At 40.6% G+C, this 72,089-nt stretch overlaps 1 protein-coding gene across 4 annotated transcripts; it reads right to left on the bottom strand.

Annotated features, from left to right (window-relative positions):
• Positions 1-34,368: 34,368 nt before the first annotated feature.
• On the bottom strand, positions 34,369-43,900 carry SLITRK4 (SLIT and NTRK like family member 4). Of its 4 annotated transcripts, none has more exons than XM_030576280.1 (2): positions 43,608-43,900; positions 34,369-41,062 (listed from the first exon to the last, which is right to left on the bottom strand). In XM_030576280.1, exon 2 carries the CDS (start codon positions 41,010-41,012, stop codon positions 38,499-38,501), a length of 2,514 nt encoding a protein of 837 aa, XP_030432140.1. In that variant the 5' UTR covers positions 41,013-41,062; positions 43,608-43,900; the 3' UTR covers positions 34,369-38,498. The 4 variants fall into 4 exon arrangements, with proteins under 4 accessions (XP_030432140.1, XP_030432138.1, XP_030432139.1 ...); XM_030576278.1 differs by lacking the exon at positions 43,608-43,900 and adding an exon at positions 42,962-43,588; XM_030576279.1 differs by lacking the exon at positions 43,608-43,900 and adding an exon at positions 42,880-42,915.
• Between the last annotated feature and the right edge of the window lie 28,189 nt (positions 43,901-72,089).

The raw sequence follows: 72,089 nt of genomic DNA, 5'->3' as shown, positions 1-72,089 counted from the left end.
AACTCGTGAGGCTGGTCCCCAAAGAACACTTCCCAGCTACAGGATTTCAGTCCCATTTCTTCAAAATAAGACTATGTAAAACAAGTTCAACATCTCAGTACTGGCCTTTCCCCCCAGCCCATGGTCTTCTACTTATATACGCCCTACAGATTTATGTTCCGCACGTCGTCTACCTGGAGATAAAATGAGCCTCTCTTCTCACCTCTCCTTCTGAGCTCAGGCTTCACAGCACAGGATTACACAAAGCATTTCAGGTCGGTTCAAAAACTAAAATATTCCAATTCAGGTTGAAACAATACATTTCATTTCCATTTTCCTGATGGAAATTTTCCAGCTAGGTGGCTTCTGAGTCATTGTCCCACCCTGCTTCTTCCTTTCGTGTACCGGGTAGTACTTTACTGCTGCCCTCCACCAGCAGCAAATCACAATTCCTCCCCACCACTCACTCTGCCCAGTAAGGGGGGAGCCAATGCTCTGTCCACTTCCTTCCCACCTCCTCCAGGGACAGAATAGCCAGGCAAGTAGGCTTACTCCTACACACATGGACCCACAGTAGCCTGTACTGGAGTGTAAGTGTAGGGGCTTCTTATTGTTACTCCCTTGCACTAGCTGATACTCACCGTATGTGAAAATTCACAGTAGAATTTGAGTTAATGGATTTGGGAATGTGTTAATATTAGAACTGCTCCTGCTAGACATAGAATCATAGAAAGGTAGGGCTGGAAGGCACCTTGAGAGGTTTTCAAATCCAGCCACCTATACTGAGGCAGGACCAAGCAAACCTAGACCATCCCTGGCACATGTTTTTAAAAACCTTCAGTGATAGGGATTCTATAACATCCCTTGGAAGCCTATTCCAGAACTTAGCTACCTTTATAGTCAGAATTTTTTTTTCCTAACCTAACTTTCCCTTGCTGCAAATTAAGCTCATGACTTTTTCTCCTACCTTCAGGGGACATGAAGCACACCTGATTACCATCTTCTTACAACAACCTTTAACATATTTGAGGACTGTTATCGGGTCCCTCCTCAGTCATTCGTTTTTCAAGATTAAAAATGCGCAGTGTTTTAAATCTTCCCTTATAGGTCAGGTTTCAATTAAGGCTGTCAAGCGGATTAAAAAAAAATCACAATTACAGTAACTCCTCACTTAAAGTCGTCCCGGTTAACGTTTTGGTGTTACATTGCTGATCAATTAGGGAACATGATCACTTAAAGTTGTGCAATGATCCTGTCTAACATTGTTTGGTAGCTGCCTGGTTTGTCCACTGCTTGCAGGAAGAGCAGCCCATTGCAGCTAGCTGGTGAGGGCTTGTAACCAGGGTGGACTGGCAGCCCCCTGCATCAGCTCCCTGCTCCCCTAAGTTCCCTGTGCTGCAGCTACCCAGCAGGCTATCAATTGCTGGCAGTTCAGCTGTCCCTCCCCCCACTGCCATGTGCTGCTCCTGCCCTTTGCCTTGGAGCTGCTCCTGGCAGCCTCCTGCTTGCTGTGCAGGCAGGGAAGGAGGGGGCTAATGTCAGGGTGTCCCCATCCCCCCTGCTCCTGGACCCCGCTTCTCCATATAGAGCAGGGAGGGGACACGAACGAAGAGAAACATAGAGAGCTTGGGACAGCAGCTGCTGTCTCAACTTCCTGATCCACCTAAAAAGACAATGCACTTAGGAGTGGGTCAGCTTACTTAAAGGGGCAGTGTGCATCTCTCTCTCTCACACACACAAGGTGTGTGTCTGTCTCTGTCTGCTATGCTGTCTCCCCTCCCTCGTGTTTGTGCTGCCTTGTGTGAGAGGCTACATTAACAACAATGGATTAACCCTTGAGGGCTCAGCTGAGCGCTAGTTCATCATTTAGCAGCAAGGCATTCCCTGGGAAATATCCCTCCCTCTTCTACCCTCTAACTTCACCACCTCAACCAAGCTTCACAATCATCATAGCTGTGAACAGTATTAAATTGCTTGTTTAAAATGTATACTGTGTGTATATCTATATAATATATAGTTTTTTGTCTGGTGAAAAAAATGTCTCTGGAACCTAACCCCCCCATTTACATTAATTCTTATGGGGAAATTGGATTCACTTAACATCGTTTCATTTAAAGTCACATTTTTCAGGAACGTAACTATAACGTTAAGCGAGGAGTTAGTGTAATCGTGGGATTAATTGCACTGTTAATAATAGAATACCATTTCTTTAAATATTTTTGCATGTTTTCCACACTTTCAAATATATTGATTCAAGTTATAACACAGAATACAAATTGTACAGTGCTCCTTTTATATTTATTTTTATTACAAATTTTGCATTGTAAAAAACAAAAGAAATAGTATTTTTCATTTCACCTAATATAAGTACTGTAGCGTAATCTCTTTATCATGAAAGTTGAACTTACAAATGTGAAATTATGTGCAAAAATAACTGCATTCAAAAATAAAACAATGTCAAAATTTAGAGCCTACGAGTCCATTCAGTCCTATTTCTTGTTCAGCCAATCGCTCAGACAAACAAGTTTGTTTACATTTGCAGCAGATAATGCTGCCCACTTCTTGTTCACAATGTTACCTGAGAGTGAGAACAGGTGTTCACATGGCACTGTTATAGCCAATGTCACAAGATATTTACATGCCAGATGCGCAAAAGATTCATATGTCCCTTCATGCTTCAACCACCATTCCAGAGGTCAAGCATCCATGTTGATGATGAGTTCTACTCAATAACAGTCCAAAGCAGTGTGGACCTACACATGTTCAATTTCATCATCTGCGTCAGATGCCACCAGCAGAAGGTTGATTTTCTTTTTTGATGGTTCGGATTCTGTAGTTTCCGCATTGGAGTGTTGCTCTTCTGAAAGCATGCTCCACACCTTGTCCCTCTCAGATTTTGGAAGGCACGTCAGATTCTTAAACATTGGGTCAAGTGCTGGAGCTATCTTTAGTAATATCATATTGGTACCTTCTTTGCGTTTTGTCAAATCTGCAGTGAAAGTATTCTTAAAATGAACAACATGTCCTGGGTCATCATCCGAGATCGCTATAACATGAAATATATGGCAGAATACAGGTAAAATAGAGCTGGAGACATACAATTCTCCCCCAAGGTGTTGAGTCACAAATTTAATTAACACTTTTTTTTTTTAACAAGCCTCATCAGCATGGAAACATGTCCTCTGGAATGGTGGCTGAAGCATGAAGGGCATACGAATGTTTAGCATATTTGGTACGTAGATACCTTGTAATTCCAGCTACAAAAGTGCCATGTGATTAATCATCGTTTTTATTGCACTGTTAAACAACAGAATATCAATTGAAATTTATTAAATATTTCTGGATATTTGTCTACATTTTCAAATATATTGATTTCAATTATAACACAGAATATGAAGTGTACACGGCTCACTTTATATAATTATTTTTATTGCAAATATTTGCACTTTAAAAATGATAAAAGAAACAGCATTTTTCAATTCATCTCATACAAGTATTGTAGTGCAATCTCTTTATTGTGAAAATGAAACTTACAATTGTAGATTTTTTTTCTTACATAACTGCACTCAAAAACAAAACAATGCAAAACTTTAGAGCCTACAAATCCACTCAGTTCTACTTCTCATTCAACCTATCACTAAGACAAACAAGTTTGGTAACATTTACAGGACATAATGCTGCTCACTTCTTATTCACAATGTCACCAGAAAGCGAGAACAGGCAGTCACATGGCACTAGGGCTGTCAATTAATGGCAATAAATTCATGCAATGAATTAAAAAAATAATTGCTATTTTTTTTAATTCATTGCATGAATTAATTGCCATTAATTGACAGCCCTACTTTCTACACCTTTAATCATTTTGTCTCTCTCCTTCGGGCTCTTGTCAATTGATCCATAACTTTCCTAAAGTGTGGTGCACTGAGTCGGGAATAGTTCTACAGCTGAGACCTCACCTGTGCTGAGCAGAGCAGGACAATTATCTCCCACATCTTAAATATGTAGCCTATATAGTGACTGAACTTTTTCTGACTGAAACTTTTGTGTCAATGGTGAATTCATTATGTCATTGGCTAACCATGCACTAAAAAATTCTCTAGAGCAAATACATCCCAGTGGTTTGCTAATGCTATGGATTAGCTGACATATTGAAAAGCAAAAGGAAGATAGGTCGTAGTCTTGGTGATGTGGAAGCAACTATAAGGAAGCTCTCCAAAGTGAACTAGAAAAAGCTGGTTCTTTTTTAGAGAAGAGGCAAGAAACCCACACTATTACAGTGCATGACATTTTAATGAGGATTAGCTGCTAAGCAGAAAAAAACCCCATCATTTATATTGCTTTCAATAAAACTACCTGATAGGATTTGCTAAATACTGTGTTTTCAAATATTAATCTGTTTTGTTTACAAATATTTGATGGCACCAAGGCAGGTAAATTTACTTCTTAAAATTAATTCTTAAAAAGGTTAGGAAATGGTACTAATGCAATGAACATCTGTGGAAACATAAAGTTTTTTACACATAAAAGGAATGTTTGGGGGATTCGTTGTCTACAAACACCTGCCTAGTGATAATGCCAAAAACAAAGCCCTTGATTACATTTGACAGATGACAAGGACAACATAATATCCTTGATTTTGACAGACAGCTCATTTTCTTTAACCATATAAAAATCTGTCTTGCTAATTAGAAAAATAAAGCTGAGACTGGCTTTTGAAGACAGAGACTTAAATTAGTCTATTTTTCAGTTTTCCATGCAAGAATGACCAAGGCTTTTGACTCATACAAAAGAAGAACCTGATCTTGTAACGACTTTAAGCACATGCATAATTTTATATAGTGAGGAGTATTAAGATCTATACGATTATGCATACAGTCTTTGTTGTATTGACACCTACATTTTTATCTGCTCTTAACTTTTACCTTCTCTCGTGAACCTGAAGTAGAACTTTAAAGAAGGAACTATGTTTGATTTTATTTCTTTTTCACATGAAAATATATCCAATAGAAAAAAGTTATATATATCCCTGCTACTTGTTAAAAAAAAATAAAAAAGTGTTATCCCGGGCACTAAAAAACTCATGGAAACATGAGTTATAAGCAATTGCTGATTAGGCTGTTTTTCAATTCAACAATACCTTTTGAAACGAACATTAGACAAGCAGTTATGATTTATTCAGAGTTGTGCCTTCAATTTAGTTGACACATTTCCATACTTTGCTTTATATTTATGATTAAGTATTGTTTTTAACCACTGGAAATGAAAAGCTAAAGCTTGTTCAATATTTACATTTCATTTCAGTAGATCTTATTGGTATTCAATTTAGTGATGTCGTTGACTCGTTTTATGATTTCTCACTTGCATGAATATTAATAGAAGTGAAAAATGCCTCAGTTGATTTAAAAGTTTTCAACAAGAAAGTATTTGAGCAAAAATACTTTAATCAATAGTGTATTTGTCTTGCAATATCAGTTTTTTGGTGGAAATTGACACTGCTGCTCCACAGGTGTCATTTGAAAACACCAATCCATAGCTACTTCTTCTTTACTGTTCTAACAGCTAACTTGAAAAAAGAAGAAAGGTCTCTTTAAATATTCTGGTTTCACCATCTTTACTTTTAGTTTATAAGCTCTCTGTTGTTATTCTCTAGCAAATTAGCATTGAAATTTGAGATTTATTGCCAGAGATTATAGACATGTTGGAAGCTTTGAGCGGAACAAGTCACAACCTCAGCTGGTGTAAATCAGCATAACTCCAATGAACTGTGCCAAGTTACACCAGCTAGGATCTGGCTCAAAGTTTGTAGAGAACACAGCTGGACACATACTCACATTTTCTTCACTATGCTGGATATTAAAGTTATCCTCCCATGAAACCCCAAGCAATACAAAGGCAGGTCCATATCCGCTTGTGAAGTTACAGGTACTCAGAGTCTTTCCATAATTCATGAACCTCACTGTCGCTGGTGTGGAGGTGGGCACTAGAATGCACTAGAACCAGGGGGCACTAGAATGAATTGTCAGTGGCACTGTACATAGAATCTCTTACCTCTAGTTTTTAATTTTGAAGCCAGCCTAGGTTAACTCAAAAGTTGTTGCTGCCATCTGATGGCTGGCTCATGTGAAATGACTTATGGAGCTAGTCACTAGTTTCATACCGGATAACTTCCTAGTGATCTCAGAAACCACCATCACAACTGGAACCTTTGTTCACAGTCTCAAGAGAAGAGATCAAGGACTGACTGAACCGAGAGTGACTCACCCTCCAACTTGCCCGAGTGATTCTTTTGCAGGGCCAGGATGCAGCAAAGCGCTTAAGCACGTGCTCAGCTTTAAGCACATGTGTAGTCCTTGACCTCAATGGGATTCATCATGTGTTTAAAGTTAAGCAGGCACTTAAGTGCATTGATGTATCAGGGCTAAATGGAGCTGGGGCAAATCAGTAGGTAGCATGGAGACTGCTTGCACTGCTGCTGCCAATGCTGAATATTTTCAGTGTATAAATTGAGGATTTCCATCTTGGGGAATGTTAATCCATGAACGCTGACTTCACTAATATAGAACTATCTCTCGCTCTCTCTATATATATATCAGTTCTGAAACTCTGACTTCAAATGAAATATTCTTTCTTTTTGCCTAGTTATTCATACTATCCTTTTCAAAACTTCCTGGGGTCTTAAGCATGAAAAAAATTCTGTGGTACATTATATCACAACGCTCATAAATTGTTCCTACCTGCCATACATGGGTTTCCTTAATGAAGCAATATTCACCAGTGGAGGCTGTAATTTTCAAAGGAGGCTATGGAGTAAGGTGTCCAGTTCTCACTGGATGCCAATGGGATTTAGGGGTCAAATTTTCTAAAGCTTCAATAGGATCTAAGTTTCTAAATCACCTGGGCCCTATTGGAAATTTTACCACTAGGCATCCATCTCCCTTTGGCTCCTTTGAAAATCCCAGCTCTTTTTTTTTTTAGAGAAGCAAAGTTTTGAGCTAATAATGGTTAGTGCTGAAATCGTTAAGCTTTGTATCCTTAAAATGCCACCTACACTAGAGAAATACACTGCCAGATTATTGCTGCTTGTTCTGGCTGCTTTGCACAAAGGAAGGTTTGGCTGAGGAAGAGCAAAGCTACTCGAAAGGACCAACTGAAGATTCCATCTTAGCCTGTGTGGCAGGGAAGGGGTAAGGGTAGGCGTGAGGTGGAGTCACGCTGCTCCTTGGGTAGCACAAGGTCCCTATGACACTGCTACAACTAGCATCAACTGGAGGACAGCTCAAGTCTGGGGGAGCAAAAAATTGGTTTAGATTCTCTTCCTCTAATCCCCTCTCCAGGATTGAGCCTATTCAGTCTCATTTGCATGTACAATCTCTTTGTTTCTCAGAACCGTATTATTATATTGCTTAACTTATACTGAGTTAGTAAATCAAGTTATAAAAGGATTTATGGAAATTGCCATTGCCGATGAAAATAAAATTAAGAAGTTCCTGCCTGGAGCTGGAAAGTTTCCCCTGAGTTTCCATTACCTTGTAACCAGCAGGATTGTATTTTGGCAAGATAATATTGATTTGCTGTTAATGGAAACAAATCCTTGATACCACATTTGCTGCAGCTCAGTTGCTATTTTTGAAATGCCAGACACTGTCTCTCTCACAACTTTAGAAATGTCTTTCAGACGCTGACAAATATCTCCCAGGAAACTTGATTCCAAGTGCACTTGCCTCCTATGGAATGAAACACAGACGGCTATTCACAAGCAGATTCCTTGAGTGGCAACCAAATATGCCAAACAAGTAAAAAAAAAAAACAATATGCAAACCTCAGACTCAGCATCCTTTTGGACTCCAGCAGAGCGTCACACATCACATGCAGTATTCTTACAACACGTAGTACTAATTCTCCTCTTTTTCCATGTAATGCAGTCTCTTCAGAAAATGTTGAAATGTTTTAACACAAATACATATTACTAAAAATTGGGGCTGTTGATTAATGGCAGTTAACTCATGCGATTAACTCAAAAACTAATCGTGATTAATCACAGTTTTAATCACACTGCTAAAAATTGAATATCAATAGAAATGTATTACATATTTTGGATGTTTTTCTACACTTTCATATAGATTGTATTCTGTGTTGTAATTGAAATCAAAGGTATATTCAACTATATTCACTGCAAAATGATAAACAAAAGAAATAGTATTTTTCAATTCACCTCATCCAAGTACTGTAGTGCAATTGCTTTGTGGTGAAAGTGCAACTTACAAATGTAAGTTTTTGTGTTATATAACTGCACTCAAAAACAAAACAATGTAAAACTTCAGAGCCTACAAGTCCACTCAGTCCTACTTCTTGTTCAGGCAATTGCTAGGACAAATACGTTTGTTTACATTTACAGGAGATAATGCTGCCTTCTTCTTATTTACAATGTCACCAGAAAGTGAGAACAGGCATTTACATGGTAGCCAGCAATGCAAGGTATTTATATACCAGATATACTAAACATTCATATGCCCCTTCCTGCTTTGACCACATTCCAGAGGACATGCTTCCGTGCTGATGATGCTCGTTAAAAATATAATGCATTAATTAAATTTTTGATTGAACTCCTTGGGGAAGAATTGTATGTCCCCTGCTCTGTTTTACCCACATTCTACCATATATTTCATATTATAGCAGTCTCAGATGATGACCGAGGATATGTTGTTCATTTTAAGAATATTTTCACTGCAAATTTGACAAAACGCAAAAAGGTACCAGTGTGAGATTTCTGAAGATAGCTACAGCACTCAACCCAAGATTTAAGAACCTGAAGTGCCTTCCAAATCTGAGAGGGCCGAGGTATGGAGCCTGCTTTCAGAAGTCTTAAAAGAAAAACATTCCAGTGCGGAAACTACAGAACCTGAATCACCAAAAAAGAAAACCAACCTTCTGCTGGTGGCATCTGATTCATATAATGAAAATGAACATGCATCGGTCCACAGTGCTTTGGATTGTAATCGAGCAGAACCCATCATCAGCGTGGATGCATGTCCCCTGGAATGGTGGTTGAAGCATGAACGGACATAGGAATCTTTAGCGCATCTGGCACTTAAATATCTTGAGACATTGGCTACAAAAGTGCCATGCAAATTCCTGTTCTCACTTCCAGGTGACATTGTAAACAAGAAGCGGGCAGAATTATCTGCTGCAAATGTAAAAAAAAACTTATTTGTTTGAGCAATTCGCTGAACAAAGAGATCAGAATCAGTCCTGTTATTTCTTGTAAATTGTGAAATTAAATTATTTTATGTGATACATAATGTCAAATAAAGAAATAAAGGTAAAAATTAGGACAAAGGACAAAAAAGTTTCTGATTGCTTAGCAGTAATGGACCTCAGAGCACACAAGAAATTGAGAGCATTTTTCCAACAATATTTTGAAGCGGTCACCTTTTTTTGAGCCTGTTAAGGGCCTGACATGGCTATACTGAAGTGAATGAGAGCTTTGCCACTGATTTTAATTGGATACAAGATCAGGCCCTTAGATAATTATTGGATACTTTTTTAGTAATGATCACACCAGCATTTTACATGCTGGGTTACCTTCAGATCACTCATGCAAGTGGTCCCACTGACTTCAGACATCACATGCAGTATCTCCCTGTTAGAGCGGGGTTCTGTTCTCAATGCTGCCTTGCCTTGGGCCTCTAGCTGTTGCATTTCTGGGTTGCTCCTTTTCCCCCTCTACAAAGTAGAGACAGTAATATTCGCACACTTGTGAATAGTGCCCTGAATTATCGCTGGACAGGATTCTTCCGATGACAAGTTTATTCAACACTTTTGGTCTGATAGTCATGAATTCAACACAAATCGTTTTGGACGTTTGCCAAGTGGCCAGAAGAGGTCATGCTGCTTTATTCCCCTTATAACCTTTAGCCTAGTGATCAGCGCACTTACCTGGGATGTGGACAACCCATATTTGTCTCCTCACACCGCAACTGACTGCAAACAAGTTTTTTCAATTCACCAAAAAGTCAGGAAAAAAACAGATTCTGTTTGATCCAAAGTTATTTTTTGGAGGGAGGGATAGGGGGGTTGGAACTGCAGCTGAACTAATGAATGAATTATTCATCTAGCTCCCAGCTCTACACTGAATTCCCCTGGTGAAAATACTATATAAGTTATTATTTTTATTATAAAAAATAATAAGGAGTATTTGTGGTATCTTAGAGACTAACAAATGTATTTGGGCACAAGCTTTCATGGGCTAAAACCCACTTCATCAGATGCATGCAGTGGAAAATACAGTGAGAAGATGTATATACAGAGAGAACATAAAAAAATGGGCCATTCAATAAGAATATATTAGTTTATTATTATTATTTATTATTATCAGCAGGAGAGGGAAAAAGCTTTTGTAGTGATAATCAGGATGGCCCATTTCCAACAGTTGACAAGAAGTTGTGAGTAACGGTAGGGGGAAAATTAGCACGAGGAAATAGTTTTTACTTTGTGTAATGATCCAGCCACTCCCAGTCTTTATTCAAGCCTAATTTAATCATATCCAGTCTGCAAATTAATTCCAATTCTGCAGTTTCCCAATGGAGTCAGTTTTTTTGTTGGAGAATTGCAACTCTTAGGTCTGTAATTGAGTTATTGTGTAACACAGAGCACTGCACCTTTTAGATATTTTAAAGCTGTTTTTATTGCCTTAAATTTGTTAGAAAACACTGAGGGGGTTTGGTTAGTGGCGAAAGTCCTGACTCCTCCATCCCAAAGCATCACAATCCATTGGGGAAGCCGAAGTCACTTTGTGCTTGACAGTAAAGCTACTGCAGTCACATTCTGCGTTGTGCATGCCTAGCAGTGAACCACTGCCTTGTGATGCCCCTTATTTCTGAAGGCAGGAAGAGTTTCTAAGTAATGTGACAAATCTGACTCTGGCTTTCGTGGCTGTTTTGGGTGAGATGTTTATTTCTTACCTCACCATTGAAACAAAAGGCTTATATACAAAGTTCATCATTTTGATGGTTTTTCTGATTCACCTCCCCATAGTTAATTTAATTCTCCTGATAATATTTTCAGAAGAGATGATGCCAAAGGAGCGGTGCAAAGATTTAAAACCAAGACCTGAAGAAGAAATAGCACAACAATGCTGTCATTTGCAATGATCAAAGTTACAACCATCACATCAGAGAGCAGGACCTGAATAATACAGAGAAAGGTTTATTCAGCAACCCCACTTACTTCCTACCTATGAAAGGAGCTTTTCTTTTTCAGTAACTGACAGAAACACTTGCCATCTACTATGCGAATCAGAGGGAGTAGGCCTTCACAGCAATCTAGCATGATGAGTGCAGGAAATGAGATGCCTCTTTTTCCTTCCTTTTCTGGGGATGGAGCAAGGGATTTGAATGATGAATCACCTTCTGGAAATCTCTAGGTAGCAATGGAAATTCTTGAAATCATCCTTATCTTTCTTCTGGAGTGTTGTAGAGAACATGTTGGGGTCCAATTCTGACAGCCTTAATTGAGTCAAACTCCTTTTAAGGAATAAGCCAAATAAAGATACATGATGAGAAGTGAAAAGGGTGGCAATGTCTCAAGGTGCTTAGCAGTCACGGGGCTCTGATCATACACATTAAACAGAGCAGCATGTGGGGGCAAAGTGTATGGTCCCTGTAGCAGATACAGCAGCCATAGTAATGCTGCACATAACAAGAGCCATACTGGGTCACACATTAGCTGAGTTTCCTGTCTTCTGACAGTGGCCAGTGCCAGATGCTTCAGAGGGAATGTACAGAACAGGGCAATTATCGAGTGATCCTTCCCATTGTCCAGTTCCAGCTTCTGGTAGTTGGCGATTCAGGAACACCTCGAGCATGGGGGTCACCTCTCTGACTATCTTGTCTAATAGCCACCAATGGACCTATCCTCCTGTAACTCTCCTTAGCAATATCAGAACCTCTAAGATGTGCAATGTCCGTGGGATATTGCTGGAGCCCAGCACTTCCTGATGCAGACACACCCCTATGTGAAAGGCATGGAGCTGGCTCTATCCCAGCCAGAGCTTCCCCTGTGCAGGTGAAAGGGTGGCTCCTTTTGTGTCACTCGAGTGGAGTAAATGGACTGTAGTAGCACTGAGGATCTGGTCCTCTGGTTCCAGATTTATTTATTTTTCTGCTTATCACTTACTCAGAGAGATACACTGGTAGACTTGAGCCTGCTCTGACTGAAGTGAGTACAGGTTTTGCCACTGACTCAGTGGATACAGGACCAGTCTCACAGATGGTTTTATTTTCCTCATTGAATTCACTGACTGTTTAACTCAGCTGAGGGCTGCATCTTTTTGTCTTGCAAGTTAACTAGCCCATTGAAAATGGCACAAAGAGGATGGGAGGAGAAGTAATGAAAGTGGGAGTGGCTTGGTGTGTTGAGGTGCAGTATTCATGTTCTGAAGCTTTCTCTCCAGCCGGACACCAACTCCAGGAGCTGTATATTCTAACCTGGTCTTTTTTGCCTAATGGTCTTGTATTAAGCTTCACTAGATGTATTATATTCATGTTTTGAAATACAATATGCATCAAAAATAGGCAACATGATGTTAAGAAACTAGGCTGAAGCTCTAGGTCCAATTCCTGACACAACCTTAGCTTTCCTGTGTGATCCTAAGAAAGTCAATTCTCTTCTCTGTACCTTGGTTCCCCATCTGACCACAGGGGAAAATAATCCTGCTTGTCTCCCATAGCCGTGGGAACTAGGAGTGTGGGGGGTGCTGCAGCCAGGGCTCTGCTGCTGGCTCCATGCCCAGGTCCCAGCCACCACCCCCGACACACACAAACGGCTGCTGTCCAACATGTGTCTGGGGTCCTGGCCAGCTGCCATTCTGGGGTCCTGGCTGACGGCCCCAGGGCTCTGCTCCTGGACCAACCCCAACCCCCAGCTGGTGGCGAGGTGTCGGCCAACAGGGGTAAGGAAGCTGGTTTTCAGCACCTCACTATTCAAAGTGTTCCCATGCCAAGTGTCTTGTCTATTTTGATGGTGAGCTCACTGGGCAGGGACTGCCTCCTATCATGTATTTTTTTGAATGGATAATCATTGAGTCCTGACATTGATTGGGGTCTATTGGCACTACTGTAAATAAAAATAATTTTAAAAAAGCAAACATGTTTTAACATTTATTCTGAGAGAGTCATTAAGTAGGTGCCTGGTTTGACAGTAACATGTAACCGTTAAAGGATTAAAACAAGATTTCATTGAAATTCCTCTAGGTACCTTGAGGTTATAGTGCACTGTGATAACCAGTAGTTTGCAAATGGTAGCCTGAAGCCATAACAAAAAGCTTGCTTGATTTTGTGCTTCAAAAGATGGAAGAATGAAACAATAAATATGCATTGTGCTTTGCCTCCCTGAACAACAAACAGGAACAGATGACAGAACTTGGGGTAAGGCCTATTGAAACACAGCCAGATTCCAGGCTGAAGGCAGTCTCCTGCCATCGCTTACCCATGTGCAGTGTTGAGGCTCAGGAATCTTGCTCAGCTGAACAATTAACATCCGTCTCTTTAGCGGATGCATGCACCATATAAGACAAAATGAGAACTGGCTGAACATTCATCGCTCCTACACTGAACCCAGCTTCCATTATTCCAGTTGGATAAATTCCTTCCATCCCACCCTGATTGCCTCCATGCTAACACCTGCTCCCTCCTATCCCAACATCTCAACCTCAGCAGGGGGGTCACTAGAAAACCTGGCACCCTCTCTGCTTTCTCCCTGGTGCACTGTTCACAACCAGTTTCTTAGTACTTGTAACATGCACCCTATGGACCGCATCCAAAACTCATGGAAGGCAGTGGGAGGTTGGGCTTTTGATCAGGCTTCTAGAACATTAATGGGAAATTGGAGAATGGCAGAAAGTTAGGAGTGAATGGTGCACCAGGAATCCAGAAAAGAAGCTTCTTAAACAGAAGAGGGAGACCATGTGGAGTTGAGTGTATTTTATAGTGCCAGATTATCAGAAGGTATAAATCATGACTACAGGAGAGCTCTGCCTATTTATACCATTTGAGTTCCTGGTCCTTGAGATGAGGTAATTTTCTATCAGAGAGTCAATGAAGTGAGGGACTAGCAGGTCAAAGGCCATTCTCAAGTTCTCTGCTGAAGCGTGTGGTGTCTTTGTTGTCTTTCTGCTCCTAAAACAGATAAGGAAGCAATGAAGGATCAGGGATGTGGTGGTGACTGGAGAGGGAGAGGAGAGGACACGTTTTGCTCCAGTTTCACAGGGAGAGCACTTAGGGAACTTTGGTGGGGACTGGATGTGAGGAGCTTGGAGAGGAAAGTGTGGTGGGCAGTAAGTCCAATGGAACGAGGAGACAAGCTGAGAGGTTTGGTTAAGGTTCAGGAGAAAATCCAGCCTTTTTTCAGATTCATATATTTTAAGACCAGCAGGGACCATTAACTCATCCAGTCTGACTTCCTGTATAATACAGGCTACAGAATTTCTCCCAGTCACTCTATATTGAGCTAAATAACTGGAGTTGAACCAACACATACTGTGGAAGGTTCTGTTGGGTCACTTTAACTATTTTCTTCTATTCCCGATGAGTTGATTGCTGCACCAGAAGATGCAGCAATGAAGAGCAGATGTTTGAAAAAGGGGGTTTGAGGTGTTTATGTAAAAATGGGGTGAGAGTGGGAAAATCAGCCATTACATATACCAGGATAAATTCCGTGCTGAGATCAGAGGATATAACTCCATGGATTTCAACAGAGTTGGCCCAGAGACTGTTAATTAATAGTAATGATGGGCATATGTCTCTTATCACCATATATAATGTCAATGTGGCTAGACTCTAAGCGGAGTCAGCGCTCGGGACGGGGGCAGAGTGCGGAGACCTCCTGTCCCTCCCACCCGCACCCCCCCCCCGTGGCCACAGGGAAATGCTGGCCACTTCCAGGAGCAGCAGGGAGCCTGCCTTAACCCTGCTGCACCGCCAGACTTTTAGTGCCTAAATTCTCCTCATTTGCCATCAGTAGCCTCCAGGAAATAAAAAGAGGGGGAGAAGTTGATCAGCAGGGCCCACGGACCCCTTGAAGCTCAGGTCCGCAGACCTCAGTTTGAGAAATGCTGTGCTAGAGGAAACCTTTGATTTTTTCCATTAACACAGAGAAATCCGTATCCTTTCTTTCACACTCATTGGCAAATAGAATCATACCCATGTGTTACAGAATTCATTCACACACACTTCCAACTTCCCAAATAAATACCATACAAGGAAGTAAATACACTCTATCTAAATTAAAGCATATATTAGTTTATATTTCACTTTCCACTTGATATATATTCACAGCCGTTTCCCAGCCTTCCTTCTTTTCACTGGAACAAAAAGGTTACTGAGTGAGTATCTGGAGAATTTACTACAGCTGTATGAATGCATACCTCAAAGCAATTTAATCTGCCTATCCAAAAATAGTTGTAATGCTGCCTAAATTGAAAATGGAAAGATTCAGTACAGATCAAGATTTGGGGCAGAGCCAAAAACAGTCACTTGAGCGGTGTTGCTCTCCCAAGTTGAAGTGCTTAAGATTTCTTAATTCAAAAATATAAAAGCATCTTTCCTGTGGGCACTGCAGAGCGGGAGACTTAAAATCTCTGAAAGAGCAATAAACAGCATGGGTTTATATCAAGCCAGATAAACTCGCTTGCTTTTTATTTTTAATCAAATAAGTGGATTAAGAGAATGGAATAGACATAATATGGCTGTGCTTTAATGAAGCATTTGAGATAGTATACCACAAAATCTTACTTGAAAAATTAACAACAATATTGATATCAACTCCGAGGAATCATATCAATTACACATTTTGGGTCTACGTACAACTTTGACTTTCCTACTGTGATGACTGAAGCTAATGTGATAGGATTGATCATGATGAAAAAATGCTGAGATAAGATAAGACTAACCCAAAACTGAATATTTGTATTGGAAATATTTGTAACGATCAAACAGCAAAAAAACAGAGTACCAGTGTAGAGATTTTATGTTACAGATTTTTGATGGGTGTTCTGCTGCTTCAACAGAGACATCTGAGAATCCTTTCTGCAGTGTAAAGAAACAGAGATTACATTTTCTCAGTCTTTTTTGGCTGTTCTGCCATTGTAAGCCATTGTTACCATTCTTAATTATTATTGAGTATTTCACAGTGCCCAAATGTGTGCCAGATGCCTCACTGTGAAAATAAAAGACAGAGAATCATAAATTATTAGGGTTGGAAGGGACCTCAAGAGATCATCTAGTCCAATCCTCTGCTCAAAGCAGGACCAATCCCCAAATCCCTAAATGGCCCCCATCTACAATAGAATTTACGTTTCATTATAAGTGCAACAGATATTTTGTACTGTATCATATTGTTGCTCCCACTTCCAACAACAGAACCCCATTAAGACATCAAAATAATCTCTCTGCGGAGCAGAAGCAGATGTTTGGGACCTTGCAGATTAGCTTCTCAGTGGACAAGAAACCAATGATGCAAAACTTGAGTATAGTCTGAGTGTAACTTATTTTATTACACATATATGCCAATCCTGGAACAGAGATGGTCAAACAGCATTCAGGTTATCCCTTCTTTCAGAAATTGCAATCCAACACCATTTCCAGAGGAGCAGGTCTCCCTCAAGAATTGGACCATTGAGAGACCAAGGCAGCCAGTAAACTCCTGCTGCTTACTTTCCCCCAGCCACTGAATCATCACCAAACTCTACATGTCAAAAAAAAAAAAAAAGAAAGAGAATAAACAACCACACAGCATGTCTTCCCAAGACTGAGCATTTGCTCGCATGTTAAGAAAAAGGAAACTGAAAGTGTAACACAACCACCTGATGTTGCCTGGAATGCAGTAAAATCATGATACTAACTAGAAGTATTGAGGCCTGGTATCTGCAATGGATTATCTCAATGAGGTTGTGTAGGCACAGGAGTCCTCTGGCTTTTTGTCTTCATTGGGGTCCTAATCTGTGAGTGGGGCTCTCACAATACAAATAACATTAATAATTAATAAACGCACAGCAACACTGAGAGCCAGCCATAGCTCCATGCCAAAAACACAACGTTAATTATTCATATGTTCAGCTTACAAAGAAATTATTCAGGCATAAAACAAAAACAGCAATTTGCTCTCCCATCTGTGCTTTTCAATGGGCAACATATTTGCAGAACACCCTGAATTCTTCAGGGGCGGGTAGGTCAGAAGGCAAATAAACAAATATCTTCCTTTTCCAATCCACGGTGCCAAAAGAATTGTTTATGGTTTGTTTTGTTTTTGAATGTTTGAAGTGCAAAAATTCTCATTGGCTAAGCGCCATCTCCTGCCCCCTTACACTGCATATCACCGCTGGCCCTTATTTGCAAATTCTTATGCACATGCTTAACTTTAAGCACATGAGCAGTTCCATTGACATCAATGGGACTGGCTGCATATTGAAATCTAAGCATGCACAGAAATGTTTGTGAGTCAGAGGCTTATTCTTTAAATAGCCCTATTGATTTAAAAGTCCTATTCACAATGAGCAAAGGTGACTGGATTTGTTTCTTTGCCTCAGACTAAGAATACCTGAATTACACTGGGCTTCAGCTGTTAATTCTCCCTCATTTTTAAAGTTTCAGTCTCCATTTGCTTCATTGTAAAGCCCACAGCTACTGTTATAAAGAGACGGTAGATAAATTGAATTACTTTTTACTGTTTAAATGTAATTTCTTCATCTGACAGGTTTTAATGCACAATAAATATATTAAAAGCATGCAGTACTGTTTTCCCCTGTATGCGGATACAGGATTTGTAAGGGTAGCTGGGACTTTGTACATATATCCTTACACTTAAAACAATGTGTTCTGTTGCTCAGTAAGATTAGCACGTACCAGATCTACATCTCTGACAGAGCTTCTTTGTTCATTTCTTGGAGGGCATTAAACCTTCATTAACATCTGACTTATCATTCTCTAGCTAAGCCCATTTCTAAGTGAAAATCAAGAACTATTCTGTGCAAAACATAACTGGATACACAGACGTTGCATGCTGTTATATTCTTCTACTGTGCTGCATCGGATAGTCTGGAAGGAGAATGAAATTAACAGCTGTGGAGCCTAAATATTTGCTCACTTGTGTCCTTGCCTTGCTACAACTATATAACTTGGGTCTTCTGGAGTAAAAGGCTACTTTGCACACATGGCTAATGTTTGTGTTTTGAGGATTTATTCCTTAGAATACCAAGAAAAAAGTAAAATGTACTGCCAGTTCTTTCAGTTGCTAATGAAATAATTTAATAATTTGTGCAGAATTATGCCAGCTGAAAAAAACTAGTAGGGTCTAATTTAACATGGCCAGATGTGATCTGAGAGGTAGCACAGTTATTGTAATGAGAGCTAGTCAAATATGGCTGGTGAACACTGATAATTTGGCTCAGCGAGAGTGGTGTCCCAGTATATTCACTATTTATTAGTAATTGTGTAAACAGACTTTTGTTCATAGTGGTATCTGGGGGTGACTGTTCTTCATTTTTTGAACAAGAGGAAAATTTAGCCTTTTTTTTTTTTTGGCAGGGGGAGCATATTCATGGTTCATAAGTCTCCTCTGTAAAAAAAGGACATCCTCCAGTCATGCTGCAGAAACAATATCATGTAGCTACAGAGCTGCGACTGAACACTCTAGGTGACACATTTCCAGCTACAATTCGATTGCCACTTATTCACATCAATTGTTGGTTGAACAATAATGAATAGCAAATAAATCTGTAAAAAAACAAAACTGAAAACAAACTGAGAATTGTGAATGGGGGAGAGGAGAGGACCAGAGTAAAACACCTTGAAAAATGTAAATTCAACCATCTTCAACTGTAATATTTGTCTCAGCTCAATGTTTTTTCATCTGTACCTAGTATATATTCTAACCTGATAAAAATAAAATCATACCTCATAGACCTTCCCTTCAAGTCACTCAGAGATAGCTTACCTTTCAAGCAATCAGGAGTCAAGAAGGCTGAGGAGAAGATACACTACAGAGCTACCATTCTGGAGACAGTCTTTTAATTACTCACGATTACTGTTTCTTAGGCTTCACTTTATCCCCATAGTCTCATGATTTCTTTGGCCACCAAAGACCTAATCCTATGCCCAGTACAAATCTCGCTATTGAGTCTACATTCTAGAAGCCAATATTCTGTCCTAGCCTGTAGCTGTAAAATCTTCTCAGAATGCCAGAGTTTAAAAACAATGTATGCAGTGTTGTTGTAGCTGTGGCTGTCCCAGGAGAGCTGTTGCGATATTATAAAAATTAAGGACGAGAAAACGCTGCTCGACCAATGCTTAGATCATTTGTTTTCAAATTCATCATGAAGCCAAAGTCCATTTGGTAACAGGTGATACATACTCAAATCTGCAAAGGAAAGTGCAAGAACACCCAAGTTCACCCTCAGTATGCACTGGGAAATATGCGTTCCACTGCTAAATCTTCAGGTACTGCAAACATGAGCAAAATGGTCAGTTACGCATCTAATCCTGTTGTATTAGAGATGAGCCTGAGCTGCAACATAAGAGCTGAACTTCCTACCTTTCCTGAAACATAGAACGTGATTTGAACTTTGGGCTTCACCCTATATAAGACTGACCTGGGCCATCAAATCTGAAAGGCCCAAACTTTGAGGAAATTCATCTGCTTAGCCCCGTTTGGTTCTGAATTTTGTGACTTGACTACACTGCTAATGTGTACATTAAAAAAAAAAAGTCTTAAATGTGTCTCTCATGAATATAAGTACAGTGGGGGAAATGGACAAGTTTACGCCTGAATTACAAAGTCTGATCCACCTACATGGTTCATACAGCACTGCACTTTAACCTATTTTGCTTCACTTGCGTGTTCAACAGATGTGTCTAGGGTAAAATTAAACATACTGGGCCAAATGGTGTCATCAGTTAACACCTATATCACTTCCATTCTGGTCAGTTCATGTGCAACTGAGCACAAAATATGGTCCTGGTACAGTTTATTATACAGAAAAGGCCACATAGGCTTCATATTAAAATACTCATTTTCAAGTATGATAGCATTAAAAAAAAAAGATAAATTTGTTTTTCTCTGGAGACAATAAAAGTGCTTGCTCTTCTTACATTCTCCTGCTGACTGTACTGGAATTTTCTCACATCTGTTTCCATGCAGAACAGTTTGATTTCTTTTCAGTACAATCCACCACCTACTGAACATGAACATAAATTAACAGGAAGGGGGTAAGCCCAAATAAAAAATATTTTCCCCCTTGATTTTGTCTTTTTCCTCTTATAATGAAAACAACCATCTAAACTTTGCAAGCTTTACTTCTGACACACAGAGAGAGAGACACACACACACACAGAATTAAAACAGTGTCCATATCCTTGAATCTATATCTAATAAAATTCATTTCTCTGTTGGTTGCCTAGGTAACAGTCACAAAGTTGTTCATATAAACAACCAGCAGCCAGTGAAAGAAAATGTGGTTTAAATGGAAGAATCTACTTCTCAAAGCTTGCACATTATTAATTTACCAAACAATTGTAAAATGAACATATTCCCAGAGTGCATTCTGGATGACAGTGGGTGAGTATTTTATACTGATTGACTCCTTGTGCGGGTAAAAGAAGGCATTGGAAGGTTGTGAGCAACTTGAATGTAAGCATACAATTCTATATCTACCAGTTTTGTTTTGTTTTTTCTTCTTTCTAAGAGGCTCCTTTTCAGCAAGGTACTGGTGATGTACCTACATGCTGCCCATTAAACAAGATGGTCATTTAAAAAAAATGTTTGTTTTTGTTTGCATTGTTCTCATAGTACAGAAGTTTAACTGATCTGCTTAGTTTTAGCCCTGGTCTACACTTAAAATGAGCTGCATCATGTGGAGTATGAAAAATGCATACCTCCAAGTCCTGTAGTGAAGCCAACCTAACCCCTAGAGTAGATACAGTGAGGTCAATGTAAAAATTCTTCCACTGACCTACCTATGGCTGCTTGGGAAGGTTGTTTAACCTACACTGATGTGGAGAAAAAAACCCTTCCATCAATATAGGAAGCATCTGTGCTGCGGTAACCCCATCGTGTAGCCATACTCTTCAGTTCCTACTAATAAACCTAAGCCTTGGATCTTCTAAACATCTACAGATGAAATGGACAGTGAAGACAAAGGCAATTGTTTCCATAGCAACATGGACCCGTGGAAGTATTCAGCCAAATTTCACCTTCACCTTCTCCCGTTCTACACGGGTTTCCTGGTTAAGAGTTATCATAGATGCGCCCATGGAAATCCAGCAACGGATGACAGTTTTCAATATCCCTCCTGAGCGTAAACATGGACAGCTGGTATAGCCAAATATGGCTCATGAACCTCCAGGTTTTAAACTTCTCCAGTGTTGCTAACTCCCGGCATTCAAACATTGTGTCAGCCCCCTCCCCCCAAAATCATGTGATTGGCTCAAAAAAACATCAGACCTAAAACAAGCCTGATTAAACAGAACATAAAATGGCACACAAAGCACAGAGGAGAATGAGGGGAGAGAAAAAAGCTGAGCCTACAGAAACTGAAGCCACTGGCTTCCAGTGAGCTTAGCAGGAGCAGAAATGAGCCTGCTTCTGCTTCCACTGAAATGGCTGGAAGTCAAATATTTGGGGCTGATTGTCCTCCTATTGAATGGCTGGAAGCCATTGACTTCAGTAGCTGCAGGATCAGGCCCCTGCTCAGGATCAAAGTAGATTTTCAGAAAACACATGATGCAAAGTTCTGAACACTGATATGGAAAATAGGCACAAGTTATGATTGCAAGGATGGGTTCTGATGCATTACTGTGAGGGTTCCATGCTCTTCCCCTGTTGCTCTCCTCAGGATGTCCTCATTCAATATTTATTCAGTCCTTCTTCAGGTATATTTCCCACTGAATGTGGACACAGCATGTTAAGGTAAGATTTTCAAAATCACTCATTTTCACCTGTCTCTTCTCTCAGTGAAGTCAAAGGGAATTTTAATATTGACTTCAATAACAGTCGAGTTAGGCCTGTGCTGGGTGTTTTTGAAAATCTCAGGGTGAGTTTTGCTTTAGTTGCTCTATGTATACAAAGATGGAACTACAAACTGATTTTTTTCCTGCAAAATATTTTGAACACAAAACATTCCCCTTTCATCATTTTTGCCCACAAAATATTTTTAGTTTTTGTCCAAAAAGAAAAGCTTGAGATTTGTTTTGGTTTTCCACAATTGAAAAATGACATTGTCTTTTCCAGTAACTGCAAACTGACATTAATTTGGATTTCAGTTTATAGCTGTTGAGAACAAAACAAAAACAACTACAAGAACACGTAACTTTTGATTTTAAACACAAACCTGAACATCTTTGACAAAAGGAAATTTTCACTGAGGAGGCATTTTTCATTTTTTTAAAATGGCAACAAGTTTTCAGCCAGTTTTATGTACAACAACAAACTGGACACTACATTTTTTTACACTGCAGGGCTGGTGGGGCTTTGCCAAGTGGGAAAGTGATGGAATGAGGAAAAATGCTGCTGCTCTGATCAACGTGTGTGTGTGTGGGGGGAAGGGGGCAGAAGGGCGGGGTAATTTTTCTCAAGGATATCTAGCGCCCTGGCTGCACATTCTTTGCTAAGTCTAGTTTTTAAATGGAATAATTAAGACTTTAACATGGTGAGTAAAAATTGTGACACCAGCAGCTTGAATTCAAAAAGAAACAAGGGCCAGGTTATTATTGTATTGATCCCCAAATAAGTAGTTCTGTTTGACAGTGCTGGAGGGAAAAAGGCTAGAAAAGCTAGTGCTGAATATGAAGGACTCAGAAAAGCTTATCTTGTATGTGGGAATTCTAAGACTTTTGTTCAAATAGGAGGTTGCGGGAATGATATGTGCTTATTTTGCTTTAAAGTAGTATTTTGGGAGTAAGAGTCTATAATAAAGAAACCTCTAGTAGTTATTGCCTGCGTTTCCGAGATTACTCTTTTAACAAAGATTTCAACCTATTTCCAGCAATGATTAAGAAAAAAGCAGGTACTGAATAATGATTGTACACCAGTGTTGTTTTCACTTTGTTGCCCCTGTACTGACATTAAACATGAATTTCAACCACACAAGCCCAAGCCATCAAAGGATATCATAGCCCTCACAGCAAGTGCAAAATTTCATAAATGAAGAATGAAAGTTGCAGGTTTTTTTCATGTCCTGCAGATCTAGTACTCCCAATCCTGTGATTTCCATTTCTCAAAACACTGCACTAGACAATGTAAACACTAGGTCTTACTCACATTTACAGAGCCTTGGTTACACAGATATAAAAAGATTTTAAGTTTTGTATCCTGCTTTGGGATTGGTCCTGCTTTGAGAAGGGAGTTGGACTAGATGACCTCCTGAAGTCCCTTCCAACTCTGACATTCTATGATTCTTCAGAGCTGGCTGATATAGCAGCAGCAGTAAATACCAAAGGCCTGACCCATAGCCTGCTAATTGCAAAGATGAAACTCCAGTTGACTTCAGTGGCCTTTGGATAAGGCCCCAAGAGGAATTAGTGACTGTGTAACAAATTATGTGGTTGGTACAAACTCTTTTGGTCCAGTATGTATGTGCAGCACTAAAATAGAAAAAAGGACAGATAAGTATCTCCCCATCTAATTCCATCTACATCCCACCTCTATAATACCTGATTACCTCCTTGAGATGCCAGTACAATTTATTTTGGTAGACACGTTAGATTGGGGCTGAAGCCCATTAAATATACAAGGCCTCCAATTACACAATGGCGTCCAGATCTTCATCTTGTGTAAACCAGCCAGTGATGCCAACTAAGCTCCACCACTTGATACAAGCTGAGGATCTGGCTATAATATTATGGAAGTGTTGGCTGCAGTTCTGTAGTTAAGGCTGAGTTGAGTTTTTCCACTTAAAGCAGGGAATCCTGCTAAATCCATTACTTCTGTTACTGTATTGACTTATGTTTGTGATAATTTCTAAGCCCTATAATGGTTTGGTTTTATCCATAAGTAATGGAGCTGTACTTAGCCTTAACTACATTTTCGCTTAGTTTTTATCTGGCAGTATAAGCTAGTTCATATCTATACTTGATGAGACATGCACACTCCAACCCTTCTACAGCCTGGACCTGCTTTGATTTCACTACCACCTAAATTAATTGAACTCATGTCTGTATGTATATTAATCTTTAAACCATAGTCTCTTTTTTGTTTTTAAATAAAGTTTAATTTAGTTACTAAGAATTGGCTGTATTTGGGTAAGATCTGAAACATTCATTAACCTGTGGGGTAATGCGTCCAAACCTTTGGGATTGGTAGAACCTTTTCTTTTATATGATGATATAAGATTTACAAAAAATTCCATCATATCTGATGTGGGCACCTGGATGGAGGCCTGAGGCTGGATCACTTTAAGGCAACTGTGTTATTTGGACCTCCGAGTAACCAGTAAGGCTTGGTAAATCTAAGTTTTGGAATATCCACTAGCTTTATGGGGATTGTCTGCCTCATTCTTTGCAGTTCACCCTAACTGAGTGACCACAGCTGGCCCCCACTAGGACCCCGGTCACAATGTGCTTAAGTGCTTTGCTGAATAAGGGCCTGAAGGGGATGATGCATGAAAGTGTTTGTTCTGCTATCTTCACCTCCTCTCATCCCAGCCTGCCCACCCTTCGCCATTAGAAAAGCCCCAGCTCTGTCCAGGGAATTCTGCAGCTTCCAGTGGAGACATTAATAATGCTGCAGGGGGGGGTCACTTCCCCTTTCTGCACCTGCTAATTAGGATCCCCTATCTCTTTGTCCCATCCCCCATCAGAGACAGTGTTGGTGGGACAGATTTGGGTTGTGGGAGCGAGGTTGGTCTGTGAGTTGATAGAGTTTTTGGCAGTTTAAATATAATCATAACAATTGCTTCAGTATGACACATACTCTGACAGTTTGGTATCTATCTTTCACTCAAATGAGATGATACATTTGCATGTGATTAATTTTTTTTTCATAAGAAGTTTTACCTTCAGCTAGCTGGTTATAAAGACCTTTCAGAGACAGAAAGAGGGGAAGAGGGAGAAATATACCAGTTCTTTCAAACAGGTTCTTATAGACAACACATCCCTCAACCAGCAGCATTTTCATTAGTTAATTAGTACAGAATTAAATATTAAAGGTGTCAAGTAGGGCCTCACAGATGGCTGGGAAAGTTTACATCAGTGCAGATGCTGCAAAAATGGCATTTGTTTTTGGATTTTACTGTTTTTCACCAAAAACTTCCTTTGTTTCACAAACAATTGTTATTCGGTTTTTACCACTTTTCTTCTGAATTTTGGACCACTCAAGTACATGAAAATGCTGATGGTGTTAAGAAAACCCAATAGATTACGTTAGGTCAGCGTGGTCATGTTAATAAGCTGGTCTAAGTGAAAATGCGAGGCTGTCTGTTAAAGTAAAACAATGCAGTGGAAAAGGCACCCAGATCTACACACACATGCACATGCGTACGTGTACAACAGTACCAGACTCAGCTCCCCACTCCAGAGGAGTGGCTCAGTAATCTGGGGAGCCCCATTTCTCCTTCTGGAGTAGGCCCGCAAGCAGGAGAGATGGTGGCGGCAGCCTGATGAAATGGCACTGTCCCCTTATACAGTATAAAGTAGAGCGGCTGTTTTTGTCAAAGTTCCATCTACCCTGTCTTCCTGACCCACTGGCTCTCCATTCCACCGTAAGCTCAGTTCCCCCAATCCTGCAGCCTCCCTTCTATTCCCGTGCTGCGATACAGCCTTTCCTACATTCAAGCAAGCATCACAAATGGCTCAAATTCTGCCTCAAACCTCTTATACCCCAGCGCATGCTTAGCCAGTTTTCTGTCTTCATTGTGCAGTATTATCTCATTCATTCTGTAAACATAGTTTGTGTCTGTGACACACGTTGTATGTAAGCTGCATTAAGAAATGCTGACTGGAATAAATGAAAATTTTGCCAGCGTTAGGAAGCGGTTAAAGGGTGTGCAGGCCTGATTTTTGATCTCACATCAGTTTTTCCTTCGGGGCAGTTCTGTTAACTCCTGATTTACTTGGTGTAAGGTCAGACAGGGGCCCCATTTGGAGGGAAATTTAAGTAGACTTTAATTTTGTTTTTGTTCTGTGAGAGTGAGAGTATGGAGGTTAGATATTAGAGCATGGGTTCTCAAACTGGGGGTCAGGACCCCTGAGGGGGTTGCAAGGTTATTACTTGCGGGGTCACGAGTTGTCAGCCTCCACCTCAACCCTGTGTTGCATCCAGCATTTATAATGGTGTTAAATATATTTTTAAAATGTTTTATGTTTCTGGGGGTGGGGAGGGGGTCACACTCAGAGGCTTACTATCTGAAAGGAGTCACCAGTACGAAAGTTTGAGAACCACTGTGCTAGAGTGATAGGTCCTGTTCCAGCAGGGCCAGATTAGACTAAGCCCATATTTTTGGCAAAGGAGTTTGTTTATGTAGCATGTCATGCTAGTTGTATCCTGGAACAGTGTTTAAAACACAGCAACATGGATATTTTTGTTTAATGGAAAAGACAAAAGGGGAGGTCTAGTTCCAGACTACACCATTGGGGGAGCTGTTCTTTAGGCATGCCAACAAAGGGACTCTGGGAAGCATGAGAATGCATGGGCTAGGGAAAGCTGAGCTGGGAAGGAGGGCTACATTGAAGGCTAGTGAGGGGGTAGAGAAGATAGGGCCCTTCAACAAGACTGAGGGTCTTTACATCTTCATTGGTTGAACTATTGAGCCTGAAGAGAAGGCCAATCCAAAGAGGGATCAAGGCTCATCCAGTTGGGAAGAGCTCTGTGCAGAGACCGAGAGCCCTAGCTAGGGGAGTTAAGGAGACACTAGTGACTGTCTTATTGCAGTAAAGCTCTGTTCAGCTTTCCAACGGAGTACTTCTGTGCTTGTATCTCCTCTGCAAATCTCTCCTGTAACATCTCTCCCCACGCCCTGCCTGTCTATCATTCTTCCCACTAAGGAACACTAGCTATGACTATCCTGGGAGGCTTACACTGCTCATTAATTGATCAGAGGAATCATGCCAAGTGATGCAAAATACTGTTTTCATTCCCTCCCACCACTCCGGGGGCTGCTTCTGCAACAGTCCTTGTCAGCACAAGGAACAACCATAAAGGCCTGATGGAAAAACACAAGGAAATGAATGGAAAGACTCCTACTAACTTCAATGACTGGTGGAGCAGGCCCCATAACTGGAAATCAACTCTGGGCTGCCTGCATAGCACTTTAAAGCAATGTGCCAGCTGGCTGGTCCTACGATAGTCTGTAGAAAAAGAAAAGAACAATCCATCACAGAAGTGCATGAGCACTGACTGACAGGAGAGACTTCCTTTTTGCAGTCTAGCATGTAAGCAGGGTGTTTTTAAACAGGCATAGAATTGGCTTCCTGACAGACCATATTAGATCCTTCGGGACAGTCACTGTCTGTTGTGGAAATGAGGTTTTTAATCTTGGATTATTTCTCCAAAAAATAAAAAAACTCTGCTTGCCTGGCTCACACAAGCAGCCCTAATGACTTCACAAGAGTGAAGGGTGACTGGAGCTCAAAAGAAAATAGTTCCCCATTAAATAGATAGCTATGTTTGGAGATGTGCAGGGAAAGGAGCTATGAAAAATAATTACTTCACCTGGGTCCAATTACTCAGTGTTCACACAGTCCTAATCCAGGTAAAACTCCCATCTGACCTGAGCAAAAATGTTGAGTAAGGGATGGTATAGACATGACTAAAGACTTCATGATTTGGCCTTTGGTCCTACCCAGTTCTCATTAGTTTATATTGACTTATATTTCCCCCTTCAAATCCCAAATGCCATTTCACCAAATTACGGAGTCTAACATTTTCTCCCATTCATTTTTTTTTAAACCGAATCTTTTTAATGTATTTATATGACTGGAACAAGAAACCAAAGCTAGCTAAATTCTAGGTATTTTGGATAATTGATACAAATATGGCAATTTTGTAGGTCCTGATCCTGTAATCAGATGTGTATGTGTGGATCTCTTGCACCAATGCAGAGGTCCACTCGTGTCAATAGGGCTTCATGGGGGTAGGCTCCCGCACCTGTAGATCTCAAAGCAGGATAAGAGGATAGGGGAAAAAACAGAATAAAAAAACGCACCTTCCAAGTAAGATATTGCATGATCAGCTACAAGTCATGCCACATATTTATAGCTGAGTTGTAGTCCCCTTGCAAATAGATCTAAATAATGGAAACACTGCTACTATAATTAAAACTGTATCAGTGTCAGGTGCTGCTACATTAAGCTGACCTTTGGCATTATATTTGTTGAGCCTAAATAAATAAATTACAAGCCACAAATCCCAGCAACAAACATGGGCATATCCTATCATTCACAGTGTTACTACAGTGCCATCTTCAGTGCATTATACAAAGTGGATTTTTCCTGCACAGAATTGTTCATTGCTCGTTATGAGCTGGAAATATAAAAAGAAATCACTGCTACATTAAAGAAAAAAAAGCCAGAGCCCTCTCCCTAAACATATTATTGAGAATCACAGCATTATATCTCAGAAAAAAGATATGTAACAGCCAGATAAACACATGTAATGCCTTGTGTTATAGAGAATAGGAAATACTGCAATTGCATATTATCCAGGAATCTGTCGATCAGGATTTGGGATCAAAACATGTACCTGTATACCTGCAAATGACCCTTACCAAAGATGGACAGGTATTACATTTTCACTTTGTTTACAATATTGCAGAATGGACAATAAATAGCTCACAGAATCAACATTTTTTTCATATAGTTCAAACTGCACATTGTATACAGCTTAGCAAACAGAAAACACAAATCGTATCTCCTGCAAACAGACACAAGCACGAGGATTTGATAGCAGCTGCACTGCAAAAAACCAAAGCTAACAGTTACAAGAGGAAACCCTTTCCCCCAATTTTTTGTATAGTTGGTTTGAACCTAAGGAGGCAGGTTTTTCCCCTTAGTGTATAACTCAGGTAGATGGACTGTGTATTGAGGTATTATGCAGGGTTAGAAGGTGCCAGCCCTGAAGACCTGCTGAACGGTTTCTGCTGTGGTCATGCTCCCACAACTCCTGTGCCCCTGGTATTCCTCCTATGAAATAGTTTGTATGCAGATAATACTCATCACTTATATACTGCTTTCATCTTGCATTACAAACTTGAATGAATCATCCCAAGTGCAGCTTTTAAATGTGTAAGCCTCACTAGCCTTGTTTTCAGATGGGGACGTTGAGGAAGAGCATTTAAATGTCTTGCACAAATAGCAGGGAGCACATTTGTGAGAGCTCAGGCTTAGAACCTTTGAGCTCCTGGTGTCAATTTCTCTGGCCACTGGAGCAGGCAATTTTTATGAGGACATCACAAAAGCATACTTATGCCACTATATAACACCATCATAACTCCAGTCACTACAAACTCCTCTGACCTTGGGGAGCCTACCCAAAAGACAAAACTTCTCTTGCATAAACGGAAGTTTTGCCTGCAGAAAGGCTGCAGGATAAGTGCATTACTCATCAGTTAAATACCAGCTCATTCAAACCACTCGCTGAGCTGTATTTCCTTTTGATTTAAAGGACATTTCCATTAAATCAAAAGAGGTCTTGAAATGTAGATTACTCATGATGTGGTTGCTCTATATGTACTTTTTAAGGCATTGTGTGTTGAGAGACTGTCTATTGGCTATATACTGTTAATCTTGGGCTCCGTACTGTAGCCCTTTCCCCAACGTGTACTCTGACTGACTTCAGCAGGACTATTCTCAATGGTAATGCCTGCCTATCTTAAAAAATTAGCTGGATAACCAGAACTAGAAACAATGCGGTGAAAGGGAGGATTAATATAAAAAAAATCACAGTTACTTGAGAGCCTGTATAAGAAAATAACCTCTTTTGCTGCATACACTGCTCACCAATTGTCGAACAGCCCAATTCCAGCACTCATGCAATCAGACAAGATCTCAGGAAAATCAGGAAGAGGGAGAAAAAGAGAAACATCAGAACCCATCACCCCGGATTTCCAAAGGAGAATGAAAGTTTTCCAATTTTGCTGTGACTGTAAAAGCTAGAATGTGTTGGTCGACAACCTCCACATCAGAAATGTCACTTAAAGAAGGACGACTGAAAAACCAGGCCCTTATGATGCTAATTTATCACAATCCAAGGCAACATGCTGTTGAGTAAGCCAAAAATTATGAAGGAATCCATGCCCCAGTGAGTATTATTTCCATTCATTGTGGGTGTAAAAGGCACATCCTCTCTGACCCCTTTGCAGCTCAGTGTGGCACTGCAAATGCGCCCCACTTCAATTTCCTCCAACTGGGCATCAATGCATTCACTCTAAAAAGGTCTGGGTGATGAGAAGCCAAAACAAACAGTAATTCTCAGGGAAGGAGCAATTGTAACAAAAGTTTATATAACCCTCGCCTTAGCACTCAGGTTCAGAGATGCTCAGTTTAAAGTCTACAAAACAAAGTCGCTGAGTCTGGTCAGGCTAGTCTCCTGGACCCTGAGAGAACTCACTACAACTGAATACTGTTTAATCCATGTAAGTAGCCCGGCCTCTCCTTAATTACCTCAGGCTGTCTTGGTTCTTGGCTCCTGCCTGGCCATTAAAGGGGTAGTACACATCTTTACAATGGGCCTGATCCTGAAAAAAATCTCTAGTCAAGGTACTGAGGTCTACTCTATTACTCACACAAGCAATCCCAGAGATTTCACTGATACCGCTCACCCCAGTTGCAGAATCTGGCCCTAGGAACCAATCCTGAGAGATGCTGAATGCTGTCAACTCCCACTAAAGTCAACGGAAGGTGAGAATGCTCAGCACTTCACATTTCATTTCAAGGCAAAATGAAGAGAGATGATGAGGACCTATGTATGCAGATAAATACCACACTCAATTGCACCCATCGAATTGGACTGGTTTACGGGGGGCTGCCCTATTGCAGCAAAGGGCAGAATTTAGCCCATGAAGTGAAAAGGCATGAAACCTGTAAGCACTACCTGCTTTTTCTCTCTGTTAGCAAAATACTTTCTAAATGTAGGTAATTACTGACCAGTGTAGCCATTCTTCAAACCTGTGTATTTTTCTATTTTCTTATTGGAAAATGTAAATCTGAAATGTTTTGTTTTTATTTAAAGAATAATAATAATAGATGAGGGTTTGGGGGGGGTTGGTGGGGAGGGGACTGGAATTGTTTTTTCTCCAAAATTATTTTTGGGTACAAATCAACACACTGCAAAATAACCACCAGCAACCTGGGATCTTGTGTCTGTGGTTTGTAGACAAAAGAAAAGAAAAATACCATGCAGATAGGGACTCTCAGTCTATGAAATCCTTCCAGGAAGCAAGGAAATCTGCTGTTCAGTACATTGTCTCCTGCAGTTTCTCGCATTGAGTGATTTGCAAAACCTGTCAGAAAGCTATGCATTTTGTTACTCTCCCCATGGAGATGTATTTATAGGGCTTTGGTTCACATCCAGGTCTGAGTGTGAATACACCTAAAAAATACATTCTCTCCAAAATTTTGGCAAACAAAATTTACCCTGGTACTCAAATACAAATAATATCCACATACGGAAATGAATATGATGCAGAAAGGCAATATTAGCATAAACATTTGCCCAGCACTCCTGACCTACAAATGGCACCAAACTTAGGAGTAAAGCCTATAAATAGATCCATATGGATGTGATTTAGCCCCTAGTTTGACTTGGCAGCCTCGAAGTGCTGGATCACTTCTTCTCCTTCTACAGTACAAATCCCCTTCCAAATAAAAGATCTGTGGAGGATCTTGAACTGCCACCTTGGCTCTGCCTAACATCCATAGTGCCCGAAAGTCAGGAACTTAGGACAGTTTGGGCTTCACAGGCTCAATCCAAATTTTCCATAAGGGAAGCTAATATCATCTCCTTTTCATAGCTTGGTTTCCACCATTTTTTGCACCATCCATTATCTGACAGGTCTCTGAAATACCAAGAGGCAAGTCTACTACAACTTGTCTTATTTTTTCCAGCTGATGGTGGGTGAAACCTGGGCCTGTGGCTCTTTAGAAATTGTCTAGACAAACACTGAATGGTACAGAACTGAATAGATACAAGATAAAAACTGAGATGGTTTAGTGGAAGAGTACCCTTCAAAGTAGGAGGACACAACTTTCTGGATAACACATAAGATTCAGTAATGAAATGAAACTCCCTTGGACATCCATTTAGGGATATTTGTTTGTTTTGGTGCAAGAGGCTGGCAAAGCTCCACTTAAGTCACCCATTATTTTTGGATAAATAGGGACCATAGGCCAGATGCTCAGAAAGTGTAAACTGTAGTGTCTCCATGGAAGCTGATTGGGATTGGCCTATTTATATCTGAACGATTCATATTCAATACAAATTGGGTCTCAAACAAAAAAAATGAGCTTATTTGTCCTTGCCCTGTATATATTTGTGTCTTGGAGAAATTACTCAGTGTTAACTTATGACACACTTTATATAAAGTGATTGAAAAATCAATACTGTATAGCACAGGAGTCAGTGAATAAGGATTGATATTTTATACATAGTAAAGTACTCAAAATGCACGGCTTTCAGCCAATATCTAAAACAAGGTTAAATATTATTAATGGCTATGAAAAAATCATTAATAAAGATCTTTACATAAGACCCTTATTTATCTCAGGAGGAGTGGGCTTAGGATGAAAGGGTTACTGGTATCCATAACATTTTTATCTAATCCAGGATCATCACTTGAATAATTTTTAGGTGTTTGGGGTTCTATTATTATTAAATATCTACTACCCTCCAAATACGTTTCTACTGTAGCAATCCTGAGAAAAATGCTATTATAGGAAAGGCAATTTTGTACATACTAAATGTAGGGATTCAAAACAACAAACTAACATGTTTGGGTATCCATATTATTATATAATGTCTCACAGCACATAAATCAATAAGAGTTTTGCCATTATCTTCAGTCGGCATTCGATCAAGTCCATACTAGATTAAATACCACTCTTAATTAAGTTAATCTTAGCTTCACCACTGACTTAATGGCAGCAGAAGCAAGATCGTGTTGTCTTTACTCTAGGGACTGAACATGTTCCAACTAAAAGCAATGATCAAACTCCCTCCTGACTTCAATGGGTCCAGCCCTTACAATTACACAACCAGTTTCAGCTGTCATGCTCCCCAAGGTAAAGCTGGAGAAACTCCAGTAACGTCAGTGGAGATACACTACTTTAACACTAGTGTATCTGTGAGAAGATTTTATCCCTGAAAGTTGCCTTTGTATTTTTATTTTTCAGCACAGTATCAGTCACTGCAAAATGTGTTTAGTAAATTTGCATTGCAGTTAAAAATACAGTACAGCCAATGCAAGGCATACAAATGATATACCATCAAGTTAACAAGCCTGTATTTTTAGAAAACAAATGTATGTATCTATGTTATTAATAACACCGTCATAACTACAAATGAAATAATTTTCAAAAACTACTTTAGGGCTTAATCTTCAAGTTATTACTCAGCAGAAACTTCCATTGGTTGCATGACTGGGCCTATACTTTTCACGACTAGTGATTTTGGGTCACTTTCTAGGTTTCACTGCTCTTGCGCAATGAAAAGAAAAAAAATCAGCATTAAATCCTGATTTCTTAGTCAGTATTTCATTCTGGTTCCCATATTTGGCTGCCATGCTGCATGTTTAATATAGGACCGCAGGGGAATGTTTAATCTAGTCACTCATGAAGATTTTTATTTAAGATTTGTAAAACATTTTTAATACAAAAATCGAAATTTGGAGCTTAAGCTACCTGATGGTCTCGTCTTGACTTTCAGCTACAAATGCTTCTAAGCTATAATAAAGGCAGGTGGATGGATATTTGTAGGGAATTCATTAAACATAAATTAATTTTGATCCTTTGCAAAATTGTCTTATACAAACTGATTAATGAGAGGGGATCAGGGTCAAGATAAATGTCCTTGACATTGTATGATTGTACTTCCAGGCATTTCAATGTGAAAGAGATCAGAAACTGACTAGAGGTTACGTTCTGCTCATGCTACTAATGCAAATAGTCCCATCTGATTCCAGTGAGACCATTTGGGTGAGTAAGGCAATTAGATTTGATCTAAACACTGGATAGTGGGATAAACTTTCATAAATATTTAAAAATATTTGCCCTAATATCTATGAATATAAAATATCTAATTACTTTACAGTTTTTCTCTCTTCTGAAAACAAACTCAAAGAGACTATTATAGACATTTAACAAAGTCTAGTTTCAGAAATATGATTGTACCAAACAATTTTATTAATATTTCCATACAAATCTTTTAAATAAATTCTGCCTAATATTTTGATGTTGAAAGCAAACAAAGGTCACTGAAACATTTTTTCTGAGTTTTACATTATACTCGATACTATAAGTTAACTCTATTTTCTTTATAAACTAATCTAAAAATAGGAATGATCAAGGCAGGGTAAAAACAATACATTTTGCTTTCTTTACTTTATTTCAAAATAGAGCAATTATCAATACATTCTTGTTATATTTCCTTCCCAACTCTTTGGATGCAAAATAAAATTAAGTAAAACAAAAAATAAAAAATAAAATATCCCACTGTGCTCATTTCATACAATAGCAATGTACAAATCATGCAAAAAATATTATAGCTAGTATACCACCATCAATTTCTAGATGTGTTTGTTAACTCTGAGACATTTGTTAACATTATTCACAAGGCCATGCCTTTTATAATGTATACCCTTATGGCTTTAAAAATTACCTTTTGGATTATCTTTCGATTTATTTACTCTCAGTCTGGAAAACTAAATACAAAATGTCAGTTGATGTCTGGACTCAAATTGTTGCATTATAATAACTGTTTTCTGAGAAAATTGCACAAAGGTTTTCTCTTTCAAATAAATGATTACACTTTATTGATTTCATTAAAAATGTAAACTTGATTTATAATACAAAGAACACAATAAATTATATTAACACCTTCACTGCTTTAGTGCTGCATATATGTCATTGCAGCCATTGTAACAATATGGCCACTCAAATCAATATAATGCAAAGGCTGGCCTGGTCTGTTTAGCCACACAGAAGAGTGCCTTTCCTGGCTAGACTAGCATTAGATTGGAATGACCATTCCACTAAACTGTTAGCCAGACACATACACTGTCCCTTAATACTGGAGGAAGTAAACTAACATTCAGGTTGTCATTTAAATCAACAGCATCAAAGAAATATAGTGGTTTGCCCACTTCTGCACTTTATTTATTTATTTATTTTTTACTCACACTGCCATGCCTAGGTATTGCAGCATGTATGTAAAACACTATTAAGAGACCTACACAATATGCCCAGACTGAGCAACCCTTGCTGACACTGGTGAGTATACATTCCATTGACCCTGCTGAATTCAGTCAGGCAACTCATGGGAGCCAAGTGATCACCACCGTGAATAAGGGTTCTACTGCAGGGACGAACTATGTAATACACAACAATTCTCCTCCACCTGCTCCCATTTAAGTCAATGCCAACGCTACCATGCATTTAGGCCCTTATCCAGCAACACGCTAAAGCCTGTGCTCACCTTTAAACTCATGAGTACATGATTAAAGTTGGGCATGTGAGTAAATGCTTTGCTGGAGGAGGACCTAAAAGAGTCGCCAGATCTGTCCAATGTGAGCAAAATGGCAAAGTTATTCTTCTCTTAAACAGTCAATGGGAAATTTCCCCAGGCAGAAGAGGGGAGGACTGGACCCAATTAACGTAGTTGAGGGAGGCATACCAACCTTAACTGTTGTGTTAACTCTGATCAATATCAACCACAAATATATCACCTTTTAACAACACTCACAATGTAGCATTTATTTATTAAATAGTTGTGTATTCTTTTTAATGCACCTCTTGCAACAGAAGGATACGAGACAGAAGCTCTGACGAGGCTTGAAGTGTGTCAAATGCTTTCTGCCTTGGCAAATCTCAGTGACCCTTGACGCATTCTCAAAGCTGTGCAGTACAGAGTGGAAGGCAGCAACCTCAGATTGCTGATGGTGTCTTTATGGTCTAGCATTTCAGTACATTGTTAAGATTCCTTAATCCATAGGTTCTTGACACAATAAACTAAAACACTTTCCTCAGAGCCTGCGCAGTGATTTGGATCAGCAGACAATCAGGAATCTTTTAGGCCAGGAATACATGCATGCATAGTAACCATATCCAGAAAATCCCTCTGACATTTTGGATTAAATAAGTTAGTGCGCATGTGTAATAGCAGCTTTTTCAAAAATGAACCATTCCACTGTTTATTTATTTTAAAAAATGTCTAAAGTCCCTCATACATTTTGTACCACGGGGAAATTAGAAAACAAAGAAAAAAAAACTTTTGAAATTACAAGTAGAAAATATCTCTCACTTTCTTTCTTCTCTCTCTCTCTCTAAAATAAAGAAGTGCTGATGCTTTTAAAAAACTTTGTTAAAAAAATATTCCAGGCGTTATGCCAAGGATCATCCCAGAATAAAATTTTACAGCAGTGTTATAAAGCCCTGAAATTAGAGGTTTAGACTGGAAAATGCTGACACAGCCTTAACCATAGTAGTGCTATCAGGCTTTGTTGTAATAGCTGCCACTTGGAATTCATGAAAACATTAATGTTTATTTTCTATTGCAACTTGATAGACTTATGTATTGATTTTAAAAGGCATGCGGGGGGGGGGGGGAGAGAATTTATGGCAGCAAGGTACTGATTCAAAGTCCATTGACATCAGTGGAGAAGCCCCTATTGTCTTGAATGGTCTCTGAATCAGGCATGGAGAATAGATTTTCTGTATGATGCTTTACCAATACATGCCTACTGTGATCTTAAGTTACCCTCAGTGAGAAAAAGGGGGTGTTTTCTATCCTGACCGTTTGTTGCTATCAGTTGAGATTCAGCTTTCACAAAGGCAAGTTTCTATTCTTTATAGATGTGGACAACAAAATACTCTGTACTAAACCAAGACCATTAAATACATTTTACAACGTGGCTTTGATGGACACATGATTGCCATATGGTGTCCTGTTATGATTCATTAGCTGACTGATAGCAGTCAAACAGATAACAGGGACAAAAAATTGACGCATATACAACTAAACTATTACCCTTATTCATTAATGCCTGTAAATATTTGTAGTGAAAACTATTTAGCTTAAGCTGCAGAACCCTGAAAAGCAAGACAACTGATGGCAAATAATTGCCTGAGACACAATACTAAAAAACTAATGACTCTATTTTAAAATGCACCATTGGTAACAAATCTGAAATAAGATAATAATATACTAATTTCACAAGAATAGTACAGAACTTTTTTTTATTCTTATTCTTATTACCTGATCACGGGATCCCGGATAATTCTATACAATTTATCACCAGTTTTTGTTTGGTATAGTGTTCTGTTTTTAATTTATACTGAATTATTAATGCATTGTGATCAGGAAAACAAGTCAGGCATATTAAATACATATTATGGAGTACATATTTTCCTATTTAGTATACAAAGTATTTCATAAATATGAATTATCTTACAAAAATAATTTCTGCTACGCTCACACAGTAAGCACTTTGAAAAGTCTGGTCAACCTTTTGGGGTTGTAGGAGTTTCACATAACTGAGAAGGAACTCTAGTCTTAACTGGATTTGAGTCTTACATAAGAGTCTGCATGAATAGCAAGTATTTTCTTCATATCACTACAAATGCTGCAGAAGTCAGGTTGCACATTTTTTTTCTTTTCTTTTCTTTTTTAAATTTTATGTATAGACAGGTGTACTTCAAGGGTCAAATTTATTTTATAGGTATTTATGCATGGTATATTTTAAACAAATATTTGCACAATTTAACATTATAAGTCCAGTGGTTTCAAGATGCAGGCCATAAATGTAACCGATTTACACATACTATTGAATGTTCTCTCTTTGCATGCTTTTTACTTTTCAGATAATCTTTAAACAGTGCCGTTACAACACCACAAATCAAAGGATTACTCCAGTTCCACCAACTTAATCCACGTGCAAGATGAAGGACCCAGCTGAGGTACAAACACTGGTACCAGTTTTCTTGTGTTTGCTCTTACAAATCACAAGGAGACAAAGGTTTTGCATTTAAGGTACAAAACATATATGCCTTTTGAGGTTAAATTCAGTGTAATATGTGTCTAAAGCATCCCTTTGGCAATAGAGTTTGCAGTATCCCTACCAGATTCCAGAGGGTATCAGCTTTATGTAATAAAATCTATTAAGGAAATTCTCCTCTACTTGACAAATCATATGCAGCTACAGACAGATACCCTTGGATATACCTGTCTCTATGCCTACCAATATAATATAGTATTCGGAAGTTAGAAGTCAACAAAAGGCACTTTTATCATTAAATAAATGTCCTCTGTAAGAAATAAGTTTGCATGACCTATATTTTATTCAAAGCTGTTTGTTCTTCAAGGACTTGTAGGTAGTCAGGTGAACCTTGAAGTTTAGCTTTCAGTTCAAAATATTCACTCTTTCTTTGCTCTACTACAATTTTACTATGATTACCCCCTATTAATGACTTCTTGATTTTTTTGTCTTGTTGTTTCTCTGGATAACGTATTTCAAAGCCACTGACCCCTATGCTGTTGTATTCTTTTTTACTTTCAAGAAAATTCTGAATAAATACATTGGAATCCCTCCCAGGAAACAACTCATCTAGTTCATCAATTGTGCTCAGTCTTTTTCTGGTATCCACATGCAATAAATCCTTTTCCTTGTCGGTAATATTTCTCAGAATGACTTTTTGCCCTTGTGGATCAGCAAATGTGAAGCCTGTTTCAGATTCTTTTAAGCCACAAGTGTGACTTTTACTCATCTGCTCAATGGTTTGAGGAATGAAGGCCTCTGCGCCTAGTCCATCTTTTTTGTTTGATTTGTGGTCGTGCTTTCTTAGTTGCAGGTGCATGGAACTGCACTCTTGGTTCCCAATTCCTTCGTGCTTTACTGTTGGTTTCTTGTTGCGCCGAAGCACAAAGACAAGAAGGCAAAAAGCAACAAACACTGTTAAAATAAGCACAACTAGTATGCTTAAGATTAGGATGGACAACGGAACTGGGCCACCAGGAGGACTTCGAATTGGACCCAACGGTGTAGTAAAAGTGACAGCAGGCACAGGACTAGTGAACAGAGCAGATGGCTTGTTTAAAAGTTTAGGACATAAGATCTCATTTTTGAGAGACTTCAGTTCAATGTTAGCAAACTGAACAGGTGTTTCACATTTTAATTCCTTCACCACAATTCCTTCATTTAGTTTTTCCAGCCACAGCTTTAAAGCAACCAAATCACAAGTGCAGTCCCATGGATTACCTTCCAAATCAATTTGTGTAAGAGATTTTAGCTGATCAAGAACGCCACTTACAGGTAGATACATGAAATGATTGTTCCTCAGATTCAGTCTAGCCAGTGGAGCACCAGCAAAAATGTAAGCCGGCAGACTTCTAAGAAGATTGTTGTTCAAGTAGAGCAACTGCAAATTTGGCATTAAGTCAAAGGTGCCTGCTAAAATTTCTTTGATAACGTTGTATTCCAAATACAGATATTGCAAATTGTGGAGGCCAGCAAACATTTCTGGACTCAGCCGCTCTATCTGATTGCCATTAAGATACAATCTCCGTAAATTTGTAAGGTTGCGGAAAACTGCCCCTTTGATTACTGCAATCTGATTGCTGCCTAAATGTAGTAAATCCAGCCCTTCAAAGTCAATGAAATCTGAGGTGTCCACATCCTTAATATAATTGCCATTTACATGCAGTTTCTTGGCACTGAAAGGTTTTGGTACGAGTTCGGCCAATGATTCTATATTTCTTTCTTGGCAGTTTACACTTAATCCCAAATCAGAAGGATGAGTTTTGCAGACACATGGGCTTGGGCAAGGAGTTAGAGGAGGAACCCTGGTCTGGTAAGATACAATTTGACTGAGATTGCGATTAGAGAGCGCTTTTCCTGCTACTATCGCCGAGATCTTGGAAGGATTTGTAGTTTTCGGAGGCTTTGTGACTAATCTGTGCATTGACGTTTGCGTAGTGTGGCCATTAGGCGTGCTGTAACCAGGCTCCAACTGGGATGGAGGCAGAATGCGCACATCAAAATCACTCCCAGTCCCCATGGAGCATAATTCTTGCTTATTGGTTTCCTTTAAAAGCCTTCCATACAAGTCGCTGGGCGTTTCACAGATAGCTTCTCCAATGTAAATGTTATAGGGCATATTCTCCAGCCAGGCTTTCAAAGGCAACAAATCACAGGTACAATTCCAAGGGTTATCTTCCAGCTGCAGTTCGACAACTCGACCAATGTGTTCCAGAACTCCAATGTAGGGAAGCTTCTGTATTCGATTGCCTCGTATATCCAGATGGGTTAGAGAAGCGAATCGAAAAATATTATCGGGCAGGAACGAAATCAGATTGTCATTAAGAATGAGGACTTTTAGCTTGTGAAGCTTATTGAAGGCTCCCCGTTCAATATACTTGATTAAATTGTAGTCAGCTTGGAGATACTCCAAGTTCTCTATGCCCAGGAAAGTGTCAGCTCGGAGAATCTTTAATTCATTGTTGTTCAGGTGCAACTGTTTTAATGAACTGAGCCCAAGGAATGCTCCCCCCTCAATGTTCTGCAGTTTATTGTTACCCAGTTGCAGGGACACTGCGTGTGTGAAATTAAGAAATGTATTTGGATATAGAACAATCAGGAGGTTGTTCTGAAAATTAAGATGGTAAAAATTAGACCAAGGTGGTTTGAGCTGATTTGGTCGGTAGACTGCAACCTTCTCGCAATTGACATACAGTACATTCTCAACCGACACACACGAGCAAACATTGCAAATTCCCACCGAGATGTCAGGATCTGCATTTGTAGAAGAAACCGGGGCTGACAAAACCAGAACGAGCCACAGCAACATCGTCTTGTGATCAGCAAGCAACCTTATGCTCCTGAATAAAGATACAGAATCTAAAGAAGAAAGAAATAAAAAAAAGAAAAAGAAAAGAAAATATTTTTTCAGTTGTCATTATTCCAAAAAGTCATTTGGGTTAATATTGTACTTTACTGAGCTACTGTACCTGACTAGTATTACAGATAAAGTATAAACACTAAATATAAAGTACAATGAAAGGTGTTTTTTTTTAACAACCCCACAAAATAATTACAGATCTAGAATGTGAACCTGTGTAGACACACACACAAATAAGAAACATGCATAACTAACAAAGTAAAATAAGCAAAGCAGGTTTAAATTTTTACTCATATGAACTATTCAAAATTCTGTTACTGTACATATATTGCCATATATGTCAAGGATGTTAAACACACTTTGATGTTAAGTATGTTACACACATGCGGGTTGAGATAATACAATAGATAAAATAACGATGTGGGGGGAAAGAGCAGTGCCTCTATACAAGGTTATAGCTATACCTACATCTATAACTACTACTACACAGAGCATGAGCGAACACACACAGAAATATCCCTACTGTGCTTATTAAACGTATTGCAAGTAACATACTGTGCAGCGGCCATAGAGAGACAATGCATTATCCACACACCAGGATGATCAGCTCTATGTTAATGATGGAGGAATGTGTAAGAACCATCCACAGACATGCAGTCCCATTCCCACTAACAATCCCCTGATTGGCAGTGCAAAACAAAGTCGTAATCCGCCAGCGTGACATCACCAAAACCTTAGAGCAACTTTTATGGAAGAAACTGATCTCACGTGCCCTGGTCCCTGCCATGAAGGTAGCTTGCAAGAGCCCCTCTCCCGCAGCCAGGCCATGTTCAGCTGCCATTTTTCACTCGGAGATCAGGAGCCCCTGTCTTTTCTCCGGGTTAGGGACTGGTGGGGATGTTTTAAATCAGCTCCAGCTGAGTCCCCCGGTTGGGAGGAAGCGAGCTGGGGCGGCCTGGAGCCACTGCCGGGAAGGGGGAAGCAGGAAGAGCCCGGGGAGGGGCTCGAGCTGCAAGGGAAGGCAGAGGAGGGCCGAGGGGGGGCAGAAAGGAGGGCAGAGGGACACGAGGGAGGCGGGGGCAGGACAGAGGGAGCGGGAGGGGAAGGTAGGTAGGAAGGAAGAGGGAGGTGGAAAGAAGGGGGGCAGGAGACTGGGAGGGCGCTGGGCCGGGGGGGTGGGGGTGGGAATCCAGCGGGCAGAGCCGATCCCCACGTGCTGTCGCTTTCCGAAGCCTTCCCACGCCCCCCTCCCCCCTCTCCCCCAGCCCGCGGCTGGTCCGCAGCGCCCGGTCCATGCGGGTCTCCACCCCCGCCCGCGCTGGTACCCCGGGCTCCCCCCAGCAGCGAGCCCCGGGCGGTACCCACGCCGGGGGAGGGGGAGGGGGGGCGATTCCGCAATGTTTTGCCGCAACACGGTGGCCGCAGCCGAGCGGCTCGACTGGCGGCGGCTCCAGCGCCCGGTCGTGGGCGCCCTGTCCCCGCGGCTGCAGGCTGGCGGGAGCGGACGCGGCTCCCCCCCAGAGCCAGCCCCCTTTTGCAACAATGCACAATCCCCCCCCCTCAGGGCATCTCTGCGGAGTCCCCTTCCCTCGCGGCCCAGGGCTCGCCCCCAGCCCGGCCCCGCGGGCGGAAAAGCCGGGCAGCGAGCGAGCGAGCGAGCGCCGGGGAACTCGGTGCCAGTGACCCCGGGGCTCCGGGAAGCCGGCGCCGGCTCGCAGGGAGAGGCGCTCGGGCCGGGGTCAGGCTGCCGGAGGAAGCCCTCAGCCGGCTCCCCCAGTGGGAAGCCTCCGAAATAAATCCAATAAAAGCCACACACCGAAAAAGCAAATCCCCGGGAGCCACGTTGTGTCCGGCGGCGGATCGCCCAGCCAGGGCGGAGCGGCACCTTCCTTCCTTACCTTTGCCATCCGGCTCCATCTCCGGCTGCGCCGCTATCTGCTCTGCAGTTTCTGCGATTGTCTCTACGTGATCTGGACTTCTGCTGCTCCGCGCACACACACACACACACACGGGGAGGGAGACACTACACACACACACACACACACACACACGAGCAACACAGGGAGAGACACACACACAGTGAGGTTCCCCCTCCCCACACACACAGAGTGGTTATTACCCCTACAGACCCAAAGCAACGGAAATACACTCAGTGACACACACTAGCCCTAAGATACACACACACATACACACACACACACAGTCGCGCGCGCACACACACGTTATCCTGTACACACACACAGATTTCCCCTTCCACACAACCACTGAGATTTCCCCCTCCATCTCACACACACACACACACACACACACAGGTCTCACCCATCCCTTACATGCACAAACACACACAGACACACACACACACACTTGGGCGCTGCTCAGAGGGACGGGAAAACCAGAGGAAACGAAGGAGAGCGAGACGTGGATCTAAGAGACCAATGTGCCACGGAACACGAACGACTCAAGCCAACAAACCAACCCACACACAAATGCATAGCTGCACCCCCCCCAGCTCCCCTCTCGGGCTGGGCTTGCAGGATACTGCACCTTTCGATCAGAGATGCCCCCCCGTCACAGACCGAGGAGATGGAGAAAACAGCGCTCAGAGTAAAACAAATCCAGCCACCCTGAACGGTGCCGCTTTGGAGCCGAGTTCACAGGCAGCGTCATTCCACCTCCCCCTGCCTGCCCGTGCTGCAAGGGGTTAGGGGCTGGAAAAGCAACCTGCCCAGGTATTGCTGGAGCTTCGGGTGGCCTCTGCTATCCTGTGTGGGCTATTCTGCATCTCCAAGCTAGCCCCAAAGTGGGCATCACTCCAGCTCAGCACCAACCAGCATCACATTTTGCAAAGGAATAAATAAAATAGACAAAGTCTCCCCCGTGCATCTTCTCTGACAATTTAATCTCACTTCCCCTTTAAACAACCTAGGCGTTGAAATCGGGTGGGCAGCAATGGTAACAGTGGATACAGTTAATGTGAAAACAGTTATGAAACAACATTGCTCTAAGGAAACACCAGCCTACCCTTTCCTGAGACAACACAGATATTTGGATAGCTCATTCTTTGCAGTCGGGTGAAATTCTTCCCCTGCCTAGGTAACAGCTGCAGTATGATGAAAATAGCCTCCCTCTGATGCTATGCACTTGTGCAAATCAGATTCTGCTAATTAAGAACTCTCATTTACTTTACATTTTATAAAATCATTTAAAGTGGTAATGAATACCACAAACAATGTGACACAGCTCTCCAAGGCAGAGGAATCAGTTCACCAAACGTGATCTTATCAAGAGAGTTGAACTGGTTTTCCTTTGCTACAAAGGGTAACATGATTCAGTAGGAGAGAGAAAACTGTATGTAAATATCGCACACATTCCAGGTGTGAGTGAGCATTCTGGGTGGTAAAAATCAGAGATTTTAAGTGAGCAACAAAATTTCTTCATTTATGGAAATGAAACAAACAGTATGCTCTGAAGGCTGACTGTATCTAATTGAAACAATTGTAGAATGTTATTTTGCATTAAGCAGATAGCTTGATACCTGAACACAAATGCAGCTGACATTAGTGATTTGCATATCACAACAGATATGAAGTAATCTGTGGTTAATATTCACCCAATTAAAAACTGAAGTCTTTAAAATAAAAACTCCTTTAATTACTGAACCATTAACAAAGCACTATGCTCATAAAAGTGAATACATGTATATAAAAGGCCCAGTTCAAAAGGGGCTGTGTATAGTTTGGCCTGATTTTCCCAAACTCTTTCTCCAAATACATTTTCAAGATGGGGAACTCAGGACTGCAATAGAATGCAGTCAGTATAACAAGGTAATACCAGACTGAAAAAGCTATCTAAAGTAGCTTCATATATAGAAGTATAGGTGTGAGGATCAAGGTGTTGGTTTTGTTTTATCTATCATTTTAAACCAGATGTTAGACTAATTCTTTGCTTCTTTAATAGGTCAAATGGAATCAGACATTTTTTAGTATGCCACTACTCCACTGCCATTCAAATAACTGGCTAGACACCTAAAGAAAACTTCAGACCTATACAACAAAGAAGCAAGCTTCAAACTGTTAAAGCATGAAATGAATAAGCATCTAACTAAAGGGAATTAAAAAAGTAACACAGACTTCACAGCTAAATTACTTTTGTTGTTTGCATTATAAACTGCTATTGACAGTGGTTTATATTGTGCTACTGTAAATCCTGTGTCAGAACAAAACTTGTGCGATAGGAAGTTGTTGGTAGAGAAGGATTTAATATATTTTAGCACTCTTTCTAGCAAAAGAAAAGCTAAAAGAAAGCTCAAAATCTTTTTAAAGTGATTTCTGAGCTATCACTAAACTATATAATGTCAGATCTGTTGAGACTTATTCCAACATTTATATATAAAGAATTGTACCTTTTGGTATTAAACCCCCCCTTAAAAATAGTTCTAATTTTGAAAAGTAAAACCAGAGCATGAATTCAAGATCAAGATCTAAGATAGTGGCACACTTAAGATACAATTTCCATAAAATGGTTCCATCTTATGCTGGGTCATATTTTCCCTTGAGGTATGTGCAGAATATCTATTGTCATTGATGGAAATTCTCCATACAGATTGATGGTAGACCATGGCCTATAGATAGAAGAGAGAGAAAGGGCAACTTGGGTTATCTGGTCTGAATCACAGCACTTTACAAGATAACTCCGGACCACCGATCATTCCCATTATTGTCTTGTCTACTCTGTTCTCAGATATCTGCACTGATGGTACTTCTATACTCTAGTTATTTTTCTCCCCTCTACTCAAGAGTGTCTTTATTGGTAAGAATTTTCTGGCAATGTCGAGAATAAACATTTCCTTTTTTTAAGTTTAGCATCAGAACCCATTTTAACAGCTAGAATAGTAAGAACTGTTCACAGAAAAGACAGAGGTGGTCAAACATGGAAATGTAAGATATTCTACTCTATGAGAGGGGGAGCCGTTTTAGTCTGGATCTGTAAAAGCAGCAAAGAGTCCTGTGGCACCTTATAGACTAACAGACGTATTGGAGCATGAGCTTTCGTGGGTTAATACCCACTTTGTCGGATACATGTGTCTGTTAGTCTATAAGATGCCACAGGACTCTTTGCTGATTCTACCCTATGTACTTGGAGATGCATACAAGGTGGCATTCATCAATGATGCAATTACCATATCAACAGATGTCATTACTGCATCTAAATATGAGTTCCTGGGATCACAAGCTGATTGTTTGTTTTTGGCTAAGGCAACTTGTCTCAAATCTCAGCAAAAATCGTATAGAAGTTTACATTGATTTCATTTAGGTCTTCACAAACACCATGTCCATAATCTCCCACCCACCCATATTTAGAGGTAGGTAGAAATAGAGGAAATAAAAGTGCAAGACTTTATGAGCATTCAAAATCTACTATCAGAAAAGCACTCCTATAACAAAGTCCTCTAAATGCAGAGGCCAGTGGAAATGCTGAATCCAACATTCAGGGCAAGCTCATGTGTCAAGGACCCTTGAGTGCCTGATCCTGCTTCCCACACACAATGCTCATTGAAATCAACGTCAGCTCTGTGGGGAGGGTTTTTTGCAGAACGGGTTCTTGAGAGAGAACTGCAGGAAAGGCTGAGCTGAGCACCCTACGCTTTTTCTTGGAGACGTTCTATTTAATTTGTAAATGTGGGGTACTCTGGGCATTGTGCTGTAGGAAGACACAACTACACAACTATGTCTCTGTCTCTCTCTGTGTACACAGAGTTTTGAAATCAGAGACTGCAACAACAAGGATTGTGACTATCTTCACCCAGATGGGGTTCATAAGGGGACCCTTGCACCTGTTCCCACACCCACTCACTACCCGCTGTGATCTAGCCCATTTTATTATAACTGGCAACTGCAATGACAGTAGTGGGACCTGTGGTTCTGGTCCAAAACTTATAGAAGTCAATGGGAATTTCAATGGCATTTGGTTCAGGCCTTAAGTCATTAAAATTATTTTTTGCAATGTGAGTTTACACACCATTTTAGACACATTTTCTGCCTTGACAAAATTTAGAGAAGGAACTACAATTAAACCTTGTGGCTGTGTATGGGGGTAGGAAAAGGGGGGATTGTTTAATTTTAATACTAAAAGGGACTGGTTAGCAATATTTTGACATAGAAAGCACAAGCTGATGTGTCCTCTGTCTGCTTCTGGATTTTCACTGGTAAAACAATTTATATTTAACAAGGCTACACCATCCCTCTGCTATCAGATAACAATTGCAACCCTCAGTTAACAGCCAAACACAACAGTGACTGCACAACACTGACTAGTAATGATTCTGCAGCTGACAGGACATGTCCAGTCTAAGAGAAGTAGGAATCAGTAATTCCACCTGTTGGTCCTCCCTTTACATGTGTTTAGTTGAACTGTCTGCCAGAGGAGAAAGAGAGAGAGAAAGAGCATAAGCATCCTTGGGGAAAAAAATGTATTAGAGTTACTCTCTGCATGTGCAACTTTTAAAGATACAATGTGATAGCAAACAGTGTGAGTCTGTAATACACTGAAGACAGAACCACTGCAACCAAGCGCTGTGCCAAATAAAGTGGCAGAAATGCTGTCAAAGATATGGCTGTGCACAATTCCATATCATTTCCAGCTAGCTTACTTCAGTTTATCCAGGAGACCTCTTCAAGCTGCAACAAATAACCTACCACCTGCTTCGGGAAAACAAACATCAGCTGAGAATACATTGCCGCCCGTATTCTCTGAGCACTGGGAAAGGTGTTCTTTTGTTTTTTTTAATTTCATCCATTATTCACAACAAGTTGTTATCTTTAAAGTTGGATAAAGAGAGAATGCTTCTGTTAGTGGGCTTTCTGTAAACTCAGCCCACATGGGTCCCTGTCCCTGGCAGTACCTGTCAATGCACACTGAGCAGGCATTTGATTGCACTAAACTGGAGATGCCAAAATCACCTTGTCAGCGCAAATGTTTACACACTTTCTTTGCATCCATTCAGTAACCCAGGGCTCACTCATCTCGCCAACTCACTGTCAGAGGCCAAGAGCTGAAGCCATGCTTGGGCAAAAGGCAAAGATAATAAAGAGTGTGAAATCCCAAAATAGACAGCTGACAGTCACAGAATCCACTGTGGGTATCACTGTATGAGCATGTGTCACAGCAACAAAAGCATAGTCACAGACATAGGATATATCCAACATTCGCTCAGTTATTGCCACATTCAGGGTAGCTGGGGGAACTGAGCAGTAAACTAACTCCTCCCGAAGAAAAGCACAGATGAATTCCAAGCTAGAAAAGCACACATAGCTAAATTAATGCTCCTGAAGCCAAGATCTATTATAGAAATACTACAGTGAGGAAGTGTTACTGGCAGCTGGACATGGCAGGATGACAGGGAAAGGGGAACTCGTCCTGTACATTTGGCAAGTTGTTTTTTTGTTTGTCTCTGATTGTTTTGTCTGATCTTTTAGACTGTTGTCTTCTCTGCTGTGTTGAGGTCTTTAGGAGCTACAAATAATTTACAAATACAAATAACTTATCTATTATACTCCATATTAAGGGGCCCGTCCTGCAAACCCTTACTGACATGAGTCGGGATTAAAGTTACAGAGGTTACAGGCTGAGCAGAGAGCCCTCTAAGCTAGTCAGGTGTGAAATGATGAAGGGAGAGGCCTAAGATACTCTTTCTAATGCAGCTGGACAGACCTGCACTAGCTGTGCTTGTGCTAGCATGCTGAAAGTAACGGTGTAGCTGAGGGATAGCACAGTCAGCAGCTAGGACCAGCTGCCTGAGTACAAAGTCACCTTAATGCCCTTGGGTGGTAAGCCCGAGTCAGTGCCCTTACTCGAGCTCATGTATGTCTGTCTGCTAGTGCAGGGAAGCACTTTTCCAGCTACAATGCAGACATATGCCTAAGGGAGGGATCATCAGATGACCTCCTGAGGTCTCTTCCAACCCTAATTTTCTATCACTCTATGATATCGCAAATGGCTGACCTGATGTGCTTGGCTGAAAGGCAGAGATAGACACCTCCTTCCACTTGGAATCTTCAGCCATGAACCTTCTCCTGGCCAGGCCAGGCCAGCCACTTAAGCAGTCCTAGCAGCTGAAACTCTCTCTGCTGTTTGTGCATGGATACTTTGCTCACTCTCACCCTGGTCAGTACCCCCATTTGTCCTTTGTGCATGTGCTATACTGTCCATCCCTCCACTGGGAGCCTGCATCTGGCCCTCCTGTTGCAGGGTCTGACAGGTATCAAGTCTTAAGTGTGTCCAAAACACACCCCCACCATTGGGTCCTGCTGATGAGATAGGCATTCTTCTGCCTTGATTGAGAATCTTGTTCCAGGTCCCCAGGGCTTTAGCTAGAGCTCTGAGCAGCCCGTTGGCAATGGAGTGCCAGCAGCAGTTCAGATGCTTTGGAAATGCTGGCCAGTAGAAACTTTGGCACCTAGGGGACTTAGGCATCTGCAGGGTTAGGCAGCAGCTTAGCAGTAGCTGTGAAAATGTCAGTGACACACTTAAATGTTGGACTTAGGAGCCTAAAGAGGAGGTTAGAGGCCTATGTACTTGTAAGGTTCTTGGGCCCATTGATATTCTCCCTCTCTGTAAACTGTGAGATTCACTCCTGCAATTTCTCTGCTGCTGGATAACTGGCTAACCAAACAAAACACTGGAATATGATACATATGGTCATCCATGTGTATATGCCTTAGGTTTGTTGCTTTGTTAAGGGGGACTTGATATATTCGGGAAAAATGTTTGCAGCAAAATTAAGATATTGCACTGGCTATTTGCTCATTACTCCATTTTCATCTCCTCTCTTATTGCTCCTAGGGTTTTCTTTTTCAGATGCCCTAACTTCTTCTACTTTCACATATTCTATTAATTTCAATTAAGGCCTCTGTAGGCTCATGAGCCTGACAGGCTTTTTTTTTTTAATTATTGCTTTTAAAAAAGCAGGGTTGCTTGCCAGAATGGCTTTCTCATGGCCTGTAGACCATTGGAAAGGAGAGTATTACCATGATCCAGAATATTTTGAAAGGAAGCAGAAGCTCATTATAATATGAAGAAGTGAATTATGATAGGATAACAGGAGGCACTCTTTTCTAATGACTGTAGGCCAGTCACACCTCATCTGGTGTGAACTGGCTTCAATAAAGCAAGTCTGATTTACAACAGCTGAAAATCTGGTCCAGTCACTGTAGATTGCTTGTGGGAAAAAGCCTTTAAAAAGCAAATTGGTTTACAGCAGGTATCAGAGAAGAGGGAATCCCAAAGATGTGAAACAATACTGTTGTTCTTTAGTAGAATAATGTGCTAATGGAGATCCAAAAACTACTGGGTTTCTATTAATAGGCTAGTCCTGTGTCTAAGAATGGAACTTAGATGGGTGGTATAGAAAATGAATGATCACTTGATTAATAGATAAGGCCAAATTCTGTGCTAATTTATGCCAGCATAAATCCAGAGTGATTGCATTTAAGTCAAGTCCTCACTAAGGAAAAGAGAGGAGCTCTTCTCCTGCAGACTTGAGGAGGTCTGCTTGAGTAAAGTTGCACAGACTTCTTTCACCAGTAGAGTTTCTGAGTTCCCTGGGAGTGGAATGTCTGGATTTCCTTACTTGGAAAAGGGCTCTCAGCCTTTTAACATTTAAAAAGAAAAACATCTTGTCCTGCCTTATCTTAATCACAAGTAATCTTCAGAAGAAACATTTACTCCTGTTCACGGTTTGGGGGAAGAAGTGAACAGAAAGTCTACAGTGACTTCAATTACAGAGTCTTAACTGAGGCCTGCATAATGGGGACATCATTGAACGTACAGAAGATTTCCTGTCTTGCTCTGAATCCATGTCAGGAACTGAGCTACCTCCATCAAGGAGGACCAAAGACATGGCAAAGCATAATCTGTCACTTAATCACAACTAGCCTGTGCGTCTGGTAAGGACATCAAGTTGAAAGCCTTGGGTCTTCTAGCTATGGAGTTAAAAATTATAACCCACCAGACAAATCTGGATATAAAATTAGTGAGGATTTTTTTTATGAAATAATAAATTAAATCAATGGGCTTGACAAGAAAATAAAGTAATGAGGATGACAGGGGGAAAAGACAGACATATCATGGCAATGACCACATGCCCCTTAGAAGGAGTCACAGATAGAAACATCTTGAGAACAGATATTAATGTCTGGCAAGATCAGCAAAAGGAATGTGGTCTCAGCTAGGAGGCAAAGGAGAAGCACGTATGGGATCAGCAGAGAAACAGGGAATTTGGCTAGAAGACCATGAGTGATGCTCCTGGAGGCCTTTATCCTGTAATGGTGCTGACAGAGGCTGACACTAATGACACAAATAATGAACCTGTCATCTATTTTAAGATGCTTTATATGAAGAATTCAGAGAGAAAGAGGGAGAGAAAGCATATTATTTGAAAATAGAAAGCACTTGGATGAAACATCATAAATTCCCTTTCTCTCCATTCTGTCTGGATAATACACAAATATGCCATAATTGTGGAGCACTGAAAAAATCATTTTATATATATGTATGAAAAAAAAGAGAAAGAAAAAAGTTATCCTCCAATAATTTTACTGGGGATAAAAAGAAAGCATCACTTTCCATTATTTGCACTGCTTTAGTAGGCCAAAAAAGGCTGCAGATTTACAGATTGTACTGTTACTTTGGGATCCTCTGAGTCTGTTAGTGATGCCTTCTGATTGTTGTCTGTAGACACCAAGAAACCTTACTCTTGTTTTTTTGCTCTCTCTTTCTATTTGCTGTGAAAATGTACTGATATTGTTGTTACTTCCCTCAGTTTGCAATTTTCCCTCCCTCCAGGGACTTTTGTTTTAGAAGTTTTCATAGAATATCAGGGTTAGAAGGGATCTCAGGAGGTCATCTAAGCCACCCCACTGCTCAAAGCAGCATTAATCCCCAGACAGATTTTTACCCCAGATCCCTAAATGGCCCTTTCAAGGATTGAACTCACAACCTTGGGTTTAGCTAGTCAATGCTCAAACCACTGAGCTATCCTTCAGCCCACATCAGCAGTCATGTTGCCAATGCTGTGGCTTTCATTGGGTTAGAACAACCTCTATGACAAAGCAAAAGAATGAAACCTTACCAAAATACCTTACTGAAATCAGACTCCTGGCCTGTTCTGTAAATAAACCACCAACCAACCAACACTTTGGGGCTAAAATTTGATGTTCAAGACATCAGCATGCAACCAGGGCCCAATGCTTTTCCCAGTGAAGTCAATGGCTTCCTTCCATTGACTTTGATGGGAATTGGATCTGCTTGTGTATTTATTTTAAGTTTGCTCTGGTTTCTGCGTCTTGTTTACGACATGCACTTCAATCTTCAGTGCCTGTGCCAACTTACACTTACATTCCCTGCACAACAGCCATTAACTGAATTAGCCCAAACCAGCCAATCAATGCCACATGACATCGTTCCTCTCCCAAACTAGATAAAGAACAAAACTCTTCAGGGCATGCAGTGGTCAGTCTTCGCCAATCGGTTTGGATCTTAAAAAGAGCAGTTTGATTTTTACCATTCTGTAAACTGTTTATTAGTTTTGACAGGCTGACAATGAAATATAATGTAAGAAAGGAAATATACCTCTAACATTTTGGCAGTAAATTCTTTTTTCCAATTATACCCCGTTCAACCAGCTTAAAGCCTACAAAGGGCTTGGAAGGGCATAACTGAGGGAAGATTTTGATTGTGTATACATATGCACACACACAAACAGGAATATAACCCCAGTCTCAGCCAACATGCTGTGCCAATGAAACTGCTCTACACACTTTTAAACAGGTCTTAGCTTAGCCTCAAATTTTGTGGGTGCAGTTTTGTACCATCCATTAATTATGCCCACGTTTTTGCACACACGTTTAATTGGACATTTAAAAGGATGGACTCATTGACTTCAATGTGCTTAGGATCTGGTCATTAACAATCTGCCCTTATATGTAGATGCAGTAAGATCACTCATCTCTTTCGTTCCCATTCTTAAGTGCTTGGCAACAACGCACTAAAGTTTTATTACTTCTTTTTTATATATATATATTTTGGCAGGATACTGTCTCAGTTCAACACACTTAATGAATAGCCATCTGGGAAGGCGGACCTTTTTTTTAGAACTCAGAAGACATAGCATAGCATAATCATGGCGACTTGCAATAGGAATCAATACACTCCAAATGCATCAATCAGATTTAGGACCAAATCTTTCCATCTTTGTTCAGTCAACAATCAGCTTGGGGTCCCTGTTGGATTGTGTGACAGCTTTATCATGTGAAAAATGACTACCCAGCACTTAATAATTTCATGCTATTTCCCTACTGAGTTATTATTAATTAAAAATAATTATATATTTTTTTAAAATCCTTTCAAGGATCTAATTTGCAGCCATAGTTAGTGCTGCAGACAGCTGATGCCCCTATGCTGAGTATTGGCAGAAATACAGTACAAAGGCAGTAAAAGCGAGAATTTTTTTTCTGCAAGAACATTTAGCCCAGACTATTTCTCTGAGTCATGGACACACTGGCTATATGGTATCTTTTTCCCAGCCTAGTGTAGAATTGAGCTATCATTTGTAAACGGAGAACTCGACTTTCTGTTGGCTTTATTAAGTTTACTTCTTTTTATGTTTAAACAGAACTGATTGAAAGAATGGGAAAAAAATCAAGAACATTTTGTGCAATTTTGGTTCCCTTTTTTCATTAATGTTTGAAATTTCAACAAGAATATTGTCAAAATTTCAAATTTTGAAAAATTTCAACCAGCTCTGATAATAGACACAATCAAATAAATAATACATATCTCAGTAATCCCAACTGGTAGCATTTTTCTCTACAAACTTTAAGGAATCCTCAAAATTCCCTATAGAAATAGTTAAATAGCTATTGCTATCCCATTATATAGATGAAAAAACTGAGACACAGGAGCTAATGCCTGATCCAAAGTAAATTGAAAGATACTCCTGGATGTAAATGAGCTTTGGATCAAGACTTAAGCCACAGAGTGGAGAGTCTAACTCAAGGGTCCCTGGCTTTTTGCTCAGACCACAGCTCCCTCTATAGGACTACACAGGGATTTGCCTTACTCCTAAATCCTATCCTATCACAATTCATTGCAAATTACTTTAGAACATTTCAAGTGGCAAAGTAAAAGGACTGTAGTTTGAAGAACCGTCATGACTCAATGTTTCTCTTTGAAACACATTGGACTCACACTTAGATTTCATTTCAGCACCTTTGTTGTATTACTCTCCAGCTCCTTTGTCTGAAGCATACAGAGGCAAAGACACACAGACCAGCAACTGATAAGAACATTCATTAGGCCCAATTCTCTTCTCCATGACAAAGCTGCAATCCCCTACTATTACGTATATGTTAATCAAAGACAACCCAAAGGCTGTGCAGAATCATTGCCAGATAGTGCTCTTTGCAGAACTAGGTCCTTATTGTTAAGTTAACAAGTTAAAACACAGAGTCCAATTTTGCTTCCTTAATGTTAAAACTTCCATTATTAGGAACAAGATGTAGGTTCAAGTCCCAAGAAAGGACAAGAACCATTTCACGGTGGAGAAACTGGTAGCCTAGCTACTCTTTAAAAATGATAATTATAGATGACTTTGCATTGCAAAATTTGGACCTGAATGTGGATCCTAAGTTAAAGTTCCTCCAAGTTTAGTTGTGTTCAACTCCTGCACTCTCCTTTGGCCTGTGGGCAGACTTGCCGAAGACACAAACCCTGGCTCTGGAGCCAAACTTTTCCTAAATGAAGAGTGGGTTTGTGCCAGTGTTAAGCCCCATCTCTAGTTATCAGAATTTCAGCTCTCCATGGAGAACAACAGAACTGAGACACAGTGGGCGTGGCTTTCCTCTTCAGCTGCACATCCACGTTGACATCAGTGGAGTTATTCTTCAGTTACACGGATGTGAGTGAGAACAGAACAACACGCCAAAAAAATCATCTGGTTCCCATCTTAGGTGTTGATCATTCAGGATTCTTGATAGACTCAATATAAAGACATGCTAGCCTTCGGTTTAATTTCTAGTACCTCTGCAAAGATTACTTCCCCCCACTGAGCTACTACAGTCTTGGTAACCTGTAGCAACAACCCTAATCTGGGGCTTTGTAATTGCTATATAGTCACTTAAGCCTCTATGTGTAGATGAAGTTGTTGTATGCTTCAATGTTGTTGTAGCTGTGTTGGTCCCCGGATATGAAAGGGACAAGGTAGATGAGGGAATATCTTTTATTGGACCATCTTCTGCTAGTGGAAGGTAGAAGCCATTGAGCTACATCTCAGGGGTCTTCTGCAGGTCACCTTGAAGCTTGCACTTTCCACCAATGGGAGTTGGTTCAGTAAAATATATTACTCACTTACCTTGTCTGTCTGTCGTCCTTCAGTTACATTTAGTATTAGGGATGGATATTATTGATTTCTTTCTCCTAAATCTAGTGCATAGGCTGTTGGTCATAATGTTGGATGGCAGTTTAACACTGACATATACTCAAAGCCCTTGGTTTTCTGTTTTTATTTTGTTTACAATTCCCCAGGAGTTTATCAGTGTTGATTAATTTTTTTTAAAGGGTAAAAAATCAGTGCAAAAATTGACTTAAGTGTTTTCTGGGTAAATATCAGGGTTACTACTTTTGGACAGGAGGACAGAAAAAAAACCAATAAACAGAGAAAAGTAATAGTATTGAAAGTAAAAGAAGTTTCATGCTGTGGTGTATTTAATAAACTGTATGAACACCTATGCTCACAGGTGTGTGTGTCTGTGTCTTTTCCACTACATTGCCTTACGTTAACAGGCAGCCTTGGATTTACACTTAGACTAACTTATTATTAACATAAACACATTTGCCTAATGTAATGCATTGGATTTTCTTAACATAAACAGTATTTCCAGGCACTTGAGTGCTCCAAAATTTAGGCAACAAAAACCTGTAAAAATTGAGTAATAGCTTTTGTAAAATCTGGGAAATTTTCAGTAAAAATCAGTAAAATCTGAAAACTGGGAGCCTTACATGTACTGTGAGACCTAAGGCAACATTTTCAAAAATGCCTATGGGCATTAGAAGCCTAAGTCTCATTGATTTTCAATAAGACTAAGGGCTTGTCTATCTTGCAGTTTGAACAAAGGGGTGTGAATTGATGTGGGCACCAAAGTGCTTCACTGTAACTCCCCCCGTGTGGATGCTGTGGGCAGAAACTAAAAGGTTCCTACTTCCCGTTAACATTGTCCTCTTTGAACATGACTACTAACTGCCCAATGGTATGTCTATATTGCCATCACGAGGTATAACTGCAGCTTATGAAGACAAACACGAGGAGTGAAGTTGTGGCAAAATGGACACCAGTGCAGGCTGGACAAAGCTGCCTGGAACCCTGGGTTGTTATTCAGGCAACCAGCCCACGCTGAAGCCCGTACTTCTATGGCCCCAAGCTAATAGATTAACACTAGCTCAGGTATGTCACCCCAAGATGTGGTCACACCCCAGGATTGCTGAGCAGACAGACCCAAAGCCTTTTTTGAAAATGGTCTTGGTACTCTTGTAAAATTTACCCTGGTCTCCATTTGCTGCATGCATGTAATTCCCACTAAAGGAATATGTATGACCTGCTGTTATTCAGCCCACTCCTGCTCACTTCAATATCAGTAGAAAGACTCTGAGAGCTGGTTGAGAGCCATTAACTCCCTACAAGGCGAAAGGGGGATACAGTTTATTGGGAAAAAATATTTTGTGGGGACAAAAATGCTGCTTCCCTTCAGTTTAGACTAACGATTTTAGATACAGCTTCTTCTATGTGCTGCAAGTGAGAAATATTTAAAAAAACAATTTTTTTAAAGAGGTGTATACACGTTATGCATTATGCTTCGCCAGCTTGATTGAAGAATAAGACAATAGTATTGTATCTTTTAATTATCTTCATTGCTAAAGCAAATAGGAGATTTGTGTGACTGCTGGGAAACCTGCTATGATTTCTTAGCTCCTGTGTGGTGTGAAGTAGTGAAATCTTTTCAAACAGGGCAAACACTGTTAATTAGCTGGGAGCTTGTAAAAAGGCACTGATTAAATAAAAAAAATAATAATTATAATTGGTTTTAATGTACTTGGAAGCCTAGGTGGAGACAGCAGATTTAGATCTGAAAGGGAGGGGGATAACATATGTAGATACATCTATCTCAGAGAGCTGGAAAGGACCCTGAAAGGTCACTGAGTCCAGCCCTCTGCCTTCACTAGCAGGACCAAGTACTGCTTTTGCCCCAGATCCCTAAGTGGCCCCCTCAAGGACTGAATTCACAACTCTGGGTTTAGCAGGCAAAGGCTCAAACCACTAGGATACCCCTCCCGCCTCTGCTCTAAGTTAACATTAGTCCAGCACCCACAGCTGGCTGATTAATCATCAAAGAATCGATTTGAAATATTTTGCAAATCCGTTATTTGATGAATCATTGAAGGGCAATTCTGTCCACTCCTTTGCTGTTAATGGAGTTGCACCAGTGAAACTGAGTGCGGTGTTTGGCCAATGTCTCACAAGCCTTATGAAGATGAGTAAGTGTCCTGGACTTTGAAAGTCCACCAAGGATCTATTAATGTAGCCCCCTATTTTGAATCCACTTGTTAATATGACCACTGGAATCAGAAATCTGCAGAACAGCTCACTGGTGCTGGTATGCTGAGCCATTAGACAAACTCTTTATGCTTGATTCAAGAGGGCTTGTTTGTCCAGATTCTTCTCTCTGTGTAAATCCAGAGTAACAACTTACTTGGCAGTAGAGTTACTTGAGATTTAGAGGAGAGTAACCTTGTCATAAACAGATAGCTAAGGGTTAATGTTCTTTTACCTGTAAAGGGGTAACACCAGTAACCTGACTTTGCATATCCTCTGGGTGAGGGGGGAAGTACTTGTGTTTCCAGGACTGGAAACAGGGAGGGTGGAGTCCCTCTGTTTAGATTCACGGAGCTTGCTTCTGTATATCTCTCCAGGAACCCAGGGAGGGAACACCCGGAGGGGGGAAGGGAAATGGTTTATTCCCCTTTGTTGTGAGACCCAAGGAATCTGAGTCTGGGGGTCCCCCCGGGAAGGTTTTGGGGAGACCACAGTGTGCCAGGCACTGTATAGATTCCTGGCTGGTGGCAGCTTTACCAGGTCCAAGTTGGTAACTAAGCTTGGAGGTTTTCATGCTAACACCCATATTTTGGACGCTAAGGTCCAGGTCTGGGAAAAATATAGGAGGAGATGATCTGGCACTGAAGAATGCCTTGTGTCACCCAGCTGTCATTCAGGCTAAATACTTTGCAGTGTAAAATCATATAAAATGCACGAAGCTCTAGCATACATTTTCACTTTTCATTTAAAAGCAAATCTATATCAGCAACAAAGTATCTGGATGGCTCTGATAAGCTGAGGGTATTTTTGTTTGCACAGTGTTTGGTTTTGGAGGGAGCAGTGTTTGCTAGATGTTTCATTTAGCACCTGATGACATTGGTCCTGTATTCACTATTCATACTGACCAGCAACTAACTTCAAAGGGATTACTTGCATGGGATCAGATTTCAGCCTATAATGTAACCATATACTCAAGGATTTAGTGAAGACAGAGATGTGTCGGTACGTATAAAGAGTATGGATGTCACCATATGACAATCCATTCCTGTTCTGCTAATTTCTGGCTGTATGAGCAAGGTGCACGGTAACATGCTTTACCTTTGTTATTGGCTAATAAAAGACAGACATCACTGTCACCGTGTCCTTCCCCAAACTGAATTAGAACATAAACCATTTGGTATGTTCATTAACATGCAGGTTCGCCCTAACGTAGCTTGTGACTGATGTTCTCAGCATCCGGAGTGTTGCAATTAATTACCCGCCATCTAAAACATCATGCAGCAAAGGAGAAAATGACACACAGCTGGAAACAGTCTCATATCAATACAGCAATATGTGCACGTATGCTGAGACAGTACAAGCTGCACACCTACCATTACATAAGTAGGGCTCTGATTCAACATATTCTGTCAGGGCTTGACACAGCTCTTAGTTAAATTCCCAATAGGGATTGTTCCTGCATAATGGAAGGGGTTAACTGCACTCTAGCTCTAGGTGTATTCAGTTTGAGGTATTTGAACAAGGGCCAGCGCTTCCATTTAGGAGACATAGGCGGTCGCCTAGGGCGCCAAGATTTGGTGGGGGTGGCATTTTGCTGGCCTTGGCGGCCATTCGGCAGTGGGGGGTCCTTCCGCGCTCCGGGTCTTCAGCGGCAATTCTGCGGCCGCTCCTTCACTCGCTCAGAGACTTGCCGCTGAAGTGCCCTGAAGACTAGGAGCACGGAAGGACCCCCCCACAGCAGAATTGCCACCAATGACCGGGAGCGAGGAAGGACCCCCACCTAGGGCGCCAAAAACCCTGGTGCCACTCCTGATTTGACCCCAATCAAATCACGGGAGTTAGAGGAGAATCAAGCCTATTCCTTTTAATTCATATGTAAATATCTCCTTCAGCCACCAGGTGGCAGTCTATTTGCCTCTTCTATTCCATATAGGACAGCGGTCGGCAACTTTTCAGAAGTAGGGTGACCAGATGTCCAGATAAAATTGGGACCGTCCCAATATTTGGGTGGTTGTCCCATATCCTGACCAATCTTCAGTCAGGACGCAATTTGTCCTGATATTTTGCTCTGCTGGTACCACTGGTTTTTTTTTTTTTTGCTCTGCTGGCGGATTCCCCTCTCCACATGCATCCTGATATTTTCTTCATCTCATTTTGGTCACCCTATTTCAGAAGTGGTGTGCCCAGTTTTCATTTATTCACTCTAATTTAAAGGTTCCATGTGCCAGTAATACATTTTAACATTTTAGAAGGTCTCTTTCTATTCTGTATATATGTACAGTTATACATATATAACTAAACTATTGTTGTATGTAAAGTAAGTAAGGTTTTTAAAATGTTTAAGAAGCTTAATTTAACATTAAATTTAAATGCAGAATCCCCCTAGACCGGTGGCCAGGACCCAGGCAGCGTGAGTGCCACTGAAAATCAGCTCGTGTGCCACCTTCGGCACTCGTGCCACAGGTTGCCTACCCCTGACATAGGACTATGGCAATAAATACATTAAAGAAGGCCTAAACAAAGCATTTCCTTATGTAGAATACTATGCCACTACAGCAATAACAGTGCTGGATTTCATTATGGGCTCATGCAGAGAAATGGCAGATTCGGATGGGTTTTATAACTAATGATTTCAACTTTCTGAAACCTGGTGCACAACTTCCACATCCGTTTGTATGGGCATTGTCTGCAGTTTCAATCCAGGTATCTTGGCACTGCTTATGGTTTGCTTTGAGTTTGGGGTTCAAAAGAACCATTCACTGGATATGATTTCACCAGGTTCCCCTGGAAGCTGTTGTAACCTTAGCAAGCTTTTCAATAGGACTGATGAGAGTTCCAAGATTGGACAAAACCCAAAGCCAACCAAACGTCACACAGTTTTGGGTTTTGCCACAAACATTTTAAATAAACTCTGATTAACATGAAGTCCTACTTCAACCTCCATGGACAAAGGGGATAAAAATGACCATTATCATTTTTTTGTGTAGTACAGTAGGATCTATAGGCCCGCACTGATATCTTGGTCCCCATTGTGTTAGGCATTGTACAAATGCATATTGAAAGACGATCCCTGCTGCAAAGAGTTTAGGTCTAAATACACATGACAGATAGGTAGTGGGGGAGGAATTAGAGGTATATTTTCCCTACAATAGAGAATTCTTAAAGCTATAGTATAGTATATTTAAGATGGACTACACTGGCTGGTATACCTCACAGAAACTGGAAACCTTTATGGTTTGATGGTGGAGGGGAATCCACACTCTCAAATTCTCAGCAGCTTAATTAAGACATACTTTATTATTTAAAATATTTCCTGCCATACACAGGATAATTAACAGATATAAGAATAATCACCACTGAAGAGCCAATGTCACCACCATAACAACATATAAGCGTGATGACCCCTGGGCCAGACATTGTGCTCGTGAGAAAGGACAGGGAATAAAGGTGATTACTGAGTAGATGTTTCACGTAGGATAAGATCCAGCCATTTAATGCGACGGTGGCGGTGATATTTTGCTATGCAACATGCAGAGGAGAATGGTTACCAGCAGACATACCCTGGTGGCGGCATGTGGGGAAAGTGCAGCATAATGATTTGTAGTTCGGAAGGCATGTTGTTACATAACAACGCATCGCGGTTGATCATGCCCACTAGGTGTCTCATGGACACAGGTCTCAGGATGATGCATCCTCTGCCCTCTGCCGTCAGCAATCTCAGGAGACTTGGATTGAAAGTGGACCTTACTTCCTCTAGCGAGAAGTGATAGAAGGAGAAAGGTCTCCAAGCTGAGGAACTGTGCTTGGTCCACATGCAGAGCGTAGGAGTACAGAGAGAGATGAGGGGTGTCCTCACCTGGTTAGAAGGTGGTGATGCTGTGGCATGTTACTCAGACTCATACTTCCCTTGATGAGCCACGATTACTAACGAACATCATGAGATTTCTAAATAAACAAGACAGACAGAGACCCTGCAGCATTCCCATTGCTGCTTCTCTCTTCTAGCACCTCCAGCATACAATTTCTCTCATGTAAAAGAAACCACCTGCCCTACCAATTTCCTTATAGGACTGGCAGCTAGAGAACAACAGCTTGATTATCTATACCAAGGAGCATAATAAGGACCAAGAACAATCTGCACGGTAAATAGATACTTGTTACAAATCACAGTATAAAAGGAAGGGATTACGTGCTTCAAAGAGCTTCCTTGGTATAGACTGATAATAGTATTAATTGTAGTGCAATTTGAGTGTCGCACGAGTACGCAGAGCTATGATCAGTGCTGCAGACTACAGTAACTCACTGCATGGCTATTAATCCAAATGTTTCAGATTGTTGTTTTTTTTTAATCATTAATGTACTTCAGTGTTGAGGTCTATGGGCCAGATCTTCAGTGGGAGTAAATCTGACCCTCTATGTTTATGACAACGGGAGTCCTTTTATTAGGAGGAAGGGAGTTATTGAAATGGGAGTAGTGAAATGAGGCAAAGGTCTGTATAGCAAAAAGGGAAGCTGGAGAGTGTTAGAAGCAGCTTTAAAGAGCTGCAAGAGAGGAAGCCGCTGACAGTGCACACAACAAGAAGTTGTGTCAATCCTACAAAACCCAGAAATTGTTGCATATTCTTGAGCGCTACCTACTGGCACCTTGTCTATTCATTAACAACTTACATGTATATACACACCGTACACATAAGCATACACTTTTAACAGAGATGAAGGCAAAGAGAAATGGAAGGGGAGGAGGATGGAGACAGCTGAAGGAGAGGAGAGGTGTGTGGGCTGAAGGGAAGGAGGAAGTGAGGTGGGAGGACAGTTTTCTCTGATATGGGAATAGTGTCAGGATTCCCCAGCCCCTACCCAGAACCCTGGCATGGAGATAGCGAAATGAGCTTGGCTGTGACAGGGTCCGTGCTTGTGTTGACCCACTATTGACAGTCATGGATAAAGCCGCTAGCTGACAGCTGCTGACTCAGTGTGATAAGTGGGTTCATGAGCACCACCTTAGATTTGGAAGAGATGGGAGAGGCCCTTTGAGCAGAGGATATTGTGGCTTTAGGAGGGAAACACTAGCAGCAGTCAGAGACAGAGTAGGCTGAGTGTTGTGTGTTGCTGGTGTCATTTGAGTTACTGATCAAGCCAAACCAAAGGCATGGGGTAAAATTGGATTAAACTTAGCATGCGTTGCATTTTTTTCACAGCAGCATGGGAACACCAAGTGCACACACAGACAAGCTTTGACTGAGCACGCTTACGCAACTGCTGTGTGTGAATATGACACAAGAAAAGTAAAATTAAGCTTTGCACCCAGCCAGCCTATTTTACAGCTGCTCATTTTTTTCAGTGACACCTTTGTCTCAGAAAGGGAAAGGCTTAATGTAATGTGTAGGAATAGGGTAGTATCCCTTTGAACACTTGTGAGCCCCTAGCAGAGCTAACTGTGTTCTGTGTTCCAGAAGCCAACTGAAACAGCAGCATCTATGTGTAGCTAAGCCTTGTATTTAGTAAATGCAGATGTTTGGATCCCACCATATCTCCATATATGACTGTTGTGTCAGGAACAAAAGGCACCCAACATTTAACATTGTCCAGCATTCCCTAACCTGGTTTATCTGCTATCATTCCCTAAACCTCCGCCTCTCACTATGATATGCCTTTACTCCTCCCACTGAGTGATTCAAAGCCTGCGGTGACTTCCTCAAGCCCTCCTTCAGAATACAAGAGTTACGCTGATCCAGTCAGGGATTGGGGAGGATGGTATGTGACCAGTCACATTAACCAGTGTAGCTCGGATAGAGAAATGCTGGATATCAAATACCCACAGTGACTGTGATTAATCCAAAGAGTGCATCAACAAAAGATCCTCAAAAATTAATATAAAGGTCTGAGCCAAAGCCTACTGAAGTCAATGGGAATGCTTTAGATCAGGTCCTAAGTAGCAGGGCGCTAGGATCTTTTTTTTCTGCAGAAAATGTAGATTTGTCATAGAAAAATGAAAACCCCAAGCCCCATATTGCAGCCAAAAAGCAAATGTTTGGGGCTGAAAACCGAAATGTTTGGGGATTTCAGTTTTGCGACAAAAAGTTGAAATTTTCAGCAGATAACTCGTGTTGAGCTGAAAACCCGGTTTTCAGTTTTGATTAAACATTTTCACCCAGCTCTATGAGGAAGCCATTGACCACCAGTGAGTGAAGTTATCTGCAAATAACAATATTCCCTCATTGCAGGAGTGTCTCGCCGCTGTGATTGTTTTTTCTCTTTTTGATTCCTCGGGTCTCACTTTATACTAAGCTCTGCTTTTGTTTGTTGCAAGGGATGTTTTTTTTCCTTCTAATTTTAACCTGCTACATTTTTGTCTCTTAAAAGAAATCCATTACAAAGCACGTATAAAGGCTGGTTATCTGGCTTCAGATGTCTCTGCAAGCCAGAGATCACCTTAGCATTCTGGTCATATTTTTTTTTTAACCTTTTTTCTTCCATGCTATTCTGCATAGGAACCAATAATTCATTTTCTAAGAGCTACTGCAGTCACCAGCCTATCTTCTCTCCCACTGCAATGATTGAAATAGTAAGAATATTGTCTTTCACAACTGATGTGCTTGCCTGTTCCTTTTCATGGAGGTTCTGCAAAAAATGACGCATTATCATGTGATCTGCTCATTTCTGATTTTTGCAACATTTTTTTAGCTTCACTTGCAGACATTTCGCAAAAGAAAATTCCTCCATTTGGGCTGAGTTCAAGATGCCACAGACTATGCCCTGTCTTTGCTCTGAACTGAAAACAATGGAGTTCCTGTAACTGTTTTCCCTTGACACTATAGAATTACTGTTGCACATCAAGTGGACTGCCTTGCTGGTGGCATATAGTATATTTGATATTCTAATGCTAATGAATATCTCAAAATTTAGAGCAAATCCTTTATAGTGATGTTGAATGGTGAATCACCATGCAAAAGAGTCTCCCAGACAGATAATTATTTAGTCATATATTTCAGGAGATCATCCATTAAGGTGTCTCAGAGGAAGAGATTATGGTTCTTATCAATACAGAAAGCACGACAGCAAGTTAAATCACCTTGAAAGCAGTGCTGGCCCTGGCGGTTCATGGACACTGATTCTGGCAACTAAAGATTTAGCTAATCTTCACTTTCATTGTTTTAACACATCAGCTTCTAGCTCAGCTCCTTACCAAGATATCCTTGAAAACCTAAATGCTTCAGACAGGCCATTAGGGTTGTGAGTGTTTTTCTGTTTTTGTTTTGTAATGACCATGGGTTTGTCATTTTCACCCCATACCTGGTCCTTGGGATCCATAGAAACTATAGCTACAGGACCCTTCCTTATAGCCCAGGCTGCCACTGATGACCCTAAGGTCACTGCAAACTTCCTTCCAGCCAAGTAGCCAACATGACTTCTAGTCATAAGGGTGCGCAGATCAACAGGACACAAGTCAGAGAGGGCTGTAGGTGTTCAGGTTGAAAATCAGGACACTTATTTAAGAGCCTGTTTATGGTTTCCAAATGGTAGGTATTCAGGTTTGAATGTTGCAATCTAAGTGATTTGATCCAGGTCAAAGAAGGAGTCAGTGTCACAACCAGGTGTATTATGCAAGAGTCCATAGTTCTGATCCTCTTGTCCTCTTGTGTTATACTGTCTCTTGTGTTATTCAGATGCAGCTAATCATATACATTCCATACTCATCCTCTGGAACAAGAAATTCCACTAAATATGATACATACATACACACACACATACACGCACACACACAGTGTCTATAGAAAATGGGGTGATTGTTACTGTGAATGCATGGAGTATGTTTTAAAAAAAACTCTTATAAACTAATCAAATCAAAAGACATTTACAAAGCCACAAGAAAAGCTTATATCTAATCGAGCGGACTACTTCTAGGCCAAATCCCAGGTTTCTGCACCAAACCACTGAAGCGCTAGGAGAGCAACACTAAAAGAGTCAAGAATTTTTTTAAGGCAGAAATCTAGTCTTTTTACTTTCTGTGCATGAAAATATGGCTGAGCTGTTTTATTCAAATGGCCTCGGAATCTCTCTCCCTCATCCATACAGATATACTCCCACCTTGAGGGGAAAAAAAAAGGTTCATCCTTGCCCAGAGAACACACCCAGAAAGATAAAAGTTTGGCAAAGTTATAATGAGCAGAAAAGAGATCCTTTAGAACAGAAATGCTTTAGGCAACCTTTAGTGTAGGGATTGCTTTGTTAGGTACGCAGTACTAATATAGATAGCACTATTTATAGAGTGCTTTATATATACAATATAGGGCTTCTGATTGTCAGTTTTAACCAATAAAACACCTCTGATTTAAAAAAAAATGAAATCAGTGATACTATGTTAAAGAGCACAAGGGACTATTACAAATGTATGTAATCTATAGCATATAGATTATTTATTACAGCCTATACCAAGAGAATGTGCCCAAACCCCTGGAGCTTTTATGGAATCTTGCACTGTCAGGGTGGACAGAGGAATAGATTGTTACACTGAGGGGATTTCTAAGGGAGATGTTAAGCAGACACGCTGTATTTTCAAAAACTTGACATAAAGCCTTCTCTCCACTCCCATTTTTGTGGAGTGTGCAGAGTAATTCTAGCATTTACTCATGTGAGATCTGCAGCTATTTCCTGCCTGAGTCTGGCTTAAAAGGCTGTAGATCACTGATTGTAATATTACTGCACAAATTAAGTTACACTAACACTGTGCAAACACCTCCACTTATTGCTAAGAAGAATTCCCAGCAGGCTATTTATTCCTTTCAGAATGTGGGCTCCTTCAAGTTCTCCTCAGCATACAGTACTTTCCCTAATGGCTAGCCTCTTAGCCCTGCTCCCGGGAAGGAAAATCGCAGGACTGCAGTAAAATAAAAAAATATTGTTAGTATAATGTAATGTAGCATGGGCATTAATGGATCTGAGTATTTACAGAATATAGTAACCTGCATTTTCAGACCAACCTGTCTATTTTTCCTTCTTATTTCTTGCCAGAGGTACCACTGTTAGCACCGTTGTGATAATTGAGCCTACAAATATACCCTAATTGTGAGCTTAGCTGTAAAAAGTGAGTGACAGTTCAGAAATTGTCCCAATAACCCATAATAATAAACATTGAAGTGAAAATTTGCTAAAGGGAGACAGAAAGATTGAATTAATACAAATAAAAAGGCCTGCTGATAAAATGGTTACGAACATGCCCAGTGAACGAGAATAGCATGGGACCGAAAATTATTTTGTCCACTAACAGGCCTGACTTCTGATGACAAACCAATGATAGAGACGGGCTATTCCACTGCCACTCCCTTTTGGGGTCCTTAAAAAGGAGACTTTCAAGGAGAGAAATTGACTACTGGAGAGAGCTTCACCGTCGTGGCTGCTACCCCACCATCTCTGGGGACGCAGAGTCTTCCCCAGCCTCTTCCTGAGAGATAGTTTAACCAGACTGGCCAGAGACGGGGAGCCAAAATACATTGCCATCACTACCAGCTCCAGCTGAACCCCATCCACTATCTGGGATGCGAGGCTTTTCCCTTCCTGATCTTATTTCTTCTCTTTCCCATCTCACTCCTTTTTGATGTCTGTCTAATAAGTCTGCTTAGCTGGCCTAGACTATAAATTTTCCAACACAGCCTGTCACTAGAAAGAAGCAGCTAGAAGAAATGCCCTAAACAGCCCAAAGCTGGTACACATTTTCCAGGTCTTGCCGTGTGCTGGGCATTTTTCCAGCAGTGAGGTTGCAAGTCAGGGTCACTACCAGAGATGGAAGCTCCATTTTCTGCCTTTGCTGTTCTTTTCTCTCCTTCAGTGTGCATTTGTCCTGTTTTGTCTTTTTAGGAAATGAGCTTGGACTTAAACAACAACAGCAAGAACTGCTCCTACCCATCTCCACTCATTCCTTCCCTTGTCCCCAAAAGGACAGTTCTTGCCGTCTATAATACCACCAATGAGATGGTGAAACAAAGCTTTTTTTTCCCCTAAAGACTTCAGCAAACTGGAAAAGGGACAAAAAAAGCCTTTCTTAATACTTTACATTTTAAATGTTATTTTTCCTTCTTCTCCTGCATCATTAAAAAAAAACGTTACAGGAAGTTTAACGGTGCGTTTGCCATGGTATTACATAGGCTGAGGTCTCTGTGTACCAAACCTTGATTAAAAATGCTTCATGTTGGACAGTTAGGGCCATGTGAATAGCTTTGGACCATACATTCCATCTCAATCCGTAAAACAGCACCGAGGATCTCTAGCCATGGAAAGACTACACAGGTACAGCATGAATAATGCCACTGTGGGGTGCTGCACACTGCCCGGTTAAAGTGACCCAGCCCCTAGACTAGCGGAGGAGTTCTAGATTCAATGGAGCTATGCCTATGTACACCAGCTGAGGACTGACCCACAGCCACTAGCCAAGTAGAAGGCATTTCATTCTCTAGGTCCATTACATGGTTGGCCCTTGTTGAAGCTATCAGGAAGAGTGATATTTAGTATCACTAGCATCAACTGTGATAGTGATTGTTTTTATCGGGAGGCCTCCAGATCCTTTCACATAAGCCAATAATCTTTAGGATAATATTCCAACTTGTGTGCTAGGGGTGAAAGGTTATATAGGAGCCCCTTAATCATCCATTCTCCATGGACCCTTTAAAATCACTATCCTGTTTTCCTCTGGTCTTTAGTGAAAAGCAAAAGAACTGATGGTAGCAAGCTAACACTACATGTAGTCAAGGTCCTTGTATTTCGACCAATGGCCATATCATTTAGAAACTGGAGAATTTTGACACGTCCCAGGCAACAATGTAATTCACCCTATTTATTTTGTAGTGTGTACTCATGCCGCGTGGGTTAGTCTCACTGCTCATGTGGTCTGGTCCCTATTTTATATCTGATCTTCTTTATTTTCCTATGAGATTAATGCAAAATCCCTTCCTCATGATAAAAATAGCTCTATTATTCTCATCAAAAAGTGTGTCGATGCCTCAAAGGTCCATTTCTGTCAGATTGCAACAGGTCCCTATCACCGGAACCAAAGGATAACCACGTTTAGCTGTGGTCTAGCAGTGGAATGTATAATCACTATACTATGGGAAGAGATGCTGGAGAGTCATAGTCATACTTACTGGGCCAATCTATCATTGAGTTTCAAAGTTAGACAACTTCAAGTTCCACCCTGGGAGTCATTTTGAAGTCATTTTGGCTGTCAATGCCACATCGTACTTGTAGTGGGAATTAAACCTAGGGCATTCAGAATTAAAAACACAGACCTCTACCACTGGAGCTGAAAGATAGCTTTCTAAGCTAGATGATGGTGATCAGCTAGCTAGTCACTGGGACCAGCCACTCCAGGGATATCTGATCACATGCACTGGGCCAGAGGGTTAAACATATATTCAAGAAGTTATTAAAAAAATGGAGGGTGAAACCTTGCTCCACTGATGCCCATGTCAAAACTCCCATGGGGCCAAGATTTCAGTCTGCGTTCCCTAGCTATATCACTACCCTAGTAGGTTTGTATGCCAGGCAGCCTCTTGGCTGACCTTTTTGTATACTTCTGGTGCTCAGATAATTGCAAGTATCAAATATAACTACCAGTCTTCACTATTAACAGACCTAGATGTACTTCAGATACAGTTTTTCTGTCTGTCTCCATTTCTCTCTCCATAGTACTCTATTTCCTTCTCAAAAGTCAGAAAACTGTGCAGCTCTCAGGCACTGTCTTGATAAAAGACAAGAGCATGTTATCATGGAAACCAGCTTCTCCATGCCCTTTAAAAGAACAGGATATTACTACTTTGTTGTTATTATTTGTATTGTGAAATTGCTATATACACTTCTGTCAACACCTTGGCCTCAGGTACATTAAGGTTCTGTATTTAATTTTTGTGGAAGATAATTTGCATATTATTTCACTTCATTTAGTCAGTAGTTTTAGTCAGTGTGCACAACCATGAAACTTCAGCAGTAATGATTAAAACAGCAAAGTACAAGTACTACTGTCTGGATTGTGTGGGGGAAAGAAGCATCCATCTCCCTCAGGGAATAAAAGGAAAAAACGCTGTGCTTCTGTTAATGCATATTTACAAAGTCCCTAATTCCTGGTTCTAAAGTTAAATGGTGATGGTTTCTGTATCAGATTCTCAAAGCACTTTAAAACGCTCAGAGCTGCTGCTGAGGTAGGTAGTGTTGTTGTGCCTTCAATGAGAACAGGATCGAGCCCTAACAAATGTTCAAACTGTAGCACTGAAAAATGATTTGCCCAAAGTCACACAAATGTGTACCTAAACTGAGACTAAAACCCCAGAGTTGTGATTCTCAGTCCTGGGCTTTAAGAGAGACTCATAATACAAAGCAAGGTGGAGAGATTAAAAAAGGAGCAAGAAATAACAAAATGAGATCAACCTGAAAAAGTGCAGATTAACACATCTTTGGAAAATAACCAATACCAAAATACAGTCAAGTAAAGGAAGAAATCCAGATAAGCATACAAAGAGCTAGCTAAAAGGACTCCTATTCTGAAATGTTGATGAAAAACTTCACAGGAATTCAAAATTTTCATGAAACAAAATAAAACAAACAAGAAAACCAAGGAGAAGAAGAAGAAAAAAAACCAATACAAATCTGACCACCAATTCTCCATCCCATTTTTTCCCACCAATTATTGAAAGTTTTCCAGAGCTGTTGAAAGTTTCCGAAATTTCCAATTTTAGAAAAAGCAATCAAACAAAAAACAAAAATAGGAAAACTCAAATCAAAAATATTTTTCCTGAATATTTTTTTCCTGTTTTTAAAATATGCAGAAACCCACAATGCTGCAAGAGATTGAGGGATGAAAGTGATTAGTAAATTAGATATGAATTTGTGATGTGATAGCCAAACAAGAAGCCAGTACATTTTGGTTTGCATGCCTGAGGCATAGCTCAGAAGGCAACAGTCTTTTTACATATGATTCAGGTGAATGTGCTACAATGACAGAGGCTATATAAAGTCCTGCAAAGATTATTACACATATTTCTGGGCACCTTAGCACAAAACTCAAGTATGTTCTGAGAAGGGGCACAAAAATAAGTTAATACAAATAGAGGAGTAGAGATAAAGATTAATACATGTAAATAAATGAAGCTAAATAACATGCCTGGGGACCATGAAAACTTTTGGTCTACCAACATTAAAGGATGGCTAAGAGGATGTTTTTGAGGGGTTGAAAGGGGACATATAACTGGAAGTAGTAGGATGAAATTAAGGAAAACCCTTTGAGATCTATTAGCCTGTGGAATTGGGAAGTCCTGTTGGTTGGGCCTGTTAGAAAGTAAGACTGGACCAAAGACTGAAAAATATACCTACTGTAGGGAACCATGCTAGTTTGGCAGGAGACAGGGCCACCCGAGGATTCAGGGGGCCTGGGGCAAAGTGGGGGAGCTGTGGCGATTGTACTCACCCAGCAGCGGTCTGGGTCTTCGGTGGCATTTCGGCGGCGGGGGCCCTTCAGTCGCTCCGTGTCTTCGGCAGCACTGAAGGACCCCCTCACCCACCGCTGAAATGCCATCGAGGACCTGGACCACTGTCAGCTTGCAGGGCCCCGTGGGGCTCGGGGCCTGGGGCAAATTGCCCCACTTGCCCACCCTGGGTGGCCGTGGCAGGGGAATGGAATAGAATGGATGACCTCATAGTCTTTTCCATCGTCTATCTATGTGATTCTGATGTCTTGTCTTTTATGATAATTTGAATTAAGTTCCTATTTAGAAAATATAAAAATGCGCAAAGCTAGAACTAGAAAATAACCATAACTGAATGTGTAATCCACAAACCACTACTGTCATTTGTGTCCATTGATTTAATTTAGCTATTCCATAATATTCCAGGCTACATTTTCGGCATTTGACTATTAAATCTGATATCTGCAAAGCCAAGCCAAAAAACTAAATTAACTTTTATTTCTTGTTATTTAACTGCATTGTAACTTTACTTACCCTTGCAAAAAACACACACACTGAAACCTTGCCAGAAATGGAATAGCAGAATGCCAAAATGACAGCAACCGCAGAGGCATTCAAACAGTGAAAAAAAAATGTCCTTGAGCTTCAACATAAGAAAAGCATGTAAATAAGTAAACAAATAACAAGACACACAAAAAGCTTGTGAATACTACACAATTTCTCCACAGTAAGCAAAAAGCCTCCGTTAAGATGTATAGGTGGCTAGGAGAGAAGAAGAATCAAAAAAAGAAAAATTACACACACTTCAAGCAACATTGACCTTTACTTGTGGCCTCCAACTGGGTCATTATACTACTGGGTACTGGGAAGGCACCCTTGACAAACTACTCACATGCAGTCAAAATACTGCAATGAGGAGATGTTCCTCTGTAAGAA

The sequence above is a fragment of the Gopherus evgoodei genome, chromosome 9, assembly GCF_007399415.2.
Source record: "Gopherus evgoodei ecotype Sinaloan lineage chromosome 9, rGopEvg1_v1.p, whole genome shotgun sequence".
In the NCBI taxonomy this organism is placed as follows: Eukaryota; Metazoa; Chordata; order Testudines; family Testudinidae; genus Gopherus; species Gopherus evgoodei.
This window is presented reverse-complemented; position numbering and strand designations above follow the sequence as displayed.